Source organism: Protopterus annectens, chromosome 13.part0, assembly GCF_019279795.1.
Source record: "Protopterus annectens isolate FY-2018-M chromosome 13.part0, PAN1.0, whole genome shotgun sequence".
NCBI classification, from domain to species: Eukaryota; Metazoa; Chordata; order Ceratodontiformes; family Protopteridae; genus Protopterus; species Protopterus annectens.
The window spans coordinates 47,155,857-47,227,945 of NC_056747.1; positions in this window are offsets into that span (position 1 = coordinate 47,155,857).

A 72,089-nucleotide genomic window follows, 5' to 3' on the forward strand; every position below is an offset into this window, starting at 1 on the left:
GACTGACTATTTTTGACAACAAACTTTTTAAAGTACGGAAGTTGCAACTGGAGGTTGCTTACTTCCGTGAACGTATCAAACTAAAAATAGTGCCAAAGGGACTGCGACAATGGCAATTCCCTGCAGGACTTGTGGAAGGTTCTTCCTTCCACAAGGCATTGTTGTCACTGTTTGATAGACATGGGCTGGAACTGTTAGGGTTGCTTTGTGAACAATACCAACTTTTAATAGATGTACTACTCAGAGAAATTGATGAACTGGACAATGGCATTAAAAATGACATTAATTATGGGAGATACCAGTTCGATTACGAGAGGTGTTTTTTGAGCATCGATGAACACCTGAGTAGATTAAATCTAACAAAAAACAAAAAAATCACTAGAGATCTCAATGATTATAGACTTGGTAAAGCATATCCAAAACCACCTGTGTATACCAACAGCAAGGCCTTAATCACGGGGGACCCAGGGGCAAATGTAGATGTCGCTGGTGTTATGGAGGGAGAACAAAGGTATCAAAACGGGGACCAATGGGATGAAGACATGGAGCTCAACAGTCAAGACACTAGAGCTGAGACCAGGAGAAGTGAAAGGATAGCGAACCAAAATCAAAACAAAAATAACAACAAAAACAAAAACAACAACACAGGTACTAATAACAACAATGGGGCCAACATGAACAGTAATAACCAGGGTGAAAATTTTCGACCAGGAGCCTCCTACACTCGTGGGCAGAACAACAACAAAAGGAGGGAGGCCAGGAGGAAGAGGTGGTAATTCCAGCACAAAATGAGGACCACCCAGAACTTTTTGACCAGGGCTGTAGGATACTATTGAACAAGAGTGGCGACTTTAAGGTGTTTAATTACACCCACTACAACATTAGTAGTGAGACGGTCGATCTTTTATCCAGAGGACACACTTTTGTACCTTCCTGCCACTTTGACCTGGCTAGTACCTTAATAGACTTGAAACTGTTCACGAGGAAACTAAACTTGCTACATCTTATGGGTAACGATTTAAACAGGAAGTCTCAATTTTATGTATCCAGCGTCTTTAACCCTCCACTACACCCCACGCTGGTAATCTTTGAGAGAGCAATGGAACTAGATTTGAGGAACTTGAAGAGACAAAATCCAAAACATGGTCACATTAACCACAACATATCAATGGAAGAAAGAACTGAATTACAGTTCCTTAGAGGCCCCTGTCCGCTTAATGAAGCCGGACAAGGGGGGTGGCATTACCATCATGACTAGTGATGATTACAGTGCAAGAATGTACCAAATTCTTAATGGTGAAGCTTATTCGAAATCATCCATCAGTGAGATGAATACAGCACATAACAGAATTAAAAGCTTCATAGAAGAGTTATACATTGAAGCACGTATTGATAGAGAAACATACAGTTACATGCAACAAATTACACCTAGAACACCTTTATTGTTTGGAATCCCCAAAATTCATAAGAACATTAATAACCCACCAATGAGACCCTTGGTGGACGGGAGAAACAGTATCACATACACCTGTGCCAAGGTTTTGGACAGTATTTTACAGAAATATGTGGTAATGGAAAAGCAAATCACTAAAGACTCCTGGTCTTTTTTAAGTTCTATTAATTCTTTGGGGTTCCACCCTAATTGCTTTTTTGTAACTATCGACGTGAAAGACCTTTACTCTTCTATTCCCCACAATATAGCAGTAGATTGGGTACCAGCTATGTTAAGGTCACTGGGAGCAACTAGTGAAGAAAGTCAACTGGTAGGAGAGTTAATTGATGTGGTCCTGTCATACAATTTTATTAAATTTGAGAAGGAATTATACCATCAAAAAATTGGGATAGCCATGGGTTCCCCATGTGGGGGGAGCATAGCTAATTTAGTCATGGCATCTTGGGAGAGATCCTATTTATTAAACGAAGGAGACCACAATTCAAAGCTACTCTTCTACACTCGATTCCTAGATGATATGTTTGTGATGTTTGATGGAACAAACACTGAGATCGATGAGTTCATTAGGTACCTCAATAATTCTACGGACTTCCTTTCCTTCACATTTCACTTCAATAAGGATAGAATAGATTATTTAGATGTCGACCTTAGGAAAGATTACAATAAGAAAATCTGGGTCTCTAAGATACATCGGAAGGCGACATATTCTAATTCCTTCCTCCATTTTTCTAGCTGCCACCCTAAACATCAAAAGAAATCTGTTGTAAAAGGTCAGTTAGTAAGGGCAGCTAGAATGATAACGTATGATGAGGAATTTGTTAGTGAATGTGAAACCTTATTTCAGTTCTTTTCGAGGAGGGGTTACCCTCACGACTTCCTCACTGAGATTTTCGAGGAAGTTAAAACAAAAAGAACCTTAAAGGTATATGTACCACTGTTAAATGTGAGGTGTTCGACCCAGAGTGTTACAGTGGTTAATGAAGGGAGAGAAAGGAATGAGGTAAACTACATGGCCAGTTTCACTTGCACATTCAACCTAGATTCCAACGCTATCTTTAACATCATTTTAAAAAATTGGGACTTCCTGGCTAACGACGATGAATTGAGACACAAACTCCCAATTAAACCAAAGATAGTATACAAAAGGGGCAGCAACTTGAAAGAACTCCTCGAGAGTAGTAAACAGGGATTTTCAACTAGGAAAGGTATGACTAAATGTAACATGTGCAAGTACTGCAAGTTTATTGATGAAGGCTGTAATTTTGAAATAGGTGAGTGGAGGTTTAAAACAAACTACAAACTCAATTGCAACAGTAAACAGGTAGTGTACTTAGCCAAGTGTTGCTACTGTCCGGTCTTCTACATAGGGAAGACGGACAGAAGGTTAAACGAGAGGATCTACGAACACCTATACAGCATTAGGTGTAATAAACTGTCCAACGCCCTGGCTAGGCACGTTAACGAACATCCAGGACACGAGTTTAAATTTAGGGCCATTGACCAACAGGTCAGTGATGGAAGGGGTGGTCATGACTCACTTAAACTCGAAAGGAAAGAGCTCCTTTGGCAATTGAGGGTTAATTCCAATCAGAGACCTGGGATAAATGAAATGTGCTCAATTCAGTGTATACTGAGATTAAAGAACTTAGAGAGGTAGTAAACTCACCCCCCACCCTTTGTCAAGCCTATTAATAGGTGGATGCTTTATATACATTTAGGCATTTACAAGACTAAATATCAGCACACATCACAACTTGTACATTCTGTATTGGATGCATAATTACGTGCAAACTAAGTAGGAAGTAGACCTATTTGCAGCAAGACACATTTATTCTCATTTTTAAGTTAATTTTACTTTCATGTTTAGTTGCATGGTACTTCCTATCATTATATTCATTATTACTGTGTGTTTTAACTTCTTAAAGTTTTTTTTAAAAAAAACCCTGCAACTTTTTGAATTCCCTAAAGTTGCTTAACCTCCAAACAGTAGAGACTTGCAGAGAAGGGGGATGGTTTTGTACATAGGGGATGATTTGTATTAACTTTGCACATTAACATTGAAAAAGCAACAAACACTGTTTTTATATTTACACCAGTGTTGTTACTTACACTGTGATGGATTCTAACTTCTAAATATTTTATTGTTAGAACTTAATTATATAGAACCAAGCATGTTTTGTATTGACTAGCCCTGGTGGTTGTTTTAGTCTTTACATACTGTTCTTATAGGTTGCAGTTTACAATGCTTGTTTTAATAAGAGAAACAGCCATTTTAAATGTTTTAATTAGTGTTAATTGATTGATGTATTAAAGGCAGCCTTTTGGAAGGCTCCACTGTTTTGCATTCTGAAGAAGTTGAGTATTCACTTGCTGAAAAGTGCATGATACTGAACGCACTTCAAGTCTATTAGTAAATAAAAGGAAAAATATTCTAGCATCTTGTGGAGAGTGTCTTGAATCCAACCAGTGAGTTTTTGGTTTCTTTTTCGTTCATCGGCAGTTTGAGTAAGAGTCTGTCAGCACTAAGTAATGCTAATTGTTCCACTCAGATATGCCAGTGGCTAGTGCTGACCAAGGTAGTTCAGGAATCTGACTGAAATGAAATGGGTCATTTTGCAAATGCGGCTTAGTGCTGTTGCACACTGAACAAGATGAAAGCACTTTATCAATATCTTTTGGCAGAGAAGGCTAAAATACTAGTCTTGTCCCCCTTTTGGTAGATTCAGAACCTGGTTGACCACGATGTAAAATCTGAATATACTCATGTTGTAAAGAAGTAGGACCTTTGAAAATGATACCATCTTTCATCAACATTTCATCTCGATAAGAAAAATAAGGTTGTACTTCTGGCAGTACATAAGATTACTTAGACGGCCATCCGGCATTAATGAAGTGGTTGAGTTTTTGTAAAACTGGATCCGACAATGCATGATCTCTCAGCTCATCTAGTCTCGTGGTAGAAAAATTCCGCACTTCCATGACATCAAAGTCAAAATTCTCTGCATTAAGCTATTCTGTAGTATTTCTGGATGATCTGGATAAAGCATCAGCCAGATAAAGAAGTTTGCCTTTTCTATAGACTATGGTGAAGTTGTATTTTTGTAATCTGAGCGTCATTCTTTGTAGTCTTGCTGGAACTGTATGCATAGGCTTCTTCAAAATAGTGACTACAGGTTGATGATCGGTCTTGATCTGGATAGCTAGACCATAAATATAATCATGGAACTTCTAACATGTGAACACAATTGCTGTACGTTCCTTTAAAATCTGAGCATTCTGAATTTCAGTTTCGGTAAAGTTCTAGACATATAGGCAGCAGGTCTGCCCTCCTGAATAATAACTGCACCAAAACCAAACTTTGAAGCTTCACAGGAAAGAATTACTGGTTTATGGACATCATAGTATCTCAATGTAGGTGGGGAGGCAATTTTTTGTTTGAGGTTATCAAATGCTCTCTGGTGCCGTTCCAACCATGACCGGACAACATTTTGCGTGTCAGCACTCCTAAAGGTGCTGATAATTCACTGAAGTCAGGTATAAACTTACCCAAATAATTAATCATACCAAGGAAACGCTGTAGGGCTTGGACATTATCTGGAGCTGGCATGTCAAGAATGCCTTCTTGTTTAAATGGGTCAGGTCGTAAGCCAGTACTAGTAAATAAATGACCTACATGTTACTTCTGGTAGTCTGAACTTGCACTTTAGAGGACTGAGCCTTAAGTTCACTTCATGAGCTCTGTCCAGGACTTCCCTGGGGTTTTTGTCATGTTCTACTTCTCCATTGCCCCCAACCAAGAAATTATCCGCAATTATGGCACATGGATAACCTGAAAACATTTGCTCCATTGCACGCTGAAAGACTTCAGTTGCAGAATTTATACCAAAGGGCATCCTGAGGAATCTGTATCTACTAAATGGAGTACTGAATGTAGTCAGTAGTGAAGATTTGCGATCAAGAAACACTTGCCAAAATGAACTCTTTGCATCCAAGACAGAAAAAAACAGTGGCATTTGGCATCAGGGTAGCAACTTCCTTGACTGCATGCATAGGATGATGAGATCTCTTTAATGCTTTACGTCTCTTGGGTCAATGCATATTCTGATGAGCAGCTACTATGGAAAACAACCACTCAGTTGGTTCTGTGACTGGACAAATCACACCTTTCTGCACCATCTTATCCAACTGGACCTTGACGTTGTTCTGCATAGCTATCAAACTCTCATTCCTGGTCTGACCACTGGACTGACCTCTGGGTCTATTTTCAGATCTATATTAAAATCTCGTAGAGGCATTTCAGCGAATGCCTCTTCATCTACACATACTGAATGAACACACTAAACCGCAATCATTCAGAACAGAGATTTCTTTCTCTGGGAAAGAAATCGCTTGCTCTCAAACCACGAATACACCACTTCAAACAAAACAAAGTGGAGGGCTTCGCCCTCCACACCCCCCTAACTAAATATACCAACTCTGAGAATGCACTACAGTGAAGAAAACATCAAACTAAAAGAGAAGGCCAAGTGATTTCTTTCCCAGGGAAAGAAATTGCTGTTCTGAACTATCACAGTTTAGTGTGTTCATTCACTGTGTCGATGAAGAGGCGTTTGTTGAAATGCCTCTTCATGATTTTGATATAGACCCCTATTTTCATGGAGTACACCACTGAAGTTTGCCTAGCTTGTCGTCAAAAATATCAGCATACTCTGAAAAAAATAACACTGATGAACCTGGAACTAGGACATGTGCTTACATGATGGACTTCTTTACTAAAAAAAAGCAGTTTAGTTCTCAAACCATCTCCAAGACCTAATAATGACTGTACAAGTTTTCGGACTACATAGAACTGCAAGCTGCAACTGTTCCCAGAAAGCATTACTGACCCTTCCATTTGAATCACTTCACCTCCATAAGCAACAAGCTTCGCACAATTAGCCAAATTAAGTTGCTCACCAACACTCACTGTAGCAAATGTTTCTGCTGACATAACATTACACTTTGAATGAGTGCCTACTTTGAGCTTCATGTGTTTAGCACTAATCAGGACAGTACAGAACACTTTGTCTTTTGCCAATAAATCTACTGCATTAACCTTTTCACCAACCACTGATACATCTACGTAGAAAGTAGGGTTACAGCTTTCTACATGATCAACTTGCTTTTTTAAGTGACCTTTTTTATAACTGAATGAGGCTTGCTTGATTTGCAAAACTTTGAAAGTGTTTCCATTTTTTACACTTGTGGCATTGCTGACCAAATGCTAAGCACTTCTCTCTTTTAGACTTATGACTGGCTCCACAATTATGACAATTAACAAAACTTGACCTGGGTTTTGCTGACTCACCCTTGCACTGCACTGAGCATGTCTGTTTCACTGAGCTAGTCTTAGAACTTGCTGGAAAGTTACGGGATCTCCCTGTGAAACCTGCAGGGGCTGCAGCTGCCATGTGCTTAGGCCTGTTTCTGCTAGTCACATGCTGCATGCTGTCTACATTTGCTCTAGAGGCTACTGAAGCCATTCTTTTATCATTTGCAAGCATACTTGTGTGCCTTTCTGTAAGTTCATGGATTTGATAAATTTCTATAGCCTTGCTCAACATTAAATCACTGTCACAAGGCAAAATCTTCCTCACTGCAGCACTATTAACAGCACACACAAGCCTGTCCTTTATTAACTAGTCTTTCAAATCTCCAAATCTGCACATTTTAGCTTTATTTCTCAGGTCAGTAATGTAAGCTGCTAACATTTCTCCTAGCTTTTGGTTTCTTGTATAAGTGCCTCTCTAATGTAACATTTATCTGGGGATTGCACATTTGTCTAAATTTATGTGTCAACCACTCCAGAAGTCTCTAGGAGGGGGAAAGAGGATGGGACGTGATGAATGGATGAAGATCAACAAAATAGACGGAATGTTATAGTAAGACATAACTTCTTTATCTGATATTGCTAATCTTCATTCCATTCACTCTCTTGAGTCAGTCAGCACAACAATATGGCAGTTTCCCCCTCTCCTGCATATACTGCTGGTGCATACACAAATGAATGCTCTCTTTCAATGGCCTCAGACTCCGCTAGGTTAAGCAAAATTAATGCCTTCGTATGTGCATCTTTGTCAGAAAAAGCTACTTGTATAAAGATGCTGTACTCCTGCTCAAATACTCTCCAATTCTTTGCAATGTTAATGTCAACTACAAGTGAACTGGGTCTGCAAAATGCCTCTGTCATATCAACACACACGAGTGAAGGCCCTTGAAATTATGTACGAACATACACACATATACATATGCCAGAAATTTATGCCAGAACTTGTAACTATGCCCAATAGCACAACTCCTCTTTGAAACAACTGCACTTTGCAAACTAAGTCTCTGTAGCACAAGAATACTCTAAAAATCACTGTACTTTTGCAAAACCACATGTTATAAGTGCAAGAAACTCTTCAAAATGATGGCACTTTGCGAATGAACTGTATACGGCACAAGAAGCTCAGAGTAAGAAACACTTTGAAATTACTGTACTTGCTAATGAAATGTATACAGCACACAGTAAACTTTTCAAAAATGGCTGTACTTTGCAAAATAACTCTGTACAGTGTAAGAAATACACTGAAATGGCAGCACTCTGCAAATAAATGTACACAGCACAAGAAACTTTTCCAAATGGTTGGTTTCTGACTGCACTTTATGAAATAATTGCACTTTGCACACAGTAAACTCTTTGGAATAAATGAACTGTAATAAAGCACACACTTTATACACTTTGCATGCTCTGAAATACTTCAAACAACTCTAGTTATGCTTTGAAGAGCTTTGGTCAATGCAAAATAGTAGCTCATGCCAAAATACTGTGGTTTACTAAAAAACATGCTGTCACTTTGCTTTTCTATACTTATGTTGCCCTTTTATTATACTTATTATGCCCATTTTACCACATTTCATGCTCATTATACTTTTCTTGGGCTCTTTTTATTTTAAACATGCTTGTTATGCAAATCCAGTACAACTCTGAAAATGTTATCAAATATCATGGTTTTGAACATTGTGTTTAATCATCAATGCATTTTGTGCCTTTCGTTTGATTAATAATACATCTTTGTGCTATTTGTTTGATTAATAATGCGTTTTGCGCCTATAGCATTTTGTTTACAAAATAAATCATTTGTGCGAGTTTGGTAACCTGTAGTTTATATTCACCCAGCCTGCTCAGTATGCCTTCACCACCAACTCTTTCCTCGTGGAATGAAGAAGTCACTTTCTCAGTCCTGGTTCTAACACCATGTTGCTCCTCTGATCAGGACAAAACAGACAAACAGTTGTGGGTTTGGTTCAAGCAGCTTTATTATATACAAACACATCTGGACTGAGGCTCAGTAACTTAAACTTAAATAAACTTATAAACAGACTGACTAGCACATGATTCAATCCCACTCTGGGTGTTCTCTCAAAATAGAACTGCTATTTACATGCATGTGCCTATGTTTGGAAATACTTCTTAAAGTTACAACACATGCTGTAATCTACAGATGGGTAGTCTGCTCCAGAATTTGATTTATACTGTTTGGGTTCTGTCTTTCAGTCGGTTTGCTCTACGTCTTACCACATATGAGTAAATTTTAGAAACGTTTAGTTATTGTATGATGCCTGCATAGGGAATGATACTGAAGGCCTAGGCCAGCTCAAGGTACACTATTGTGCACTGTATAGCCACAATCTACAGCCTCTGTGAACTTTTTGAAGAACTTTACCAGATTAAAGAGACAGTATCTACCCTTCACAAAGCTAGACTGTTAGAGGTGAACTCTAACAAGATTTTTCTTATCACAGTTTATCAGGTCATTTATATATGTTCCATGGTTTTGTAGAAAAGGCTTGAAAGGCTGCTAGGTTAGTACTGCCATGCACCTCTCATCAGCGGAAAAACAGCATGTAAAAAAGAAATTATGTCTTACCATAATGTTCCATCTGTGTTGTTGATTTTCATCCATTCATCACTGATGGGTTATCGGTTCCGTCCTCAGAACCGAGTCGGCCTTATACCAAGCTTGCCCCAAGCAAAAACTCTCAACCTAAGCTTTTACCCATAATACCCTTCTCCCTTGTACCTCAGATTGAGTTTGCCTGGACTTAGTAAAGCAGAGGCTGTCTCGGAGCAAGAACCCTAATCCAGGAGTTGGACTCAAAGTATCCCCCAGAAGTCCTTAGGAGGGGGAAGGAGGGTGGGACGTGATGAATGGATGAAGATCAACAAAACAGATGGAATGTTATGGTAAGACATAACTTCTTTATCTGATATTGTTAATCTTCATTCCATTCCATTCATCATTGATGGGACAGAGTCCCCAGCTACCTTGTGTCACTTGAGCGGCCCTTATGGAAGAATATTCCTGAGCACCACTGAACCAAATGAAGCTCTTCCCCTGGGGACCAGATAAATTTGTAATGAGTGATAAATGTATGAGGAACAGCCCATGTAGTTGCTGCACAGATGTCATCCATGAAAGCTCTAGAGTGGAACGCTACAAAAGTTGCCATTGATCTGGTGGAGTGAGCTCTGATGTTTTATGGTGTAGGCTTTCTCTCTGGGTGATAAATGAAAATTATACAGTCTCTAAGCCATTTAGATAAGGTCACTTTAGAAAATGTCTTTCTCATTTTAGGACCAGAGAAGGATATAAATAACTGGTCTGATTTGCGGATTGTTTTTGTCTTAAGTAAAATCTCAGTTATCTGTGGACATCGAGTAAATGTAAACAATACTTGCCTTTGTTCGAAAATTTAGGAACAAAGACTGGTAGGTCAACAGTCTGATTAACAGAGAACTCAGAAATTACTATGGGAAGGAAGGAAGAATTAGTCCGTAGTGATACTCTTGTCTTTATGGAAAATCAAATAAGGACACTTCATGCATAGAGCATGGAGCTCAGAAATGTGTCTGGCCGATGTAATAGACACCAGAAAAAGAGATTTCCAAAGACAGAAACTTGATGTCACAAGTGGCTGCAGGCTCAAAGGGAGACCGTGTTAAAGATTGTAAGACTAGTGTGAGAGTCCATGGTTCTATGGGCTGCTTAATTGGGGGTCTGGAGTGATAGACTCCTTGCAATGCTTAGGCGATGTGAAATTAAGGAGGAGTCACCAAAACCATTATGAAAGTTTGAAATGGCAGCTAAATGAACTCGTATAGTTAATGCTGCGACACCCTCCTCAAAGAAGTTTGATAAGTACTGAAGTACGGTAGACACCGGTGCAGAATATGGATCTAGTTTTCTCTGTCTAGACCAAATTGAAAATCTTTTCCATTTGTCAGCATAAAGTTTCCTGGTAGATGGTTTAAGCGAAGCCAGGATAATGTCACGTACTGGAGAGGAAAGATTACAATGCCTGGCAATCATCGGAAGTGGAGAAGCCAAGCTTTGAGCTTGAGACTGGTCAAGTTCGGGTGGCTCAACCCTTTGGGGTAAGAAATCAGATCTGGAGTTAGATTCAGGATTCATGGTCGGCGAAGTAGATGAGCCAGAGAAAGGGGAACCATACCTGTTGAGGCCAAAAAGGTGCTATGAGGATCACTTTGCTTTTCAACCAAACAGCTTTCTTCACGAACTGAGGAATCAGAGGGATGGGACGATAAGCATATAGCAGTCCCGCGGGCCAATCATGGATTAGAGCATCCTTTGGGAACTCCCCCTGCAGGGGAATTAGAGCAAAGTATTTCCTGTATTTGTGGTTGGACGTGGAGGCAAATAGGTTGCAGCAAGGGTGGCTTCTACAACTGAAAATCTTTGCCGCTATGTTGGGGTTGAGGGACCACTAGTGAGGCAGGAGAATGCATCTGCTCAACTTGTCTGCAATCACGTTGGAATTCCCCGGGATATGCATTGCTATCAGAAAGCAGTTGGAAGCTATCGCCCATTGCCAGACTCTCATGCTCTCTCGACACAGGGGGTTGGACTTGGTTCCTCCTTGTTTGTTGATATACCAAACTGCTGACATGTTGTCCAATTGGATAGCAATTGTTCCCAAAGGAAGGGAAGACGGGAATGCTTACAACGCCAAAAGCACTGCCCTCAGTTCTAGAACATTTATATGCAGATTGGCCTCTATATTGGACCATGTGTCTTGGACCTTGGACCGTCATTCCCTGAAAACGACCCCCCCCAATCAGGGAAGCATCCATAGTAACATTGGCACTGGGATGAGAGGGGTGGAAGGGTTGGCTCCAAAGTTCTGTCTCTGACTTCATCCACCAAGATAGATCTTGCTTGCATCGATTTGTTATTCGAGTCTGGAAAGACAAAGGGTGACAGTTTGGATACCATTGGGTTAACAAAAGCCACTGTAGGAGTCTCATATGAAGCCTTGCAAGAGGTACTATTGATACAGATGCTGCCATTGACCCTAACAGCTGCAGGACCTCTCAAGCTGAAACCATGTCATGGCAGAGTATCACTCAGAGCTGGATCCTTAGTCTTCGTAGCATGTGATCTGGGAGAGAGATTAAGCAAGAAGGGTCTATATTAAATCAGCTAATGCTTAAAAAAGTGAATGCTGATTTATCAATCCCATGAAAGCAAAAGCTTACAATCCCGAACACTCGGAACAGCAATTTTTTCCCCAGGGGAAAGAAATCGCTGTTCCACAAAAAAAATAAAAACTTCAAAATATTACATAAAGTGGCGGGCTTTGCCCCCCCACCCCCCTGATGTGAAAGGCTGTGCCCCCCCCACCCCCCCTAGTTAAATATACCAACTCCGAGATTGCACTACAGTGATGAAAACAGCAAAGTAACTGAGGCGGCAAAGCGATTTCTTTCCCAGGGAAAGAAATTGCTTATATGCCATTTCTCTATTTTGCTGTTTCATGCTTTCAAGTTCAATTAAGATGCATTCGAAGGATTGCGTCTTTGATTATATAATAGGAACCCAGCAAGAACAGTTATTGAAAATCACCCCTATAAATTCCAAAGATTGGGTTGGAGTCAGATTGGATTTCTCCCACTTTATAGAGATTTCCAGAAGATTTGCCAAAGAAAGGGTGCAGTACAAGGCTGTTACCAGTAGGTGCTTGGTGGGAGTGGTAAGGAGCTAATCGTTTAAGTATGGAAACACCCGGACTCCTTGTAGTCTCAACTGAGCTGTCACTACTGCCATGCATTTGGTGAACACTCTGGAGGCTGTAGACAGTCCGAAGGGCAGAGCTTGGAATTGGTAATGACTGGCTCCCAGCCTGAAGCGAAGGAACCTTGTGGAGCATTTGTCCATTTTGATGGGGTAATACACATCCCGAAGATCTATCCATCCAATCGCCTTCCTCCAGAAAAGGGGAGGACAGATTGAACCGTGAACATCCGGAATTTTGTCTGGGTGACGAACTTGTTTAAACTGCTGAGGTCCAAAACTGGTCTCCAGTCCCCTGTCTTTTTTGGCACCAAAAAGAATCTTGAGTAGAATCTGGATCAGATCTGGTCTGGTGGGACTTTTTGGATGAATCTTTTTTGATACATCTTTTCTATCTTAGAGCTGCTTCTTCCCTTAGACTGGGTGGAATGTTGGGAACTCATTTTGCTGGCTTTGGAATCGAATGGAATTTGGTAACCTCTGGTTATTATCTTCTGCACCCAAGAATCGGAGGGAGACGCTTCCACTGGAGCGTTAAGGAAGGAAGACTTAAGGATCCGCGAAGACACAAAGGTGCATCCAGGCATGATGTCTCATAACTTCACCTGAACCTCTTGCCGCCCCTTCGGCCAGGCATTGGGGTTCAGAGAAAAATGTCCTCCAACAGGAGCTCTGATAGGGTTGCCCAGAGAACGAATCTCTGGGACTCTGATTACGCAGACCCCCTCTGCCTCTGCGATAGCCAGAAATGAGTAAAATAAAGAATGATAAACTATCAAGACTTTTCAAAAAGCACTATATATCAAAAATATATAAGACTTAACTGAGAGCTGGCTTGAATGCGGCTTTACAGTTATGCGGCAAACAATATCTGAGGTAACAGGGAGAAGGGTGTTTTGGGTAAAAGCTTAGCTCAAGAGTTTTTGGCTGGCGCGAGCTTGGTATAAGCCGACTCGGTTCAGAGGACAGAACCAATAACCCATCAATAATGAATGGAATGGAGATTAACAACATCAGATCTTAAGCAAAACAGATTGAAGACAAGTCAGCAAAGGCATGTTTCACACAATTAAGCGACCAGGTATACTATCAGTTCCTGTGGTAGAAGTATTTTTGGTCTTGGTTAATGTTTTCAGCAAATGATCTTTGGAGACACTTGTGGCAGTAATAGATTCACATATTTTGGGGCTTTGAGCAGAATTCTAAGGATAAAGCTGACACTAAATTTGCTTGTAAGAATATTGGCGATACCTACTGGGTCATAATAGAAAGCATCATTATGAATAAGTTTTGGGCAATGTAAATTTTTGATTTTAGTTTCTAACAAAGCTAAAGGATTTATAATTATTCATGGTCTTTAGTAGACTCGATGGTGTTTCTTCAGTCTTTTTGTAATGTTTTTGTAATGTTTTTGATATCAGCCTTGAGAAGATTTGGATCTACTAAATTATTTAAAGAGTTTCTTTCTTTTGGTGAATAGCTTATTTATGGCTGTGGGCTACCAGGGCTAGTTTGTTTCTGAAGGAGTGCTAGCTCTGCATTTAGAATTCCCAATGAAGCCTGCTGCTGTATTAAGGTCAGTTAATTCTGATCTTTTGCCACACAGTAGGTTGATGTCAGCATGTAGTCCCTACATTCAGTGCAGTTTGCTACATGAGCTTTTTGGAGTTTAATAGAGTGTCACAACCTTTATGTTCAGATTTCACTGGGGAAGGAAGTACCAGAGGAGTAGTGGCAGACATATTTTTAATAATTAGGTCAATAATGCAGCTCAAGGGAATATGTATTTAAGTTACGGAAATGTTGGGCACATCCTACGCTGGGGGAGATATAAGTGCCCCAGTTTATGGAAGGGTAAAGTCACCCATAAAAGGGTGTTTTTGTTAACAAGGAGAGCATTTAGAACATTGTTAACAAGGAGATAATTTAGAACACAACCAATTACTGAAGCCAGTTATCTTTTCTTTGTATCTAAGCATCATTTGAGATTAAGGAAGAATTACTGAAGCCAGTTATCTTTACTTTGTATCTAAGCATCATTTGAGATTAAGGAAGAATTACTGAAGCCAGTTATCTTTTCTTTGTATCTAAACATCATTTGAGATTAAGGAAGAATTCCACTCAGGACTAGTCCCTTACCTGCCTTTGTAACAAGCTGATGTCATATGTCCCTCACCAATGTGCTGCTTCTTTTCATTATTTTAACTTTACATCCAATTCACCTCTTCTAGTTTGTCTCTCAGACTTTGTGCAGAACCAAAATGAAAGTCTGCTTCCCTCAGGAAAAATATTTTTACAGTAAACTACTTGCATCTGACCAAAACAGACTGGTATGAACTTTCTGAGATTCTATGTCAGTTTGGGTGAAACCAGCTATTCTTCTTCTTCTTTCGGCTTTTCCCGGTTAGGGGTCGCCACAGCGGATCATCTGTCCACTCATGATTGACAGTGGAGTTTTACAGCATCGAGTTGCCAGCCCGGCACCCAACCTTCCACAGAAGGCACACACACACACACACACACACACACACACACACACACACACACACACACACCTAGGGCCAATTTAGAGTGTCCAATCCACCTACTGCATGTCTTTGGGATGTGGAAAGAAACCAGAGCACCCGGAGGAAACCCACGCGACCACAGGGAGGACATGCAGACTCTGCACAGAAGGCACCCCAGCCGAGAATCGAACCAGAGAACCTCTTGCTGTGAGGCGGCAACGCTAACCGCTGCACCATCGTGGCCGCCTTAGGGTGAAACCAGCCATTATCTTTTAAAAATAATCTAAAATAGTAATCTAGAAGTTTCTTTATGACTTTTTCCAGGATCTAAATGTTAATTACAGGAAATATAGTTGTGAGAACAACATGACAGATGTTTAAGGGAGAAGCCATTTGTGGCACAGAACTTTACATATGGCCTAATTATCACAAAAACTACCTGATCTGACAAATTCACTAACAGTTCCCATCCCTTGCTGTGAGACAACTCTCATCTCTACCTTGCCCTAAAGTGACAGCCTTATGCAGGTAGATTATAAAGCAAAAAGTTATAGCCATCTTATGTTATAAAAAGATGACTTTGTGTCGGAGCTTTTGTCTGTTCTTCACTAATATCAGAATTTCACTCTTTGTGGATGATAACAGTATTATTCCAGTATGACTTTCTTCTCATTATATGAAACAACTCTACTAACAGAAGGATGAAGACAACAGGTAGTCTCACAATGGTATTACATACATTTATCACCACAAAGTAAGTTGTATGACTACGTATGCCCGTATTTCACCTTTTAGCTTACAGCTGAGAAAGGGAGCAGGTTTCTGTAGATCCTGCTACCAAAAGATTGACTGCACTGCCACTTATTCCCAACCACAGTGTGTCACCAACCAAAGCCCAAAAAGCCTCATCTCACAACTGAAGGCCTGGAAAAGATGGAAAATCTATTTAAATTAAATGACATATGGACCCCCATCTTATGCAACCATACAGCACCACATGCACCCTAAGCAACTCTCTGATACTAATGCCAGCGGGAGGAAAAACTAGAAATTGCCTTTCTTAGGATCATTTACCATGAAATCTTAGCAGACCACCTCTGTGTAACCTAACTGTAAGTACATCACAGGAAGAGAAAAAAAATGCAGTGAAATGTATTCAAAAATTGCTATGTAAATATTACATCTGAACAACAAGCTTAAAATGATAATGTTATCATACCAAGCACTCCCAAACTAGCACTTCACCCATATAAAATGCTACTACCAATACATGGTGAAAGTAAGGCACAAATACATTGAAGCCATACATGGATTTCTGCTCTTATGTTGCGTAACAAACTTTGATTATTAAATGTCTTCCATTTATGTCTCTACTACAAATTGGTGTCATTTGGGTACATTGCTAAATTAAAAATCAAAATGCTACCTGGAAGCCTCAACTATTATCTTTGGAAGATCACAATGGCAAAACTCTCTCAAACTCCGGACACAATCCAGATTATAATGTCCATTAAGTCACTGCTTTGAATACACTGAAAGCTGATGCCCTCCCACCAAAGAAAGCAATTCCTGCAGGAAAGCCCTCTGATGAGTCATTGAAAAGATTTCAGAGTTATAATAAACATATATAGGCCACAATCACCTGTCTAGTTTGCATGGCATAAAGCAAACAGTTGATCAGATTTCTTAAATCCTTTAGTCCTTAAAAAAAAAAAGTTTATTTGGGAATCATCTGGTATGTGACATGCTCAAGCATTCTAGGGATGAGGACAACAGAAAGAAAGCTAAATATCTGATGCAACCATAGACATAAATATGTTAAATTACAGAGATGGACTGACCTTGTTAACAATAATGCTGACAGGCATTAGGACAGATCAGCAACTGGAACTTACCCATGATACCAAGTCTCTTACACATCCTATAATGCATACCTAGAGATGATCTGCTCCAGACTGCTAGTATGCCACACAAGGCAGTCAAGAAAATAAACATAAGCTTCTACACCAAGTCAGCAAAAAAGAATATAAGCACAACACTAGGTAAGTGATCCCAGGGACCACAAGGGGCTAGTCATATGCATCTTTAAACAAATGCACTTAAAACTTCTTGCCACCCTTTATGAGAACGTAATACTGCCCACCTACCAAATCAAGCAGGGACGTACATTATAACCCTGGGTATAAATGTATGTCTAACCATCCAAGATTAGCCTTAAAGGCAGACAAAGTAGTATTTTGTTTGACCTGTACTGGTAACTTATACTTTCTGCAGAGATTATGTTGAGTTAGGAACCTATTCCTCAAGCAAGTCTTGTTGGTCTAAAATTAGGTCCCTAATATGGGTGTTTGTAGAGCTACTGGTTTAATGCAGAAATAGGTCAAATAGGCTTGGTTCTTTCAGGTCTCAAAAAGCAAAATACAGGTCACCACAGAGCAGATGTTAGGCTACTCAGTATAATGAGAGTTGTCCAAGATAGCTGAAGAATTTAAGACTTTTTTACCCTAAAAATCACTGTAGCCTTTCCACCTGAGTGATATGCTTGGATCTGCACAAACTAAAGCAGGCATTTTATTCAATGATTGTTCTAGTAAGGGAAGAATATATTGGTACGACTGCTTCTTAGGATCTTGGAAGATATTCCTGTGGAAATTAACCAGACCTGACAGAAAGATTTCCTTACTATGGTGGAAATATAACTGAATGAGAGAGAGAGAGAGATGTCCCATAATTACCCTAACCCTCCTACAACCAGATTGTTTGAAGATAAGTTCCACTTATAATATATTAAATGGGAAAAGTTGTTTTTTTGCCAAATGTTACTATGCTGTAATTTTTGCATTTAGCTTGAGACAGTTTTCAATATAACAGACATGGGCATATTCTTGCTCTTTTTGGAGAAGTTTATCATCAGTGGCTAAGTGGATAACAGTGCCTAGCCTGCAATCATCATTAAACTTGGTCAAATGCATTTCAGGGTTGAAAAATCTGGGTAACCTCTTGAATTAGCTTTCGTCTTTCATCAACGTTTAAGGATCTCAAAGCAGGTGAAGGACCAAATAATACCTCTCTGTCAAGGGGAGAATTTAAAAATCCAGTAGCAGCAGCTCTGGATAAGGCATCACCAGAATGGTAACACTTCAAAGCAAGTTTGGTTACTTGAGAAGCATACACGTAAGGAATTCGGAGATAGATAAACCTTTCAAGAGGGGAGATTACAGTTAATTCATGTTCTCAAAGAAACCAGTAAAAAAAAAACAACATATGAGCCAGGTAATTACATTAAAGTTGCAGAAGAATAAACACTCTCCCCAAATCTAGCAAAAGATTTCCCATCCTTGTCAGAATTAATGCATTTAGCATTCACAATATGTTTCTGGTTGGCAGCAAATGGTTTTGTTAAAGAATTAGCTGCAGAATCTAATTTGGTATTAGAAACTAAGTATTTGTCTGCTTGAGGGACTTTATATAGCCTATAAGACTTTTAAAGGGCAGGAAGTTGACTGTCAGGCATACTTGTAGGCTGTCAAGAAAATATCCTCTAATGTTAGTAGACAGGAGGAACAGCTGCAGGCTGAGGAAAGTCCAGTTTCATTATTTTCCTGCTGAACTAATAAATTTTTGTTATAGTTTCAGAATAAGATAACTATTCTTGATGACAAGCTGAAGAAACAGAATCAGAATCGTCTGCTTGAGGAGAGAACAACCCCGCTCGGTCCAGTCCCTGCCCTTTTGATTGGGAATCAGTAACAGAAGGGGAGACCATTCCTTTTCTTCTTGTACTCAATGAGGAAATTGGGTTTAAAGTATTAAAGTCTTGAAACATGCCTTCAGCAAAGCCCAGCAAGTCTTCTCTGTCCATACTTAAAGAGAAGCAATTTTTAACTTCTTTTCTTTTTCAAGCAACCTCCCTAGAAGGCTGACTAGAGTTGCAGTAAAACTATGTCCACACCAATGCTTAAGACCTCTAACTCCCTTGTCCTTAGTGGCTTTCCAAGGAGCAACACCGGGGGGGGGGGTTGGGGGGCTGAGAGACAACAAAGAGCGATCTTGTGAACCTGGTTTGGTCAAAGCAGAATCACCCATCAGCAGTTGAAGCAGAGAGTCTTGACTACCAAAGACTGCTGAAAAAACTTTTTCATCCTGTGGATCAGGAGGTAAGAAGAAAAGAGCTAGGCAACTGCTCCGTGGTTAGTCAGAAAAAAGAGCTTCACAAACTTGTAGCGGAGCCTGAATAAATTGGTAAACCTCCTCAAAGAAAACTATTTTGAAGTAAAAATATATAATGCCACCACCAAAACCAAATTTACTAGTCTTATAAATCTGTCTACATAGAAAGGTAAATTTGAAATTAGCAAATTGATTTTTACAAAGTTTTTTTCACACAAGCATTTTCAAAAAACAAAAACTCTTACAAAACGTGAAGCGGCAGTATATAAATTTGCTTATCCTACCATAAATCAATATTCTTATTTAGAAAAAAATGTTATCCTCAAAAAAAGAAATGTAAGGTTTTACCCTAAAGGGTAATTGTCTGCTCAGCCGTGAAAAATAACTAGCAATTCGTCAATCTTATGAAACCCAAACACATCACACTCTGGAGGCAAGAAAGTTCTAAAAGTTTGATGGATGTCCTGAATTTATGTAGCTCTCCTCAACCCCCACAGCAGTTGGGGGGCACTGAAGATGCACAAAAGTTTGAATACTGGTCAGTGGTCATACCTTCAGCAGAATATATCCCATACAGCTTAGGCTACTGCAACAGAGATCTAATGATGAACATCTATATATTCTTTACTGTCTAAATACTTAGCCAGATCTAGTAGGGTTGTATTACCCATACAGTCTCTTCATGGCCAGACTTTTCTATGGTATATGTGCCATCTATAAATTAAACAATACTACCAGTGTTAAACTAGAATCCACCAATTATCAAACAGCTAATGTACATGTACAATCAAACTAAGCTAGATGCCTTACATTAATATAACTAAATTATTCTACCTTGTATTTGCAGGCAAACTTTTATACAGCTGTCCATATTCCAGCATTAAGTATAACACCACACAGGTACATACTCAACAGACCTATCTGATCATACCTCTCAAATGTCCAGATTTTCACCTCATATTTTTGATCTGTTACTCATAAAAGTTTTGGTTTTCTGGATTTTTATGGAAAATTAGGGATGAATGAATGTACTAAATAATGACAGGCATTGAGTTTCATACCCTTCAGAAAATGCATGGTAACACAAAACATTTAAATCTAGCAACTTTCTAAGTTTATAAGAGCAATATTTAAATTGTTTCCCTATTTTTGGATCTTTGTCCCACCGTTTTTTTTTTGCTTTGTCCAGACTTTTTGTGTTAAGAGGTTGACTGGTATGTCTATGATCCTTCAATAAATATCTACTGCAGACATACAGAGCTAGTACAAAATGTGGAGACAAAGCTTCTATACTTTTAGTCAGTGAATGGAACTCATTGCCAAAGAAAACTTAAATCCAATCAGTTTCAAAACACTATGCAAAGCCTACCTAAACACTACTTTGAAATCTGCAGAATGCGGTATAACCTAAACACTACTACTTTAAACTCTGCATTGTATTATAAACAGCCAACTAGTTTACACTTAAACCTTGAAAAAAAGTTATGTACTTACCATAACATTCCACCTGTGTTATCCATTTTCATTCTTCCTCAACAACTGGATCTGGATCCAACTCTCAGGTCCTACTTCGCCACTTTTTCCAGCTCATGGAACACAGACTCTCAAGTTCCTCCCTTGCCCATAATGCATCAAGTCCCCTAACACACCTCAGAACTCTAGGGGGGGGGCAAACATGTCTATTTAGTGAGAGTCTTTCCCTTTGGCCCTTGGAGGTCTAGCCTGAGTTCTATACTGAGGTTCATGTTACATCAGGAAATCCACCTCAGTAGTACTTGTACACAGGGTTTTGTCGTACATCTCCTATATACAAGGTTCGATTACATCAGCATGTGTAGTCTAAGGTAAGCGAGGGGGATAATTGGAACAAATATTCATGTTTGAGTATTTCAATTTCCTCAACTTCAACCAGTTATAATAATATTTCAACCTTTAATATTCTTTGAGCTTTTGTATGAAGGTAGCTATATTATTTAACTTAGTTTAGAATAGCATTTTTTAGATAAGTAGTGGTAATAGTATCACCCCAGAGTCTTGGCTGGTGTTTACTAGATTCGTACTGATCAGTGAGGCGATCAGAAGATATCAGTTATATGGTTTGGATTGAAACCGTCTTTCATTCCCTCCAAGTAACATGATTATTATCATTCTCTTGCTTTATATCAGTGGCAATCCCGACCGTCTAGTATCCGAGTAGATCGGGTACCTCGAGGTTATATGTCCTTATTCTTTCTGCTCCCTTCAGTTTTCCTAGTTGTATGCAAGGCTTGTTCATCCATACATTCTCCTCGCTAGCAGATGTAGCAGGAAGTGGAATATATAGATACATCTACAGAGTACAGATCGTCTTTCCATTAAAAGCAACTTTATAAGGGTAGGTTCTATATATGTTCTGAGACAGTTTATGTCATATTGTAGATTCGGGACACTGTGGACACGAATCAAGACATTATATCTTGTGGAGAGCGTATATATATATATATATATATATATATATATATATATATATATATATATGTCACTCATGGGTCAGTTTATTGTTCAGTGATGTTTATAAACTTATTTTACTAGTTCATTCATCGCGTTCTATTTTTCATCTCTTTTTTTTTTTTTTTCTGTGTTGGGGCTTTAAGCTAATTGAGTTCCAGCATGTGATCAGTTTTTAATTAGTGAGATATTTAAAATGTTAGATGGAGGTGAGGCACTGTTTTGCTTGTTCAGCATCCTGAGGAAGTTGGATTGTGTTCCGACGAAAAGCGTATGTTTTTAACGGCTTAAATAAACTGTTTACTTTTATACTTTCACCGAGTTGGATTTAATATTCTGAGTGGAACTAAGCACCAGACTTTGGAGTGTTTGTCGGATTTGCATTGTACACCTCAGAACTTGTTTGCTGCTTTTTAAACTTGTACAATATAATATGACAATGAAATAACATCATCTGAAGCACAAATAAGGGAACATTGGTTCCTGTAAAATCTTCCACTCCTTCCAAAAGTCAAACTGGTAAGGTGGTGGAGGAAGGGCAGTTGAGGGAGAATAAAAATGGACAACACAGGTGGAATGATATGATGAGTGCATAACTTTTTTTATCTCATGTTGTCATTTTCATTCATTCCTCAATGAATGGGACATAGTCCCCAGCTATCTAAATCCTGGGAGGACTCTAAAGGAAAAATATTTTTGAGCACTTTTGACCCAAAGGCTGCTCTTCCCCTAGAGATCAGATCTAATCTGTAACAAGCAATAAAGGTATGAGGATTAGCCTAAGCTGCAGCTGCACAAATATCACCCAAGAAAGATCTGGATAAAAATACTGAGGTTGCCACAGACCTGGTGAAATCAGCTTTTGGTGGTTTTGATAGAGACAAAGATTACTTACAGGCAAAGAAAATGCAATCAGTTAAACATTTGGCTAAAGTCAATTTAGAAACTGGTTTGCCCAATTTTGAATCTGCAAAGGAGGCAAAGAAGAAGTTATGCCTTACCATAACGTTCCATCTGTGTTGTCATTCTTCACTAATCCTCGACTATGGACTCGGTTCCTAGCCTCAGAACCGACACGGCCATTATTCCAGCTCTTGCCTTCCAAAACTCTCGAGCTAAGCCCTATCCACAATGCTCCTCACCAAATTACCTCAGATTGAGTTTGCAAACAATAGTGACAGACAGAAAATAACAGATAATAGGCCATATCTGAGTCTGTACTAAAAGCCAATGTTTGGGAAGATCCGATCCACCAAGAGTTCTAAAGGCAGGGGAAGGAGGGAGGGAATGTCAAGGATTAGTGAAGATCGACAACACAGATGGAACGTTATGGTAAGACATAACTTCTTTATCTGATGCTGTCAATCTTCACATAATCCTTGACTATGGAACACAGTCCCTAGCTACCTGGATCTTGGGAGATCTCATGGAAGAATATTCCTGAGCACCATTGAGCCGAATGATGCACATTCCCTAAAGACCAGGTCTGGTTTGTAATGTTTAATAAAGGTATGAGGAGATGCCCATACTGCCGCTGCACAAATATCATCTAAAGAAGCTCTGGCATGAAATACTGCAGATGCTGCCATTGCTCTAGTTGAATGGGCCTTTACAGGTTCTGGTAGGTGAAGTTCCTTTGTCTTGTAAACAAAGGTGATATAGTCTCTAAGGCATTTAGCCAGAGTAACTTCAGATGCTGGACTCACTAAAGTGATTGAAGAAAATGAAATAAATAGCTGGTCAGATTTTCTGATTTCCTTTGTTCTGTGAAGGCAGAAACGTAATTGTCTCTGTATATCTAGCAAATGCAGACAGTACTCCCCTTTATTGGAAAAGTTAAGAAAAAAGACTGGGAGTTGTATAGTCTGATTGAGATTTGACTCGGAAACAACCTTTGGTAGGAAAGAGGGATTCGTCCGGAGAAAGACCGTGTCCTTATGAAAACTTGAGTAGGGAGGTTTGCAGGATAAGGCTTGTATTTCATATATTCTCCTGGCAGAAGTGATAGCTATTAAAATTATGGTTTTCCAGGACAAGAAGTTTAAGTCACAACTTGCTGAAGGCTCATAAGGTGGAGAAATAAGAGACTGCAGTACCAGATTCAAATCTCATGGCACAAAGGGTTCCTTATATGGGGGTCTGAGCATTAAGGATCCTTTCAAAAAGACTTGGCAAAATTTATGTGGCATAAGGGATGAACCACTGAAACCAATATAGAAGTTAGATATCACAGCCAGATGCACTTGAATAGTAGAGGCTGATGTACCTACCTCAAAGTGTAAAGCCAAGAAGTCTAAAACTTTATCAACGGGCATTGAATATGGGTCAAGATTACAGTCTAGCGATCATTTAGTAAACTTTTGGCAGTTGTTATGGTACAATTTTCTTGTTGAAGGTTTGTGGTGTGCCAGAATGTTGTGCTGGATTGGGCAGGTGACAGAGGGGTACCTGGCAATCATGGGAACTGGAAAAACCACACAGTGAGCTTGAGATACTGCAGATTCTGATGAATCAGTCCCTCTGGGTGGGACAATAGGTCTGGAACTAGGTCCAGTATCTAGGGTTTCTGAAGTACATGAGGCCATAGGAAGGGAAACCAGACCTGCCGAGGCCACAATAGGGCGATGAGGATATTCTGTTCTTTGACCTGTTGGCTTTCTTTAGAAACTGACATATGAGGGAAATCAGAGGAAAGGCATACAATAGACCGGAGGGCCAATCATGCAAGAGAGCATCTCTGTGCAACTTCCCCAGTGGGGGGATAAGGCCAAAGTAACTGCTGCAAATATTTTTCAGACGAGAGGCAAATAGGCTGCAGCAATGCTGGCCCCAAAGGCGAAATATCTCGTCCACCACCACTGGATTGAGAGACCATTCATGAGGATGGATCTGCTCAGTTTGTCTGCAATCATGATGGAGCACGTCGGAATGTGCACTGCCATTAGAAAGCAGTCAGAGGAAATTGCCCATTGCCATATTTTGAGCGCTTCTTGAGAAAGAGGCTAAGATCTGGTTCCCCTTTGCTTTTTGATGTACCAGACTACCAACAAACTGTCTGTTTGAATTTCAGTCATTCCCAAGGGGAAGGCATCTTGAAATGCCTGCAATGCAAAGAGCACTACCCTCATCTCTAGAACATTGATATGCAAATTGACCTCCAGCTGGGACCAAGTGCCTTTACTGTCTTTCCCAGATAATGCCCCCACATCCAATCTGGGACATGTCCATGGTCACTATGTCTTGGGGTTGAGGAGGGGTAAAGGGACGGTCCAACAACATTTGTTTGGAATGCAGCCACCAACTAAGGTGCTCTTTGCATCGATTGGTGATCATAATCAGATGGGACATTGACTGATTCAATAAGGACCACTGGGAGACCGGAAGCCATTGAAGAATTCGCATGTGAAAGATGGCCATGGGGAACTTGAGTGATAGAGGCTGCCATTGACCCTAGAGCCTGGAGAATGAGTCTTGCCATTACCATCCTGCTGTAAATGATCTAGCTGACTTGTAATCTGATCCTTTGGAGCCTTTCTAGGGGAAGAGACCCCAATGCCAGTGACTGTGTCTACCATAGCTCCAATGAACAGCTTTTGGGATGCCATTAAATAAGATTTGTCATAGTTTATAGTGATTCCTAAAGTGGAACACAGAAGAAGAGTATAATCATGTGCCTTTACGAGTTGACACCTGGTGGGAGTGGTAAGGAGTCAGTCATCTAGATATGGAAACACTCGGAATCTTAGCAGTCTGAGGTGAGCTGCTACCACTGCTGTGTATTTGGTGAACACCCTGCGGGCTGTGGTTAGACCAAAGGGCAGGGTCCTGAACTAATACTGACTAGCTCCTAGCTGGAAGGGCATGAATCTGCTGGACTACTTGTCCATTTATATATGTTAATACACATCCTGAAGATCTATTGAGCGCACCTAATCGTCTTTTTCCAAGAATGAAGTATAGACTGAACCGAGACCATCCGGAATTTGGTTTGCTGTACTGATTTCTTCAACTGACTGAGACCCAAAATTGGTCTCCACTCCCCCATTTTCTTTGGCACTAAAAAGAATTTTAAGTATATCCCAGATCCTCTCTGGTCTGGTGGGACTGCTTGGATGACCCTTTTGTTAAGCATTCTTTGAATTTCTAAGACTGCTGCATCCCTGTGATTGGGTGTAACATCCGGGATTCTTCTTAGTCTTTTTGGTTCTTCTAAAAAGGGGATGTTGTAACCTCTGGTAATAATCCTCTGCAGTCATTTGTCCATTGTTATCCTTAGCCAGGCAGACTGGTGCAGGGATAATAGTCCCCCAACTACCACCAGAGGAAGGCAAATGGGCCTTCTTTCAGAAGTGCTGATAGGAGCTACCACATAAAGAGTCCCTGGAACCCTAATTCTGTGGGCCATTTCTGCCTGTTGAACGGCATCTTCCATTATTAATCCCCCCCCCCCCGTCCCAGAGGAGTCATTTCCACATGAGTCCTAGAAAGGTCCTTGGGTCTTTTTGAACTATAACCTCCTCCTTCTCTGGTGCCTGGAATAAGGCCACTGAGGAGTGGAGAAGGGTATCCCCACAGCAGAAAGGGTCTTCCCATCTTTCTCATATCTGGCTAGAGTCTCTAACTTTGGGACCAAATAGGGATGTTCCATCAAATGGGGCATTGATGAAAGAAGACTTAAATGACTCCACGAAATCACAGAACTGCATCCAGGTGTGTCTCCTGATCGCTACACCTGAACCCACTGCTCCTGTCATCCCTTTGGCAGCATGCGCAATTAGCCTCATGGATGAGTTAGAGATAGATTCCAGGGTGGCGAGCTGAGAAGCCACTTTGTCTCAAACTCCTTCAGCTACTGCTCCCAAGAGAGTATCTGAAAGCTCTGTAATCAGACCTCTTTGAAGTCTGGTAAAATGGCTAGCAGAAACAGGCCTAAGCATATGACAGCCGCAGCCCCTATGGGTTTCACAGGGAGATCCGTAACTTTCCAGGAAGTTCTAAGACTAGCTCAGTGAAACGGGCTTTCTCAGTGCAGTACGAGGGTGAGTCAGCAGGTTGTGCAGCCAGTCATGAGTCTAAAAAAGAGAAGTGCTTAGCATTTGGTCAGCAATGCCACAAGTGCAAAAAATGGAAATGGAAGAAAGGTCACTCAAAAAAGCAAGCTGATCATGTAGAAAGCTGCAACCCTACTTTGTATATAGATGTTGTATCGGTGGTTAGTGAAAAGGTTAATGTGGTAGATTTATTGGGAAAAAACAAACTGTTCTGTACTGTCCTGATTAATGCTAAACCCATGGAGCTCAAACTTGATACTGGTTCAAAGTATAATGTTACGTCAGCAGAAACATTTGCTAAAGTGAGAGCTGGAGAGCAACTTAATTTGACTAATTGTACAAAGCTTGTTGCTTATTCAGGTGAAGAGCTTCAAATTCATGCTATTCAGCTATGAACAGTTACTGCTTGCAGTTCTATATAGTCTGAAGACTTGTGCAGTCATTATTAGGTCTCAGAGACAGTTTGAGAATGAAACTGCTTTCTTTTACTAAAGAAGTCCATCATGTAAGCACATGTCCTAGTTCCAGCTTCACCGATGCTATTTTTGCAGAGTATGCTGATGTTTTCAATGACAACTTAGGCAAACTTCCAGTTGTGTACTCCATGAAAATAGACCTAGAGGTCAGTCCAGTGGTCAGACCAGCAAGGAGCGTTCTGATAGCTATGCAGACAAGGTCAAGGTCCAGTTGGATAAGATGGTGAAGCAAGGTGTGATCTGTCCCATCACAGAACCAACTGAGTAGGTGTCTTCCATGGTAGCTACTCATAAGAAGAGCTCAGATGAAATCAGAATATGCACTGACCCAAGAGAAAGATATTGTTATTATTACACTTTTACTTGAGCAACTTGAGTTAAGTTGGCAAATACGCACTGGGGCAATGTTTTACCTGGGTTTGAATGAGACAATATCTTTAAACAATATATTGAAGTTGAAAAATCTTAAACGTTATTGTGTGTATGCATTTTTATAAAATGCGTTCATATTTGTGATATCTGACTTCATTTGACTCGGATATGTAAGTTTCTGACTTCTTAGTTAACTAAGTAATATCATATTTTGAGAGGTAACACAATAATTTGAGATATAGTATTGTTAGTATATGTATATATATTTCTATCACCATTACAGGTAAAAATTCTGAATCAAGGGAAGGGTTGAGATGTTCTAAAATATTGTCAGTCATATTTGTTTTTAAAAAATGTTTTAAGTAGCAATAATGTGGATGTGCCTTTAAGACACAAGATTTTAATTAGACGTGTCATGTGACAAAAAGGGTGTGTATATATTGCTTGTGTTGAAGTTTGTTCAGTTTCTGATGAAGTCTTGCCACATGTACAAGATGAAAAGCGCTTCATTAAACTGAGAGAGAATTTGCTTTGGTGTTTCCAAGCTGTCTTTTTGTTTTTCGCTAGTTTATCTTACTTTGGTTCCTGTCTGTTGGACCTTATCCAGATCACCCAGAAATACCACGGAACAGCTTTATGCAGAGAATTTTGACTTAGATGTAATGGAAGTGCATAATTTTTCTACCACGAGACTAAATTAGCTGAGAGTCCATACAATGACTGATCCAGTTTTGCAAAAGCTCAACCACATCATTAATGTTGGATGGCCGTCTAAGCACTCGTGTATTGCCAGAAGTGCAACCTTATTTTCCTTACCGAGATGAAATGTTGATGGAAGACGGCATAATTTTCAAAGATCATAAAGTTGTTGTTCCTACTTCCTTACGACATATTCAGATTTTTCATCGTGGCCACCCAGGTTCCAAATCTACCAAAAGAAGGGCAAGTGGACTAGTATTTTGGCCTTCTCTGTCAAAAGACATTAATAAATTCCTTTCATCTTGTTCAGTATGCAACAGGACTAAGCTGCATTTGAAAAAGGAGCCACTTCAGCTAAGCCAAATTCCTGAATTACCTTGGTCAGCAGTAGCACTGGCATATTTGGGTGGAACAATCAGTATTACTTAGTATTACTTAGTGCTGATAGACTCTTACTCAAACTGGTTTGAAATTGATTTGCTACCTAACCTAACCTAACGTCTACTACTGTTATTACCAAGTTGAAACGTCATTTCTCATTCCATGGTAGTCCACACAGAGGTATCGCTGACAACTGTACCCAGTTTACCAGTAAATTATTTCAGAAATTTGCAAAAGAGTGGGACTTTATCCACGTTACTAGCAGTCCAAAATAACCACAGTCAAATGGCCTGCTGAACAAGCAGTACAGAGTGCAAAGCAATTGCTTGAGAGGTCAAAGCGTGACAATACCAATATCTTTTTTGAACTTACTCAGTCTCAGGAATATACCCCTGTGACAACCTACTTGACTAACCTCTTCAGAGACTTCTATCTAGGCAAACTAGAACAACCTTGCCTATCAGTTTAGCTTGTTGGTGCCTAATGCTAAAAAACAGAGCAATCCCAACTGTTTAGAAAACAATCTTTTTCAGAAGTCCAGCTATGACAAAACAAACAGATTTCTTTGTACGCTGGGAAAAGGAGAGACAGTGAGGATGCAAACGGCAAAAGGCTTTGACCAGATTGGTCAAGTGACAGATATATGTGCCGAGCCAAGATCCTATTAGTGGAATCTGAGGGTATAGACTACAGGAGAAACCGCAGGCATCTTCTTCCTGTGCCAGAATCAATATCGCAGCATTGTACCTGTGATACAGACTCTAGATCTCACAGCAATACAGATAATGTTCCTGTCGAAGAACAAGTCTCAAAACCTACTCCCATTCCTGGTGATGTCCCAGATATCTCCAAAGCTGAACATTCAATAAAGACAGTTCCCGTTGCTAGACCTAATTCCAATATTTATGTCACACGATCTGGTCATATTTCCAAACACAGTGTGAAATACACAGCAACCTGGACAGGATTGTTTTATATGAACTTAGTTTTGTATAATTGCATGTCAAAAGATAATTTCTATACGATTCCATGTTAACCAATTTTGTCATTAATGTAGGAGCTATTTCACAAAGAGGAAGGATGTAGAACAGAGTGTGTGTTGTAACTTTAAGAAGCATTTCCAAGTGTGACACGTGCATATAAATAGTGAACACATGCTGGCAGCAGTGCCATTTTGAGAGAACAGCCAGAGTGTGAGCATGTATGAGAGTGTTATTCTTTTATAAACACCAAAATACTTGTTCTAAAAATGGAAAACCAGGAATTCTCCTCAAAAAAACATAGAACACTGCTGACGCTGCCAAATTTCTTTATTTAATACATTCTGGTACCTCGGCCCCACAGGCCTTCAATGGAATAACCTCAGGCAGCATTTTATATTCCATCCCCACAATTAATTCAGCCTAATAAATTCCTTACTCAATTAAGTAAATTACACTTTTTCCAAACATACTTCATTCTGAAGCAAAGATGTGCCCCCCACACACTAACACATTACAATAAAACATATCAAAAGTGCAAAAAGTGAACTATAAACCCGTCTTTTTATAAGAAACATCCGATGGTATTATTTCCAAAAATATACAACATTCATTAATTAATAAATAATATCTTCATATTTTACCATTTTACTTACTTTTTTAGATTTTATACTATCTAAACAACCAAATTACATTCCTCAAAAACTCAAGATTATCCTAAGCCCTATTAAAGTGCATTATAACAATTAAAATCTTTTTTCATCTTTTAACATAAATGTTATTTTTTTTAATTTTTTTATTATTTTATTATTATTATATTATATTCTTTGTTGTTTATATATACCAAATGTGAATCTAAACACCCCACTCTATTTCAAGATTAAGACCTTTCAGGAATAAAGTGCCAAAATAAATTATTAATTTGGATTCCAATTTAACCAACTTCCTTTTAAATTCATCACCCCCCAAAATGTGTTCCCCATATGGCTTTGCCAGTACACTAAAAAAGAAACTATCTAGCTGACCTCCATGTGTGCTGCAGAAATGCTGTGGCACTGGACTATGTAATCTTGTTTCTAACATCTCCAAGATGTTCCATATTCGGAGTTTCACTCTTCTCGTTGTCTGCCCACACACCATTCCCATGGTGTACATCCCCATCCAGTGATGTAGACTGCACCACATGAATTACAATTAAACTCATTTTTTACAGAAAATGTCTTTCCAGTGATCATCCATCCAGCTACGTTCTTTATTTTATCACATACTTTGCAACCCCCACATGGAAATACCTCCTTCCTTTTAGCTACCTTATTCTTCATTCCTTATAATTATCTTAAATTATTAAACCTGCCATACAAAAAACAACCTTTTCAGGGAACAATTTACCCACTATTTCATCCCTACATATAATGGGCCAAAGGTCATTGACTAACCTTCTGAGCATCACAGAAAAGGGAGAGAATTTACTCACAAAAAATAAGGGTTCAGCATCTACCTTATACAAATCATTATTCCTAATGACTTCCCTGCTTTGAATTAAGTTACCATTTAATCCCCTACGGCCCCCATTATTTTTCAGTTTAATTAGGGCTTCATCTATACATTCCTCGCTGTAACCCCGCTTTAATAACCTATCTTTAACCAAAAAAGATATCTTTTATAAGCTTAAGTTTAAGTTACTAAGCCTCAATCCAGATGTGTTTGTATAAAATAAAGTTGCTTGAACCGAATGCACAACTGTTCACCTGTTTTCTCTTGACAAGGTGAGCAACAGAACTGATCCACCAGTCTTATATCAGATTCAGACAAACTCTTAGTGGGTCAAACTGAGGAAGCTGATGGAGACTTCGGTGGATGTTTCTCCAAAAAGGGACTAGGATGATGGTGCACAAGGGACCTACTGAAGGGGAATATGTGGTACATGGTAAATATATAATTGAAGGTTAATTTGGTTCTGTAGGCTTGGTTGGTACCAAAGGGGAAGTGTCTTTGATTGGCATCAGTACCAAAGTAGTCTGCGCTGAATCAGGTATCGAAGACATTGGTGCAGAAGAAGTCGGTGCACAAACGAGCATCGCTGGCACCAAGGGCTGAATATTTTGGCCCACCAGTTCTGAGGAGGCTGTCAGCACCATGGCAGTCTTGTCAATTTTGTTTGGTGGTTCCGATGAACATGTCGGAACCAACTGATTTTGTTTCTTTGGTTTGGAAGAGGAGGAGGAGAAGGAAGAACTGGCTTTAGTTTTCGGACCAGATAAGACCTCGTCAAAGTCCAACTTAAGAAAACATTTCAAAATTAGTTTATTTTTATGCTTAGTCAGAGTTCTATGGCTGATACCATGACAAAATGCACAGTCCTCTTGTAGCTGGACCACAATGAGGCAATAGACGCAAATAGTGTCCCCATCTGAATTTGGCATCTTCCTATCACATTTTTGGCACCTCTTGAAAACGAAAAACCTCGCAAAAATACCAACTGGTGATCAGAAATCAGTCCCATATGTTAATTCTGTTGCAAAACAAAGTATCATTAGATATATGGTATCATTAGATATATGGTAAAGTTACAAGTGGAACTATGCCTTTTAATTACAAATTTAATGATTGAATAATTGTAAGTTGATTGAATTCATTGATTTGGTGAGGGTGATATAAAAGAGCCCACCAAACTATGTAATATTTGTCTTGAGAAAGCCTGGGAGTGCCTAGGTGAAAGCGCTTGACATACTGGATGTACTTTGTGTTTTTAACGCTTTTGTGGAGCTTTTAAAATAAAACAAACTACATTTTCAGCACTTGGTTCACAGCCTTGGAATCCTGATTTCTGGGCACCTCTTGAAACCAGAAGTGCCTTTGGAGGGTTTGTCGGGCATTACAAAAAAACAAACGCCATAACACGTACAGACACACTCAATCACTTATACTAAGAAAAAAGAAAGGGCTTTTTTTCCCTTTAAACTAAGGCATAAAATGGCAAGGAGAAACGAAATACCAACAATGGTATTTAAGAATATCCAAAAATAAAGGAGGAAAAGTACCATCGATGGTACTTAAGAAAATGGTAAATTAGAGAAAAAAGACATGCATGCACAAACTAAATTAAACTACTGAAAGGAGGAGCGGGTAGTACAGATACAGGAATGATAGACAAAATAAGAAAATAGGAAAATTTAACTTACAGGTTTTCACAATAAGCTATCGCTTGAGAGATCAGAGAGAATGCGTCTGGTACTATGAAGAGGTAAACGAGATTTAAGGTAATTCGGTGAGGAGTATTGTGGGTAGAGCTTAGCTTGAGAGTTTTGGAAGGTGTGAGCTGGAATACTGGCAGATTCTGTTCCAAGGCTCAGAACAGAGCCCACAGTCAAGGATTACATGAAGACTGACAGCATCACATCAATTGTTCTGATTTCCTGAAACTTTTGGTTTTATGTAGATAAAACCTTTACTGTCTGTTAACATCCAACAGGCGCAGCATATACTCTACTTTATTTGAGAAATTTGGAAAGAATATTAGTATGTTGACAGTTTGATTGATATTCGAGTCTTGACACCACCGTAGGAAAAAAAGGAGGGGGTGTTTCGTAAGGATACCCTATCCTTTGAAAAATCAAATAAGGAGGCTTGAAAGAGAGGGCTTGTAGTTCTCAGACTTTTCTAGCAGAGGTTATGGCCACTAAAAATATAGTCTTCCATGTCAAAAATTTTAGTTCACACTTAGCTGATAGTTCAAATGGGGACTGAATCAAACAGTAAGCAAATACCATGGGGTATCTTTCAAAGGAGGTCTAAGAAAGTCTCCCTTTATGAAGGCATTACAAAGTTTGGAACAGGCTAAGGATGAATTATTAATTGCCATGTGAAAATTGGAAATGGTAGCTAACTGAACTTTAACAGTTGAGGAGCTAGCGTCTTCATTAAAAACTGCAGCTAAAATTCAAGAACTATAGGTACTGTTACTGAAAAGAAGCAATGTCATTTTGCTGCCCTCAAAAAACAATTTTTTTCCATTTACTTTTGAATTTTTTCTAGTGAAAGCTGGATGGGAAGATAAAAGGATATGACAGACAGGGGAGGAGAGCCTGGGCTGTCTAGCAATCAATGAAAGTGGAGAACCCATGTGGTCAACTTCAGGCCTAGAACGTCCAGGTGTGTCAAGTCTGTTGGGTGTGACAGAAGGATTGGAATGGGATCCAGAATCCTTGAGGGGTGATGTAGATAATGCCAGAGAAAGGGAAACCAAATCTGATGAGGCCAGTAAGGGGCAATGGGGGTAACTGTGCTCTTCAACCGACATGCTTACTGAAGAAATTTGGAAATTAGAGGTACTGGGGGACAGGTGTAGAGGAGACTGTGGGGCCAGTCATGGAGAAGAGCATTCCTCTGTGATTCTCCTTGTGGGGGGATTAGGGCAAAGAACCTGCTGCACTTGTTGTTGAGGGGAGATGCAAAGAGATCACTGCAAGGTTGGCCCTATCAATGGAAAATCCTTTCTGCAATTTTCCTGTTGAGTGACCACTTATGAAGCATTAGAATGGACCTGCTTAACTTGTCTGCTATCACGTTGGACTTCCCCAGAATGTGCATTGTTATCAGAAATTGACTGGAAGAGATTGCCCATTGCTACACTCTCACAGCTTCTAGACACAGGGGGTAAGATTTGGTTCCCTTTGTTTGCTTATGTATCAGACCACTGACATGTTGTCCATCTGAATTGCAATAGTTCCAGAAAGAAGTGTGTCTTGGGAAGCCTGCAGTGCTAGGACAGCTCTCATCTCCAGCACATTGATACAAATGTTGGCCTCTTCAGGGGGCCATGTACCTTGGACCGTCTTTCCCAAGAAATGCCCCACTCTGTCTGGCAAGTGCCAGTGGAAACTATGACCTCGGGTTGAGGGAGAATAACGGGACAATCCTGCACCATCTGATCGGAGTATATTCACCATAGGAGGTAATTCTTGAAAGCCTGAGTTATCTTGCTTTGGATGGACAGAGGTTGAAGAATGGACCACTTAGTCACTATGGTCCACTGCAGAATTCTCGTGTGATACCTTGCAAGTGGAACCAAAACTATTCCAGCAGATATTGACCCCAAAGCTTGAAGAATCACTTGTGTTGAAAGAGAAGAGTTTTGAATGATTTCTGACCTGGAATTGAATGATTTGAATACTTGCTAGGGGGAGTGAGACCATCATGAATACTGTGTTGAATAATGCTCTAATGAACTAATATTTGAGTTGGTTTGAGTTGAGATTCCTTGTAATTGACTGTAATTCCCAGATGAGAGCATAACTGGAGTACATACTCTCATGCTTTGATAAGATAATTCCTGGTTGAAGCGGCTATGAGTCAGTCATCTAAGTATGGAAACACTTGGAATCCTTGAAATCTCAAGTGAACTGTTACTACTGCCATGCACTTAGTAAACACCCTGGGGGCTGTGGTAAGACCAAAGGACAGACGTCTGATTGGGTAATGACTGGCTCTCAGCCAAAGTGTTGATATCTTCTGGAGCATCTGTTCATTTTGATGATATAGTACGGATCCTGAAGAGCTATAGAGTACATCCAATAGCCCTTGTGCAGAAAGGGCAGAATGGACTGAACAGTGAACACCCGAAACTTAGTATACTCAACTGACTTGTTCAGATTGCTGAGATCCAAACTTGGTCTCAAGTCCCCTGTTTTCTTTGGCACTAAAAAGAATTTTGAGTAAGTTCCAGACTCTCTCTAGAATGGGGACAACTCTTGGATGATGCTTTTATAGCTACAAGTCTATTTCTAGTGTTGCTGCTTCCCTCTATTGGGTGGAACATTGGAGACTTTGTTTATTGTCAAAGGAGAATGTAAGAAAAAAAAAAAAAAAGAGTATTACATAACCTCTGGTAAAAAATTTCTGCATCCACGAAACCACAAACTATGCTCTCTGGTGCAGTGATAAAACAACTCTCAAACAGTAAGGCCTCCTTTCAGAAGGACCTCTCAGAGAATGCATCTCTGGATCCCTGGTTTTCCGGACTGCCTCTGCGGTGTAGATGGCATCTACTATTAGAATTCCTCCCTCTGCCCCTGGGGGAGCTATCTCTATGGGGCTCTTGGAAGGGACTCTGGGACTTTCTGAACCACATTTTTTGACCCCCTCATTGATTCCTAGAAAAAGTCAAAAAAACATACGCCCACAGTAGACAGGATTTTACCTACCTGCTCACACCTGGATAGTACATCCTTTTCCTTAGGGCCAAATAAGTGTCTGTCAAAAGGTGCACCAATGAAGGAAGACTTGAGGGCGCCACAAAATCACACAGGTGCAACCAGGCATGTCTCCTAATGGAAATGCCTGAACCTGCTGCCCTTGAGGTACCTTCAGCTGCATGGGAGATAAGCATCATGGACAAGTTTGAAATAGATTGTAGGATAGCTAACTGTAAGGCAATTTAACTCTCTGCCTCAGAAGTAATGGTCCAGAGAGGGATTTGGTAAGCTTTTGGACTGAAGTCTTTGCAAATTTACCATGTCCACTGTGTCTGTCTCCGCACGTGTACTCCACAACTACACAATGAACATATTCAGTTACTTGTAATCTGTATTGGTGCTGCCTGCGTTCTATATATATGATGGTGACTACAGGTGTATACTTTGCAATACTACATTGTTTCTCAGTGATGAGACACATGCTTCTACACATGTAATATTACATTCCATGAAAATCTGGTAATGACAAGTAGATGTTACACAGCCAAAATGTTTCCTTCTCTGCTGTTTTATGTTGGTAAATATTTTCATAAGCACCTAGTTGCTTATGTAAGTAAAATTCATGGTGCTTCTATGTTGTGTAAATACTGATGCACATGGCATATGACTCCATGATCATATGGGCCACGTCCCACATGAGTGGTGCTGTTGCTAATTTCAGTACTACAACAACTTAAGTGTTCCAGTACAACATACTAGGAGTGATGGTCAGCTTCCACAACATGTTAATGTGGCTTTCAGAGTTACAGTGACAGCACCACACTAGCTGCAGATATGGTCACCCATATTGATGGGGCATCATATGGCCAATGCCTACTTATGTGATACTTATACCATCAAGATGCACCTATAAATGCACGCATCATACACACCACTGCGTACAGTTAAGCTCACAATCTGGTAATATGTTTTAATGGTTACAGTACATTGAACAGTGATGGTATAAACAAATCCTTGAACATCACAGTCCTGTCACAGACTAACAAAAAAGATAAAAGTTCCTGGTGTTCTTATCACTGGGAAATTCCCAACATACTTAGTGTCCACAAACTAAGCAAGCAGAGAGAGAGAGAGAGATCAACTGATGCAGAAGAAAAGCACACCTAAGTAACTGCATTTTAACATAGGAATGCCCTCCAGCTCACCCTCTATATGAGGGGTGGTTGCAACTATGTAACACCTGCAGTATATACAGATCAATTCCAGGGCAGCACAAACAAAAAAAGATAAATGGCTGATACTAAGTAATACCACCCATTACCCTATCTCTATAGTTGCTCAATCTTCAAGCCAGCAACTTTACAATGAATTAGTACTGCCTGGTAGTTGTGAACTGCCATAATATACAGCATATATGGCATTTGTTGAGTAGGACCTGACACACACGGATTTGTTTATCAGATTCTTGACAAGGTATCCTGTTACTATAATTTTTTTACATCCAAACGTGTGCCTGTAAGTGACCTCTACATGTGCACTTCAATGTGTACCACGAATGTGCACACCCTTCTGAAAGATCACAACCAGATGTGTGTCTTATAATGTCTGTGGCTAGGTATAGTGATGTGCGGCACACTCAAACCATGTGGCTCTATAACAGAAATGTGACACACTACTGTGATCACAAAAGACCAACATTTTATAAAAAAAGCTGAGAAAAATATCTGAAAAAGTAGATCTCTAACTCTGGGAAAGGATAGTGACCTAGATTTTTTAGCAAAAATAAAGGGAGCTGAACATTACTGATTGCACAACAGACTGCTGATCACTTTTTTTTTGTTGTTGTTGTTGTTGTGTCTTTCGGCTTATCCTGGTTAGGGGTCACCATAGCGGAACTCCGGTCTGCTAATGTTTGGTAGTGGATGTTTACGTGCCGAGTTTCCAGCCCTGACGCACAACCTTCAACGAAGGCACGCCCATTCACGCATGCCTCCACACAGAAGACGCTCTAGCTTAGAATCAAACGGGACAACGTCTTGCTGTGAGGTGACAACGCTACCGCAGCAATTTAAAACTAGCACTCATGCATAGCATACAGCATAAGTGCAGAGTGGTTATGGAACACGTGTGGCAATGGATAATCTGGCATCCATTGTGCAAGGACTGGGAAAGCATTGTCTTTTTCCCCAAGATACTCTCTCTCTGCCTGATAACCATCAAGTCTCCATCTACTGGACCCACTAGGAACACAGATGCCTGGAAAGGTCATCAATCAGGCAGGCATCAGGGAATTTGTTCTCTCACAGGCACCTGAGCTGAGAGACAGACTACCTGTATCACCATGAGAACACAAACCCTCCTTCCTGTGAGTGCGCACTCTAGTGCACTTGATTGTGAGTGCTACAACCAAGATACAGTTTGGAGAATAGTAAGCCCACTACCAGAATGCTCAATGCACTGCTGCAACTTCTCAGAGGGGCTGCGGCTGTCTGCCATACACGTCTCCCCAGGGTAGGCATGTCCAGGTTAAAAACAAAACTTGGGGTCATAGGGGCTGTAGTCAGTGCACCCCATCCCTCCACATCAGTGGCATGCTGCATTGTTATAGCTAAAATAATTGTGACACTGTGATACAGCCTTCAGAGCACAGTATAATGGACAGGTCACTTTCTTCACTGAGACTGCTTCATGGCCATTAAAAATTCATGTGCTTACTGCCAATGGCAATAGGCTGCCTTTGATGAGAACATATATGTATGTGCACACTGTTGTCCTGCTGCATATGAATGTTACCCTGATGTCGACTAGCCTGACATGATCCACTCTATGCGAGTGAGGCTCCCATATTTATTTTATTTTACATATGTTAACTGGGATGGTCCGACTGGACGAGGTCCATTTTCAGCAGAGGCTGGGGAAGAAAAGCTCCACTTAATTAATTACAGAGACAACAGGTATTTATACATCAGTTATAAACCAGTTAGTGAGACTGTGAAACAGTGACATAATAGATCAGAGTACAAGGACATAGGTTCATGGGTAGGTACTATGCTATCAGCCCTAGGGCCTATACAAGTTCAGTCAAAAAGGTACCTTGGCTTTTGCCACCCAAGAAAATTATTTTCCTGTGCCACTGTCAAGCAGAGCCACAGAAGTGATCCCCGGAGTGAATTTCCTATTTCCTATCCAATCATCAAGATTTTTCCTGAAGAGTGCTAAATGAGGAGCTTTGTTTGATATAGATAGGTAGTTTATTCCAGAGTAAGGGAAGTCTCTGGGACAGGAATCTATCCCTCCGGCATGTTCTGTTTATTCATATAATTTTAACATATTTTCAAAACAAACTTTACAAGTAGACAATAGATTGATAGTTCAATAAATGTTAAGACAAGAGATTAATTTACTGTTTCTTTCTTACATTAACATACAACTAATATTTGCTATGTGCATGTTACATGGTTTTAGGATGACAAAGAAAGGTAGTTTATTTGTCTTTATGTAACACATGGACATAATCAGGAATTTATCAGATGAGACTTAAGAGAGTGTTTGAATTATTTTGTGTTTCATGCTGAAATAACTGAGTGAGGGAGGTTATTCCAATATTTTGTTATGCAATGAGAAAACAGAGCTTTACCTGTTGAGTTATTAGCTGAAGAGATGGAGAGGAGTGATTTATTGGCAGAGCGGTGTGACCGATTTGGTATGTAGTTACTTATTAGTTCTTTAAGGGCTGGAGTTCTGTCAGGACATTGTTGGATATTATACGCTATAACAACTTGGTGGTAGGTTAGTAGCTGTGGAGTTCAAGCCACTGAAGTTACCTGAGAGGTATACAATGGTGAGTTCTAAAGGGGGAATCTTTAGCAAATTTAGCATTGTTGTTAAAACATTACTAGTTTGCTGAGATCAGATTTTCTGACATAGGTGAGAATTGGTGCTGCATACATAAGTGTGGAGAGAAGGTGGGTTTGAGCTAAGGTGACCCTAGCTTGATCTGACAGAAAGTATTTTTGTCTGTAAAGGGACCCCATTTTTTATGTGCTTTCTTGATATGTGGATGTCAAAGTGCAAGTTATCAATTTCAACGCCTAGCAGCTTGGTGTGAAGAGAAGGGGAGATGACAGTCCGATTATTAGCAAGGATAGAGAAGGAGAGTGGGTTGGCTTTGGATTTGTTTGGGGTGAATAGAAGTAGTTTTGTTTTGTTAGGATTTAGTATAAGTTGAATATTTGTGATCCATTTCTCCACTGTGCTAAAAGATTTTTGGGCAATATGTTGAAGGGCAGTAAGGGTTGGGGCAGAGCATATCAATGCAGAGTCATCTGCGTACTGTAGAGAAGCGGTATGTAAGTTATTAGTAAAGATAGAAAAGAGGAGAGGGCCCAGTATGGATCCTTGAGGTACACCAATTGATGTTGGGAGTAAGGATGATAGGACTCCTTGCCACTGGACAGCCTGTTTACGGTCTGTTAGATAGTTTTTAAACCATGCAACAGTGTTAGGAGCAAAGGATAGAGAGGCAAGAGTATCTACTACAATGGAGTGGGATACCATATCGTATGCCTTAGAGAGGTCCAGAAATATGGCGGATACAAACACGTTATTATTTCTGTGTTGGTTAACTAGGTTCATGAAAGATAGGAGGGCAGAGGTTGTGTTGTGGTGTGGATGAAAACCATGTTGTGCAGAGGAGAAGGTCTTGTTTGAGTTGAGGAAATGCATCACCTGTGAATGCATGCATTTTTCAAGTATTTTTGATAAGGGAGACAGAATCACTATGGGGCGGTAGTTAGACAACTCATAGGAATTTCCACCTTTGTGGAGGGGAATAATGTAAGATACTTTCCACAGTTGAGGGATATGGGATTTTAATGGAGCGGTTGATTAAGATAGAGACAAGGTAGGATAGAGAGTTGGCAGCCATTTTTAGGAAATGAGCAGGTATGCCATCGGCTGCAAGAGAAGTGGGTTTTAGTTTTAAGAGGTATTTTTTTTATTGTGGAGCTTGAGACAGGTGAGAAGGAGAAGGAAAAAGAAGTCATGTCTTACCATAACGTTCTATCTGTATTGTTGATCCTCGTTCAGTCATTACGTGTGTGTATCAGTTCCAACTTCGAAACAGAGCCGGCCATCTTCCAAGCTCGCGTCAGCTACAAACTCTTGAGCTAAAACTCTTCACCATAATACCCCTCTCCCTGTTACCTCAGATTGAATTTGCAAGTCAAAAGAAGGTAGAGGCTACCTCTGGTCAAATTACCTAAAAGAGCCGGATGGTGAGATCCACTAGAAGCCACAGGAGGAGGAAGGAGGGAGGGTCGCAATGACTGAACGAGGATCAACAATACAGATGGAACATTATGGTAAGACATAACTTCTTTATCTGATATTGTTAATCTTCGTTCATTCCTTACGTGTGGGAGAGTCCCCAGCTACCTCTATTCCTGGGAGGCTCTCATGGAAGGACATTCCTGTTCACCATAGAACCAAAAGATGCTTTTCCCCTGGAGGCCAAATCCAATTGGTAATGATTGATGAAGGTATGAGGTGTAGCCCAAGTTGCAGCTGCACAGATGTCAAGTAAAGAAGCTCTGGCATGGAAGGCAGCAGAAGTTGCCACCGACCTTGTCGAATGTGCCTTTATGGTAGTTGGCAATGGAATATTACGTACTGCATAAATGAAGGTCACAGTCTTTCAACCATCTAGCCAATGTAACCTTAGCAACAGCACATCCTAATCTAGGTCCAGAATAGGCCAAAAATAACTGGTCTGATTTACGAGAGGCCTTAGTCCTGTACAAGTAGAAGCAAATTGGCCTGTGAATATCTAGGGTATGTAGGCAATACTCTCCTTTGTTTGAATAGTTGGGAAAGAAAACTGGCAATTCAATGGTTTGGTTAATGGACATTTCGGAGTTCACTTTTGGCAGAAAGGAAGGATTAGTTCTCGATGACACTATCTCTATGAAAAATCAAGTATGCACTCTTGATGTATAAGGCTTGAAGCTCAGAGATACATCTGGTAGAAGTAATGGCGACCAAAAACAAGGTTTTCCATGACAAGTATTTGAGGTTGCAAGAAGCTGGTTCGAAAGGTGGCATTGTTAGAGCTTGTAGAACTAATGACAGGTCCCATGGTTGAATAGGTTCTCTAAAAGGGGGCTTCAGATGATTCACACCTTTTATGAAGGTCTTGCATAATTTGTGTGACATAAGAAAGGAGTCTTGGACATCCTCGTGGAAATTAGATATTGCAGCCAAATGAACTCTAATGGTAGAGGCCGATAGACCTGATTGAAAAAGGTCGGCTAGATATTCCAGTACTATAGACACTGGTGCTGAAAAGGGATCTACTTGCTTTTCTTTCAGCCAAAGGTTAAATCTTTTCCAGTTGCTCAGATAAATAACTCTAGTGGAAGACTTATGAGATGCAATAAGAATGTCCCGTACTGGCAAAGAAAGATCATTCTGCCTGGCAATCAAGGGAATTAAGAGGAGCCAAGCTGTGAGCTTCAGGCTGTCCAAGTTGGGATGAATCAGGTTCTGGGGATGGGAGATCAACCCCAGTGTTGGACGGAGAATCCATGGTTGATCTAGCAGGTGAGGCCAAAGGAAGGAGAACCAAATCTGACGAGGCAAATATGGTGCTATGAGGATCATCTTGCTCTTCAACTGGTGGGCTTTCTTCAGAAAATGGGGAATGAGGGGGAGAGGTGGAAATGCATAAAGAAGATCCGAAGGCCAATCGTGGACTAGAGCATCCCTGAGTGACTGTCCCGGAGGGGGAATCAGGGCGAAGTAGTTGCTGCATTTGTAGTTGGTCGGGGATGCAAAGAGGTCACAGCAAGGAAGGCCCCAATGGTGGAAGATCGCCGCCGCTATCAAGGAATTCAGGGACCACTCATGAGGTTGTAGAATGCACCCGCTGAGTCTGTCTGCTATCACGTTGGAACTCCCGGGAATGTGCGTTGCTAGAAGAAAACATTTGGTAGCCGTGGCCCATTGCCATATCCTCATGGCCTCTCGAAAAAGTGGGTAAGATTTGGTTCTGCCCTGTTTGTTGATGGACCAAACCACCGCCATGTTGTCTGATTGTATCGCAATAGTCCCAGACGGCAGCAGGGGATGGAATGCTTGCAACGCCAGAAGTACCGCTCTCAGCTCCAGAACATTTATATGTAGTTGGGCCTCCAATTCGGACCAAGTACCTCGGACTGTCTGTCCCTGACATAGTCCCCCCCACCCCATCAGGGAGGCGTCCGTGGTCACTGTAGCCTTGGGCTGCTGGGGGGAGAAGGGGCAAGACCATTGTGACGGGTTGTGGGTCATCCACCAATTTAAATCCTGTTTGCACCTGTGAGTTACTCGAATCTTGGCTGAAAGAGGATACTGAAAAGGATACCATTGGGTGAGCAGTAGCCATTGTAAAAGCCTCATGTGAAACCTGGCCAGGGGGACAATGGTGATGGAGGCTGCCATGGAACCCAACAGCTGTAGGACAGAGTGAGCTGAGGTTTTCTCCCTTGAAAGGATTGGGATCAGTTGTTGCTTTAACCTTAGAATTCTGTGCTCTGGAATGGATGCTCTGCAATTCTTTGTATCCAAGATGACCTCTATGAATTCTGTGGACTGAGATGGGGTGAGATTGGATTTTTGCCAGTTTATGATTATGCCTAGCCTTTCTGCAGTGAGGAGAGAGTATGCCAGGACTTCTTCCAATAGATGTCTGGTGGGGGCGAAGCTGAGCCAGTCGTCTAGATATGGAAACACCTGGAATCCTTGTAGTCGCAAGTGAGCTGTGACGACTGCCATGCACTTTGTGAACACTCTGGGGGCTGCAGAGAGTCCAAAGGGCAGTACTCTGAACTGGTAGTGACTGGCTCCCACACGGAAGCACAGAAATCTTCTTGATGGCCTGTCCACTTTTATGTGGTAGTATGCATCTTGAAGATCTATCGAGCACATCCAATTGTCTTTTTCCAAAAGTGGGAGGATAGACTGTATTGTGACCATCCAGAATTTTTGTACTCTTACAAACTTGTTCAATACACTGAGCTCCAAAATTGGTCTCCAGTCCCCGGTTTTCTTTGGCACCAAAAATAGTCTTGAGTAGAATCCGGATCCTATCTGGTCTGGAGGGACTATTTGGATGACTCTTTTTCTTAGCAGCTTTGATATCTATAATGCTGCTTCTTCCCTTTGACTGGGTGGAACGTCAGGTAAGTTTGTAGGGGGGCAGGACAAAGATCGAAGGGAATATGGTAACCTCTGGTTATTATCCTTTGTACTCAAGAGTCAGTGGTGACAGTTAGCCAGGCAGAAGGGTACAAGGAGAAACGACCCCCAACCACCTCCAGAGGAAAGGAGTTGGGCCGCTCTTCAGGAGCGCTGGTAGGATTGACCAGGAAAAGAGTCCCTGGAACCCTGGTTATGCGGACCCCCTCTGCCCCGAAAAGGGCGTCTTCCCTATGAGTTTCCCCCTCTGCCTCTAGGGGAGAACTTGGCCTGTGTGTCACGGAAAGGACCCCGAAACTTTTTGTACCATATCTTCCCACTCTTCTGGTTTCTAGAGAAAGCACATTGAGGGGAAGAATAACGGACACCTATGGGAGAAAGGGTCTTACCGTCCTGTTCACATCCGGCTACTGTGCTTTTAACCTTGGGTCCAAACAATGAAGAGGCTTCGATGGGAGCGTTGAGAAAGGAAGCCTTGAAGGGTTCCGTGAAATTACATAAATGCATCCAGGCGTGTCATCTCAAAACAATGCCTGAACTCTCTGCTCCAGCTGCTCCTTCTGATGCGTGAGATATCAGGCGCATGGAGGAGTTTGATATCGATTCAGTGGTGACTAGCTGAGAGGCCACTTTGTCATGGACCTCATCAGACATGGCACCAGCCAAAGTTTCAGAGAGCTCAGAAATTAAATCCCTTTGAAGTCTGGTAAAGTGTGCCATACAATTCAGGGACCTGATTGCAAAGGTCACTGATGCAAAAGTATGCTTCCCTATTCTGTGCAGAGCCCGGGACTCTTTGTTGGGTGGATGGACAGTCTGGCTTTCTTCTTCCACCAGGTCCTTCTTGATTGCGGCAGCCACCACCACAGCATCTACAGGAAGACCTTTGGACCAATGGGGGTCAGTAGCAGGAGGGGACAAAATTTTATCTGGCCTCTGGGGAATGGCCTCAACAATGTCAGGAGCCTTCCATGCTTGCTGCATGATGAGCCGGACCAGTTCGTCGACAGGTGGAGTAACCCAGGAGGTAGGGGGCCAGGCGCGAAAGGCCTGCAGGAACACAGACTCCTCAGAGGTCGGGTTAGAGGGCTGCCAGTCACCTCTCTGTTTAAGGATTTCGAGAATATCACCAAAGGATACATCAGAGGGTGACCGAGGGGACCCTTCCCCATCATCAAAGTCTGTGTCTCCTCTGTGGAGTCCATGTGCTTCCTCTTGCATGAGCTTTTTCGATGAACTTCCTCAGAGGGAGAAGGTGGGAAAGACAACGCAAAAGGGGTTTCCTGTGGGAGTACATCCTGATGCCCTTGCGCCCAGTGTCCGCTAGGAGCAACTTGTGTACACTGTAGTCCAGGGGAGGGCGGGGAGATTGACAGCACAGTATTGCCAGCACCAAAGCCTTCTCCATTAGTTGGAAGGCTGGTCCACCTGAAGAGGGGTGAGTGTCCAGGATAGGGGTCACCCCTCCCCTAAGTGGCTCAGCCTGCTGACTCGGAGTCCCTGGATGGCTGTGAAACACCAAATCGCATATGCCACAGGTGACATCCTGGGTCATAGCAAAACTCTCCTGCCAGGAAGGCAACTGCGGTCCCTTAGTGAGGTCCATAAAGGGAACCACAGAAGGGGAAGACTGTGCTATATCAAGGGGCTTCAAAGGCAGTGAAGGAGGAGAATAAGTAGGGGTCTTTGGCAAAGGGTGATCACCTCCCAAGGAAGGATAGGTCCTGGGGGGCGGGATACCTCGGGCCAAAAGCTCTTGAACCACAAGACACAACACGTCGTGTTCAGAGAGGCTTCTAGTGGATTTCACGGACACAGCTGAGGGAGAGTCAGGTCTATCCAAAGATGGGGCAAGCTCGGTGCCCACCTCACCAGTCTGCACTGAAAACAACAGGGCTGTAAGGGACTGAACTACAGGTGTCTGCACTGATGAAATCATCGGTGCCAAAGTCATGGTCTGCACCAACAATAAGGTAGGTGCCGAACTGGTTGTCGCCGCTGAGGCTGGGACCAAAAAATCGGTGTCAATAACTGAGTTGTTGGAGCTGATGTGGTAACAGTCTGCATCGACTGGATAGTTGGTGCTGGTGGAGAAGTCTGAACCGAGGATGGCCTCGGTGCAATAGGTTTAGGCACCGAAAGTGCTGGAGCCGAAAAAGTCAGATCCGACGTGGAAAGCTTAGCCTTCTTGGGTCTCGGTTGGTGGGAGTCCTCAGCCGGGGACAAAGGAAGAGACTTGGCCTTTGTAGGTTCATCAGTCTTTTTCTTATGGGATCTTGGAGGGGTTGAAGCCTCCGACCCAGAAATAGCCTCTGAAAAAGGAGATTTAAGTAGCCTCTTCAATAACAATTTATTTTTCCTCTCAATCAACGTCCTGTTAGAGAAGTTCTTACAAATTCCACAGGGCGGGTCAACTGATAAATAAAGCACACCCAAGCAATAGACACACAGAGAATGTGCATCTGAAGTAGGTAATTTATGGCCACAATCTGAATATCTCTTAAATCCTGGACTACCTTTTTTATCTGCCATGATAGGAAAGAAGGAAATCAGAAAGAATACTAGCAATGGCACAAGAAATACCCGAAGGTAAGGAGGAAAAAGGGTTTACCAACGATGGTAAAGAAGAAAATACCTCGCGGTAGATAGGATGAAGGGGAGTGAAAAAATTCAAGAAAGTATAGTCGCTAAATGCGATAAGGTAAGAGGAAACAATTTAGTAACTTTTCTGAGAGAAAAAGTTGTTTTAGACTAGTATGACAACAAATTATTGTACTTAGCTCAACAGAAGTAGCTTAACACGACCGAATGGCAATGTGGCAAACGAAATCTGAGGTAACAGGGAGAGGGGAATTCTGGGTAAGAGTTTTACCTCAAGAGTTTGTAGCTGACGCGAGCTTGGAAGATGGCCGGCTCGGTTCAGAGGTTGGAACTGATACCCACACGTAATGACAGAACGAGGATTAATATTGAGAAGTTATGTACCTACCATAACGTTCCATGTTAGTTGTCTTCTCTCGCCTTCTTTCTTGCTTGATGGGTTTAGAGCCGATCCTCGGCTCCGACTCGGCACTTTGCTAAGCTCGAGAGTCACTTTTACCAGCTCGAGGCAGCCCCATATCCCATGATGCAAGGCGGTAAGTACCCAGATCTCGTTTGTTGTCTATAGGCAATAACACCTAGCATAAAAACTTCCCAGAAGGAAGAAAGAAGGCAGATAAACACCTGAAGGATGGGTAAGGAAGACCAGAACTGTATGGTCTTAAGAAGCATACTTCCATGTAGGGAGAAAAAGGTCTGTCCAGGCCTGGGGGCAGGAGGGAGGGTCGCAAGAAAGAAGGCGAGAGAAGACAACTAACATGGAACGTTATAGTAGGTACATAACTTCTCAATGTTAAGTTGTCAATCTCGCCTTCATTCTTGCTTGATGGGACCGCGTCCCTAGCACCTCTATCCTGGGTGGCTCAATGGAACAGACTCTTCTCTTGAGAACTGTAGAGCCAAAACTGGCTCTATCCCTGGAGGCCAAATCCAATTTGTAATGAGAAACAAAGGTATGAGGAGTGGCCCAAGTGGCTGCTGCACAAATAGTGTCTAATGGAAGTCTAGCTTGAAAGGCTGTGGAAGTGGCTAAGCTTCTGTTTGAATGCGCTTTAGGTTTCGAGCACAGCTGTTTTCCCCTGAGCTGATAGATTTCAGAGATGACAGAAGAAAGCCACCCAGATAAGGTCACTTTGGAGACAGGAAGGCCTTTTTTGTTATCAGCATAAGAAATAAAGAGCTGATCGGATTTCCTGAATTGTTTTGTTCTGTCCAAATAATATCTGAGTTGGCGGTGAACATCAAGATAATGTAATTTTTGTTCCGATCTGTTTGAGTAATTTGGGAAAAATACAGGAAGGTCAATAGACTGGTTCAAATTATTCTTTGAGGCGACCTTAGGCAAAAAGGTCGGATTAGTTCTCAAGAATACCCTCTCTTTGTGGAAGACCAAATAAGGGGGACGAACAGAGAGAGCATGAAGTTCAGACACTCTCCTAGCCGAGGTAATAGCAACCAGGAAGAGTGTTTTCCATGAGAGAAATTTCAGGGAACATGAAACAGCTGGCTCGAAGGGAGGAAGAATCAAGGATGTCAGCACTAAATTTAGGTCCCATTGAGGAGGAGGACTCCTGACTGGAGGTTTCAGGAGAAAGATTCCCTTTAAAAAGGCTCTACAAAGCCTGTGGGACATAATGTTGTGATCTGCAAACCCGACATGAAAGTTCGAGATAGCAGCCAACTGAACTTTGACCGTGGAAGATGAAGAGCCTGCGTGAAAGATTTCCGCTAAGAAATCCAAAACTGCTTGAACAGGAGCAGTAAAGGGATCTATATTTTTAGCTTTTGCCCAACAAGAGTAGCGTTTCCATTTGCTGGTATAAATCCTTCTAGTAGAGGATTTTAGTGAAGCCACTATGATATCCCTAACAGGGTTAGAGATCATAGGAAGCTTGGCTAAGGAAGGAAGTGGAGCAACCATGCTGTGAGGTTGAGAGAAGGGATAGACCGGTGCAGCTGACCCGATTGGTGAATCAGAAGGTCTGGTACTGGGTCCAGATGCCACGGCTGCACCAAAAGGTGATGATGGAGGAACGGAAACCAAATTTGTCGAGGCCAATAGGGAGCAATGAGAATCATTTTGGCTCTCAAAACGGAGGCTTTCTGAGAACTTGTGGAATCAGCGGAAAGGGAGGAAAGGCATAAAGAAGTCCCTGGGGCCAATCCTGGGTTAGAGCGTCTCTGGGGGGATGGCCTGGCAGTGGGAAGAGAGAAAAGAAGTCTGGGCATTTGCTGTTTTGGGGAGTAGCAAAAAGATCGCAACATGGGCGGCCCCATTCTAGAAAAATCTCCTCCACTATAGATTGTTTGAGAGACCACTCGTGAGGCATGAGAATAGCTCTGCTCAATCTGTCCGCTAGAATGTTGGTTTTCCCAGGGATATGCGTTGCTACCAGAAACCGATGAGAGGAGATCGCCCATTGCCAAAGTCTGAGAGCTTCTCGACACAAGGGGTAGGACTTGGTTCCGCCCTGTTTGTTGATATACCATACTGCAGACATGTTGTCTGTGTGAACTGCAATTGTTCCCAAGGGAAGAAAGTCGTGGAGGGCTTGCAATGTTAAAAGCACTGCTCTCATCTCTAGGACGTTTATGTGCAGGTGGTATTCGAACGGTTGCCACGTCCCATGAACCATCCTGCCCTGATAATGACCCCCCCCCCACCCGATCAGGGAGGCGTCCGTAGTGACAGTAGCTACCGGGGCCGGGGATACAAAGGGTCTGCCTTGGTGAATCTGGGGGGAAGTAATCCACCATGAAAGATGATTCTTGCAAATTTGTGTCACCAGGATTTGGTGACGCATTGGAAGTTGTTGGTAAGACCACTGAGTGAACAACATCCATTGAAGCAGATGCATGTAGAAGCAGGCCAGGGGAAGAAGGGTAATGGCCGCAGCCATGAGGCCCAACACCTTCAGAACCATTCTGGCTTGTACCTTTTTGCTGGCAAGGATGATCCTCACGTGACTTTGTATATCTGAGATTCTTTGGTCCGTGAGGGTTGCTGACATCCGAACAGTGTTTAAGTTTGCGCCTATGAAGGTAATAGACTGGCAGGGTAATAAGGAGGATTTTTCGTAGTTGATCGAAATCCCTAATTGAGTGCAGAGATTTAGTGTGTAATCCCTGGCTAGAAGAAGTTGATGCCTGGTGGTGGCTGAAAGGAGCCAGTCGTCGAGATACGGAAACACCTGGAATCCTTGACGTCTCAGGTGAGCCGTGACCACTGCCATACATTTGGTGAACACTCTGGGGGCTGTAGTGAGACCAAAGGGCAGGGCTCTGAATTGAAAATGACTGGACCCCAACCGAAAGCGGAGAAATCTTCTGGAGCGTCTGTGAATTTTTATGTGATAGTACGCGCCCTGAAGATCTATTGAGCACATCCAGTTGTCCTTCTCTAGGAAGGGCAAAATTGACTGAAGTGTGACCATTCAAAATCTTGCCTTTCTCACAGACTTGTTGAGTCTGCTGAGATCCGATATTGGTCTCCAGTCTCCCGTCTTTTTGGGGACCAAAAAGAATCTTGAGTAGATTCCGGGCTCTGAATGGTTTGTTGTAACTGGCTGAATGGTTCTTTTTTGTAGAAGCTTTAATACTTCTAACTCTGCAACTTCCCTTAGACCGGGTGGTACATCTGGAAGGGAATTTGTGTGAGAGAAGGGACTTTCCTCGAAAGGAATTTTGTAACCCTCGGATATAATCGACTGTACCCATCTGTCTTGAGAGAGGGAACGCCAGGCTTCTGGGTACAGCGATAGTCTTCCCCCGACTGCCTCCAAGGATGGACAGTCGGGCAACATCTCAGGGATGCTAGAAGGGCTTGTCAGAGAGAGGCTCTCTGCTTCCCTGGTTCTGTGGACCCCCTCTGCCTCTAGAGCGGCATCTGTTATTGTTACCCCCTCTGCCTCTAGGGGTAAACTGACCACGTGTATCCGGCGTGACTCCTTGGGATTTGCGGAACCACATCTTTCCACCCTTCTGTCCTTTGGGGTAAGGTCTAGAAGGGGTGGAAAAACGGACCCCTATGGCAGAAAGAGTCTTGCCGTCCTGCTCACACCTGGTCAATGTATCCTTCACCTGAGGGCCAAACAAAGCTGACCCATTAAAGGGAGAGTTTGTGAAGGACGCCTTAAAGGGATCTGCAAAATTACAGAGCCGCATCCAGGATTGACGTCTAAGAGCCACCCCTGTGCCTGCGGCTCTACACGCTCCATCTGCTGCATATGATATCAGTCGCATGGAGGAGTTAGCTATAGAATTAAGGATTCCTAGCTGAGAAGCAATTTTCTCTTGAGCTCCTGCAGCCGTAGGATCCTGTACTACTTCACCTAGTTCCTTAAGGATGTCCCTTTGGAGTCTGGTGAAGTGACAAGTGAAACTCTTGACTCCAACCTAGATGACATGAGTTTATTTAGCAGTCTGGATGCTATAACAGCCAGGCAAGGGAGGGGAAGATAGGACAAAACAGCTTAAACTGGTACACTTGTTACTGATGGGTTCGAAGCAGACCATTGGCTTTGAGTTGGCCAAATAGCAAAGCTCGAGGTTTCAAACAGCTCGAGGCCAAAGCCCTATCCCACAATGCACCACTACATTCCCCAGATCTTGTTTGCTGCCAGCTAGTGTAGAAACCTATCCCAGATTTCAAGGAAATCATAAAATCCAGGGTGAAAGTAAACTCTTCAGGAAAACCAAAACCAGAGTGGTACCTCTCGTACTTCCAGATATAGGAAGGGGATAGGAGGGAGGATTGTAATAATGAAGGCGAGAAGAACAACTCACGTGGAACGTTATGGTAAGTACATAACTTCTTAATGTGAAGTTGTTCAATCTCAGCTTCATTATTACTGATGGGTAGCGTCCCCAGCACCACAATCTTGGGTGGCTCATGGGAGTACCTGTTTCAGGACAGCAGATCCAAATGAAGCTCTGTCCCTAGATGCCTTGTCCACTTTGTGTGGATATGACCAGGTGGCAGCTGCACAAATAGAATCTATAGGTAACCTGGTCAAGAAGGCTGCAGATGTAGAAACCACCCTTGTAGAATGAGCCTTGACCTTGTTATGAAATGCAATACCCGCTTCACTGTAGATAAAGGAAATGCAGAGAGCCATTTCGATAAGGTAGTTTTGGAGACAGGTGCGCCTTTTTTTGAATCTGAGAAGGAGACAAACAGCTGATCAGCCCTTCTGAGATCTTTTGTTCTGTCCAAATAAAAGTGAAGTTGTCAATGCACGTCAAGTTTGTGAAGCATATACTCCAACTGGTTTGAATGATTAGGAAAGAAAACGGGTAACTCAATCATTTGATTCAGTGTGAATTCTGAACATACATTGGGTAGGAATGATGGATTCATCCTGAGGGAAACCCTATCTTTATGAAATATTAGGTAAGATGGCTTAATGAAAAGGGCTTGCAACTCCGAAATTCTGCGTGCTGATGTAATGGCCACCAAGAATATGGTCTTCCAAAAAAGATACTTCAGCTCACAAGAAGAGGCAGGTTCAAAGGGCGGAAGAATAATTTTGGACAATATTAGATTTAAGTTCCAGGGAGTAGTAGGAGATCTGATTGGTGGTTTTTAAGTGCATCATACTTTTCAAAAAAGCCTTAGCCAGCTTCTAAGACATTATACCATTTTCGGATGCACCTAAATGAAAATTAGAAATAGCAGCGATTTGGACTCAAATGGTTGCTGCTGCAGCTCCTTCATTGAACAGTTTTGTTAGGAATTCCAGTATATCTGATACAGATGCCAGGAAAGGGTCAATGTTATTCTGTTGTGCCCACTTACTGAGAAAAAGTTTTCTAGTTGAACAGTTATGAGACGACAACAGAATATGCCTCGCTTCTTCTGATAAATTCTGGAACCTGGCTATTCTGGGAATTGGAGCAGCCAAGCTGTCAGTTTGATGGACTGATGAGAGGGATGAAGAGCTCCTGATGAGTGAGTCAACAGATCTGGCACTGAGTCCAGGATCCAAGGCTGCTCTAGTAGATGAGGCTTCAGAAAGGGGAACACATTTGATGAGGCCAATATGGGGCAATTAAGATGTGTCCTGCCCAGAAAACTGGTTTTCTGCAATACTCTGGGAATCAGTGGAAAGGGGGGAAAAGCATAAAGGAGTCCTGGAGTCCAATTGTGGACAAGTGCATCCCTCTGTGATTGTCCCTGTTGAGGGATCAGGGCAAAGTAGTTGCTGCACTTGGTTTTTCTGGGGGTGGCAAAAAGGTCACAGCAAGGCTGGCCCCATCTGCAGAAAATCATTTCCGCTATTTCAGTCTTGAGAGACCACTCGTGAGGTAGCAGAATAGCTCTGCTGAGTGTGTCTGCTATTACGTTGGATTTCCCCAGGATGTGCGTTGCAATCAGAAAACGCTGGGTGGACTCTGCCCAATTCCATAATCTCAGAGTCTCTCAACACAGGGGGTAGGATTTGGTTCCTCCTTGTTTGTTTATGTACCAGACTACTGACATGTCGTCCGATTGGATTGCAATCGTGCCAAGAGGAAGAGAGTCTTGAACGGCCTGCAACTCTAGAAGAACTGCTCTCATCTCCAGGACATTTATGTGCAAATGAGCCTCGTGAGCCTGACAAGTACCTTGGGCTGTCCATCCCTGATAAATGCCCCTCCCCACCCTATCAGGGAGAAGTCTGTGGTTACCGTTGCCACTGGAGTGGGGAGAACAAATGGGAGGCCTATAGTCACCGTCTCTGATGATAGCTACCAGCGAAGGTCATCCTTGCAAGAGTCAGTAATCAAAACTAGATGATTCAAGGGTAATTCCTGAAATGTCCATTGCATGAATAGCAGCCAGTGAAGAATGCGCATGTGAGATCTCGCAAGAGGTATTGCAATAATTGCTGCTGCCATAGTGCCGAGCAGTTTGAGAATCTGTGATGCTGGTGCTTTTCGTTTTGACAGGAGATCCACAATTTGTTGTTGGAGGACAATCACTCTTTCAGGGGGGAGCTTCAGGGGCATGCTGACCGTATCTAAGTCTGCTCCTATAAAGACTGTATGCTGCAATGGCAATAAGGCAGACTTTTCTAAATTTATTGTAATGCTCAGCTGTAAACATAGATCTATGGTAGCGTCCCTTGCCCGAATAAGCTGATGCCTGGTGGGGGCAGTAAGGAGCCAGTCGTCCAAGTAAGGAAACACCTGGATTCCTGAATGTCTCAAGTGAGCCATGACCACTGCCATGCATTTGGTGAACACACTGGAGGCTTTAGTGAGACCAAAGGGCAGGGCCCGAAATTGGAAGTGACTGGCTCCCAGCCAGAAGCGCAGGTGATCCCTGGATAGCCTGGTCATTTTGATATGTTAGTACACATCCTGGAGATCTATAGAGCACATCCAATTGTCCTTCCCTAAAAACGGTAGAATGGACTGAAGTATGACCATCCAGAACTTCGTCTTCACCACATATTTGTTGAGTCTGCTGAGGTCCAGAATAGGTCTCCAGTCCCCTGTCTTCTTTGGTACCAAAAAGAACCTTGAGTAAGTTCCAGATCCTTGTTGATCTGCTGGGACTGGCTGGATGGCTCTTTTTTGTAATAATTTCTGGACCTCTACGGATGCTACATCCCATAGACTGGGTGAAATGTCTGGGATTCCTTTTATTGGCCTGGGGTGAGAGTGAAAGGGGATGGAATATCCTCTGTATATAATGTTTTGTACCCATCGGTCTTCTGAGATATTTAGCCAGGCGCCTAGGTACAAAGACAAACGTCCCCCAACTGTCTCCAGAGCAGGACAGTCGTGCCTCCTTTCAGGAGCGCTGATAGGGTTTCCCAAGGAACTGATACCTGTCACCCTGGTTCTGCAAACCCCCTCTGCCACATGGGCGTCATCTTCCACCATTGCATCCCCCTCTGCCCCTGGAGGAGGCTTCACCTTGTGAGTTCAGAAAGGCTCCCTGGGTCTTATGGAACCACATTTTCCCACCCTGTTGACCTTTGGGATAAGGTCTAGTAGGAGTAGCAAAAGGGACTTCAATGGCAGATAGAGTCTAACTGTCTTGCTCACATCTGGTGAGGGTCTCTCTGACCTTTGGTCTAAATAAGGAGGAACTATCGAAAGGGACATTCACAAAAAACGACTTAAAAGGTTCTGCAAAAGAACATAAAGCGCATCCAGGAATGTCTTCACAAATTCCTGTACCCGCAGCCCTACTCGTTCCATCAGCTAGGAATGTCTTCACAAAGCAGTTCCTGTACCCGCAGCCATACTCGTTCCATCAGCTGCACAAGACATGAGGCACATGGAAGAGTTTACGATGGAATTGAGGGCAGCAAGCTGAGACGTCACCTTGTCCACCACAGAGTCGGCTACTGCACCCTGGAGAGCATCTCCAAGCTCCTTGAGGAGATCTCTCTGTAGATGTATGAAGTGGGTCAGGTAGTTCAATGACCAAAGTGTAAAGGTCGTAGAACTGAACATGCACTTCCCAAATCTGTCCATTATCCTAGACTCTTTATTAGGAGGATGGAGAGACGTAGAAGTCTCAGACATCTCTTTTTTAGTGGCTGCCGCCACCACCATAGCATCAACAGGTATGGGTTTAGACAAAAAAGTTTCATCATGGGGTGCTGAAACGTACTTGGTTGGCCTTCTAGGGATAGGCTCCATAGAATCTGGTGACTCCCATGCAATTCGAGACAAAAGATCCATCAACTCATCGAAGGGCGGAGACACCCAAAAGGTGGAGGGTCGGGACCCGAAAGCCTTCAGGAGCACAAATTTATCCTCTGTAGGGTTTTGGGGCTGCCAGTCCCCCTTCTGCCTAAGGATCTCAAGGATATCCCCAAAGGAAATATCCCCAGAGGGGGAACTTGGGGACCCTTCCAGTTCCTCCAAATCGGTGTCCGACGTGATGGATTCCTGAGGGGAATCTAGATGTCTCCTCTTACATAATCTCTTCCGAGGGACCTCCTCAGTGGGAATCTCTGGGGAAGTCTCGGAAGAGAAGGGTTCCCCCAGGGGGCATCCTGAGGCTCTGGGTCCCTGCACTTACAGTGAACCTGTGGAAGCAGGGAAGAAGTAGACACCTTTCGGGATGTGGTTGCCATATCAGAGGTTGTGGAAGTACAAGGGGACAAAGCCCTTCTCATGGTATTGAAGGCCCTAAGGCTCTGATGTGAGGAAGCACCCAGGTCCAAAAACACTGAGGACTCCTCCCACACCAGAACTGCTGGCTCCGAGCCTGAGGTAGGAGCCAAACTCATCAGTGCTGAAGCCCCAAGAAGGAGAGTCGGAATAGATGTATCAGTTCGACCCCCCCCCCCCCGGAACAGACAGGAGAGTGTCGGATCCCAGATTCCACCACCAAAGCAGAGGATATCAGGGTGGTCGGACAGTTCAGAGGTGAGTGTCGGTACCGACAGCTCCACCAATGACTGACTGGCCTGCTCCGGCTCCGATGTCTCAGTTCGAGTCGGAGGAGGAGCAACAACAACAGGAGAGGACTTTGTCAGTTCCGAAGCTGCTAGAGTCGAAGCCGACAGAATTTTAGTAAGCGCCGGATCCTGTAGAAGTCTCCGCACCACTCGGTCCACATCCAAATTGGAGAGTCTGGAAGCCCGAGAGGAGACCACCGACGGAGCCAGTGACCCCAGAATCAGGAACCTCAAAGTAGGAGATACTGGTTCCAAAACTGGGGACTGGCTGCTACCAGCAACCTGAATGGTCCATTCTGGTGGCACTGGAGTGGACACCGTGGCCTTTTTAGATGTCTTTGGGACCAAAGAGCCCTTCGGAGCCGAACTAGATGAAGAAGCTGGAGAAGAGGGTTTTGGTTGACTCGAAGCAGAATCCAAATCTGTTTGGAAGGCAGATTTAATTAAACCCCTACTCTACCAGCTTACGCTTCCTTTCAGCTAACACCCTGGAGCTGAAGCCATGACAAATGGAGCAAACCTCCTGTAAGTATACCCCCCTAAGCAGTACACACATGTGGAATGACTGTCTGTGATTGACATTTTTTGACTACATTTGGGGCACCTTTTAAATCCAAATTTAGCTTTTTCAGACATTGTAGCCAAAATTAACAAGAACTATGTCCAAAAAAAATTAGCCTAACTGGCTTAGGGTATGATAGGGCAGCAATAAGTCTTCTACTGTATAAGAAAAAGCCTAAAAGCTAAGAAACAAAAAACAGCCAAGAAAAACGGCCAAGAGCCTAACCGCCTAATAAAAGAAAAATGCAGAAACTGCAGCAAGCCTAACTAGGCTGGGATAGAGCTATAATACTTTTAGCAAAAGGCCAACGGCCAACTTGAAAAACAGGGCCAAGCCCAAAACAATACTAACACCCAGAGAAAAAAACTATCCAACAAGATATAAGTCTGAAAACGGACAACCAGAGCAAAGAACTATACTACTAAGACCTAATATAAAAAACTATTAAGAAATATTCAAAGAAATCATAAACTTCTCTCTCCAAAGGCCAAGAGATGTAGAGAACACCCAATCAGTTGCAGCGGCAAACTAGATCTGGGGAATGTAGTGGTGCATTGTGGGATAGGTCTTTGGCCTCAAACTGTTTGAGACCTCAAGATTTGCTATTTGGTCGGCTCTGAACCCATCAGTAATAATGAAGGCGAGATTGAACAACTTCACATCTTGTAACACACTGAAATATCCAGGAGTGGAGATGAAAGCTTGAAAGTAAGCTTCAGTGGCATGAGGAAGGTATTGAACACTTCTGTTGTAATACAGGGTCTCATATCAGTCACTTAGGGGTGTGCAATTCGAGAATAATAAAACTGCACAGCAGTCTTTGTTAATGAAGGCTTTTTTGTAGGATTCCAAGCAGGTTAGTTTAAATAATAACCATGGAGAATTGGTGAGCCTGTTGGCTTTAAAGCTGCAGGAAAGTGTCAGTAGTGGTACTGATTCTTTCATGGCTCCTCAAGATACTGGTTAAAGCAAAGTGTGATGGAGACTGGCAAACCATTTAAAGGGCAACAGGTTGCAAGAAAGACTGATGCAGAAAGGATGAACAAGGTAAAACAACTTCCATTCCTGCCTAGATGATAGCACCGTCTAGTTGGCTCTTGCCCAAGACAGAGGCCAATGTCAATGGTAGGGAATGAATGGGCTTAGAAAAATTTTAAAAAGGCTAACAATTTACATAGGGAGTCAAAAAAACATTAAAAAATGGCGCTGAATTCACATTGCCAGTATACCAGTATCTGTTTGAAATGTCAAATACGTGCCTAGTGCATTGTGTAAAATGTTGACAGTATGCTTGCTTGTGCATAGGTTCATTGGTGTTTGTTTACTTACATATCTACACTTTTGACAAAATATCACTGGGACATACAGGAGACCATTTCAGCAGAGTCTCAGGAGAATAATGTGTGAGCATGCAAACTTTTTTTTTAAAGATTAGCCGTTTTATAACTTGGGATCTTAAGTCATTCCCTTCAATGGAGCTCTAGAAGTTTGCACTGTTAACTTCATGAGTGAAACCTAAGATTTTTGATAGAATTTAATTATGTCCTCGCATTTCAAACAAATGTTCACATCTCTGCAACCATAGGGGTTACTAAATATGTATAAAAGGCAAACTCTTAAGTACAAACTTTTTATAGTGATAGTATTCTTTAGGTTCTAGGCCTTAAAATTAATTTCATAAATCACAGTAAATACAGTAACTATTAAGTCAGTAGTATTTTGTAAACAACTTCAATATCTCAGAAACCACTATACTGTCTGCAGCATTTTGTTTATCCTGCCTGAGAGCTTTCATAGGAGGCTAAGCAATTCTGTCAGTTACTTGGTTGTTGAGATACTTAGAAAAAAACATAACATTTATATCTAAAAAATATTATATAAACAATTGATATTGCTTTACCTGCACTATAAAGTTGTCAACTATCAGTACAGTTGAGTTTGCCATTGCGTAAGCTTTAAGATGAAACAGTACAGCTGTGTAAAATCTTATCATAACAGTAGATGTCTTTCTCTTCACTGCTACAGTATTCTTTACAATAAGGATTCCCTCCCTAGGCAGCCCGACATCTGGCCAGTATACCAAAGCCTTTAGATTGTAATGGGTATGCCGTATGTCACATGTATGCTTCCTGCACACAGTATATGGCATTAAGGTGACATCTGGATGTACCATCTCCAGAACTGAAAACCTCAGTTGGAACGACAGCCCAAGGACAAATCAGGTAATAGGCACATCCAGCAGGAAAAAGGACCAGGGGGAGGAGGGAGGGAGTTAATACTGCAACACTGAAGAGAAGGACATTTATGGTAAGATTTTACACAACTATACATTGTCCTTCCATATCACTGTTGCACCCCACCATTAGTGTATTTAAAAAGGCCATTTCTGATGACCTTTATAAACGACAGGCTAATACCAAAAACAAATGGCTAAATTACTCTAATCTAAATAAGGGGTAGAGAGATTTGAACAACTCAGGAATGATCGAACTGTACATATATAAAAACAGACATGGGTGGTGGGCATTATTCTATTTGACTCCCTTGAGTTATTCTAAGTGAATATTTAATTTATTAATTGATACAGAAATCTATTCCAGTGCTTCTATCAGTGAGGTTAATACAAGTTATCAAAGAATAGACTCTTACTTGGAAGAGTACTTACTGGATCAGGGAATTTCTACTAATATTTTTAATGTATTGAATGTTCAGAACTCCATTTCTGTTACCATCTTTGATATCCTTAAAATCCATAAAACATGAAAAAACACCTTTTAGACATATAGTTGCAGGTCGAGATTATAAGACACCTTCTATAAGAGTCTGTACTGATAGATGGCTAAAAACAGTCTATAAAACAGTTAACCATCTAATTATAGACTCCTGGGATTTTTTAGGGAGACTCAAAAACCTTTGCGTTGAGGAAATTATTTTTTTTAACCATAGATGTTGTGGACCTTTTTACTTCAGTCCCAAAGGAGGAGGTTTCAACACTTTTACAATAGTTTAATTCAATACACAACGTTCTCTTGCTATAAGCTAAATCTTATAAATGAATTAATAACTTTAGTTCTTGATCATAACTATATTTTCTTTGAAGGGGAGTTTTTAAAACAAAATAAAGGTGTAGACATGGGGCCTCTTGCGCACCAGTCTGTGCTAACTTGGTTTTATTTCAGTGGGAATCCAAGTTTGTGTTTGGCAGCAATTACAATAAACATATAAAATTACATGTGAGGTTTTTAGATGATATCTTTATCTTGTGGCATGGACTAGAAATGAAATATCAGAATTTGACAATTACCTTAATACATCCACATTTTTAAAATTCACACACAATTTTAACAAGAATGGCATAAATTATTTGGACACTTTCATCAAATATACCAGGAATGTTTTAAACCAACAGTTTATAGGAATTCAAATGTTAGTAATTCTTGCAACTGGTAAAAAAACACACTAAAACGAAGATAAATTTCACTAACTACGAACGAACTTCGTGACACAAAAGCATTCAAAACGAATTAAAAGGAAAACACCAGCAACTCTTGTATTATTTAGTGCTTTCATCTTCTTTAATATCAAGACTTCTTCAGAATGACATGTTTCATTAATACAAGCAACCATTTTAACATTGTTTAAATACATTACTTCAAGTAGTTTATTTAAATTAACACAACAGTTCCTATTTAATGATAATTTAACAACAGTAGTCTTGCAAGGTGCTGTGTGCATCTTCATTATGATTAAAAAGGTACATCAATTAACCAGGAGGGGTGCCATGTGAATCCTGTAGTGTCGTGTGCATACCGGGGTCATGTGCAACAAGTATACCTGGAATAGAAACTTGGAAAGAAGCCTGAGGTATCGTGCAAAAAAAAAAAACAAAACTTTTATTATCTTCTGTTCCATGTATCCTTGTTGCACACGACCCTGGTATGCACACAACACTACAGAATTCACATGGCACCCCTCCTATTTAACTGATCTACCTTTTTAATGATGATGAAGATGCATACAGCACATTGCAAGACTACTGTTGTTACATTATTATTGGATAGGAACTGTTGTGCTAATTTAAATAAACTACTTGAAGTAATGTATTTAAACAATGTTAAAATGGTTGGTTGTATTAATGAAACATGTCATTCTGAAGAAGTCTTGATATTAAAGAAGACGAAAGCGCTAAATAATACAAGAGTTGATGAGGTTTTCCTTTTAATTCTTTTTGAATGCTTTTGTGTCATGAAGTTCTTTCTTTTTTAATAATTCTTATTTGGATTTTTCTAGTTGCCATCCCCTTAGTCAGAAGAAACACGCAGTTAAAAGGTAATGCATAAGGGCCTCTAGGATGGCTTCTCAATTTGATGATGTACCTAATGAGTTAGCCCTGGTAGCTAAGACGTTTCTAGATAGAGGTGGTCTCCCCACCAGTTGGTAGAAGATATACGAGTAAAGTCCAGTCTCAATGGGGTGAGAAATATAAACTCTTATTGGGGGTAGGTTTAATACCTAAAGGCGGGAAGCTAGGGGACAGTGAATATAAATAGCCTTAATAGTTGAATATGGACCTCACACACATGAAATTAAAAAAATATTGTAAAGAGAAATTAAAACATTTACAGGGAAATCCCCATTTTCATCAAATTTTAAGGATTAAGCCCATTTTTATCTTTAAGACAGGACCTAATTTAAAGGAAATATTTGAAGGGTCACAGTCATGTCCACCAAGGTACCCAAAAAAGAGGAACAGTGAAGTGTGGTTAATGTGCTCAATCCCCCTATATTTTAGAGGTGCAAAACCTAACATTAGAAAACAATTTAGGCTCTAAAGTTGTATTTTTAAGGGGAAATTGCCAATCGAAAGCAGTATCTTGCTAAGTGCTTAGGTTGCCTGGCTTTTTTGTGGTCAAAATGAAGAGATGTCGCCAAAAAATAATATACAAGTATATGTATCAAATTGGCAAAAATAATGAGAACAATGCTTTATATAAGCTTTAAAGAGTTTGGCCCAGCTTTAAAATTTTCTGTTTTGGTATTTTAGATCAAACTAAGGTAACCCTATGGGTGGTAACATAAAGACCAAATTACAAGAAAGGGAAGTGAAATGGCAGCTTAGGAATCATGCATCACATTACACTGGTATTAGTAAAACCATTTCTTTACAACCATTATTAAATATATGAGTGCTAGCATTTTTAATGTATTTTTACTGTATTTTTAATAAATTTTAAATACTGTTATATGACGTTTTGTATAGTATTCCTATATATTTTTATATTTAACTGGAGTGGTTTTATTAATTAAACTGTTTCTTTAAGGAAGTTCTTTTTAATTAATTAGGGTGGGTCATAGATTAGTACTAAGCTAACTGCCCTTGCGAGCTATTTTAAGCTTAGCCAATTATCCCTTGTGAGACTCAAACCCTGCACCTTGTGTTTGTAAGGCAAACACCTTAACCATTAGGCCACCCTCCCAACCCTCTAGAGATATAAAAGGTGGAAGCTGGTAAAAATGATTCTGATGAAGTCCTAGTATGTTGAGGATGAAAGCGCTCAATCAATTGTTATATTTCTTAACTAAAATATTATTTTTTACTTTTCAGACTTATTAAAGTGTTTTAATTAGAGAAAGAGGTGAAGTTCTGTTTTTGACTGCAGAGGTACATCTGAGAAGATTAGCTGGTAATAGTATTGCTACACTATTGGTATTCAAAGTAGTTTAGCCAAATAATATTGGAGATGTTTATGCAAATCCAAGGTGTGCAAACCCTTCTCATTAGCAGACTCGGGAGAAGGGGAAAAAGTTGGTAAATGAATAGACTGATTAAAAGACAACTCATTTACCACCTGAGGCATAAAAGAAAGATTAGTATGAAACAATAAAAATGGGGAACAGCCATTAGGACTTGCAGCTCAGACACCAGTCTGGCAGAATTAAGGGCCAAAGAAAGAACAGTCTTCTAAGAACAATGCTGTAAGGAAGCCGAAGCAGCAGACTCAAAAGGAGCCTGAGTCAATTTCTCCAAAACAAAGTTAAGATCTCATGAAGGAGGGACAGACTTCCTGGGAGGCCTAATGAGAAGAATGCATTTAAGAAACTATTTGGCCTCAAATCTAGAGGCCAAAGGGGAAGTCAAAGGCAGACAAGTAAAAATAGCAGATAGGTGGGCCTTAACAAAAGACTATGCCAACCAAGCATTGAGCAATTCACATAAATAAGAGAGAACCAAATGAACATCCACAGTAAATGGATTCAAGTTATGAGAAACAAACCAAATAGAACATCTCTTCCATTTGGACAAATAAGATTTTCTAGTAGTGGGTTTCCTAGCCTCCTGCAGGACTCAAAGCACTTCCGCACAAAAAAGGTATCTGAAAGGGATCAAAACACTATCATCCACAATGTCAGTTGAACAGTGGACAGGTGGGGATGGATGAGAGACCCCTTGTCTTGTATGAGTAGGTCCGATCTGTGAAGTAACTTGTGATGACTGTCCTTGGCTAAATGCAGAAGAGCGAACCAATACTGTTTGGGCCAAAAGGGAGTCACCAGCAAGATTTTGGGAGCATCCTCTTTTATCTGGAACAGGACCTTCTGAATGAAAGGAAGAGGAGGGAAGGCATAAAGAAACATCCCTTTCCAAGAAAAAGAGAGTGGCGCATCTACCTTCCAGGCAAGAGAATATGGGGACTCTGGTGCAAAAGAAAGGAAGTTGTCTGTTCAGAAGGGAGGTAACTAGATCTACTTGAGGAGTACCCCACTGGTGGGCAATGTCCAGAAACACATTGCTGTGAAGCATTCACTTATGGGATTATGTTATGGATGTACTCAGAGAATCTGCCACTCTATTCCAATCTGAGGGAATATAACCTTCCTGATGAGTGCCTGATACTGGATACCTAGATTCCAAATCTGAAGAGCTAATCTGCACAGGGGATAAGACCTTGTCCCTCCTTGCTTGATGATATGCCAAGCCACTGTGGTATTGTCAGTGAGAATTTTGGGAGGTCCTGGAATGAAAAGAGAATGAAAAGCTTGTAGAGCCAAAAGAAGAGCTCTCATCTCTGACACTGATGTGATCTTTCTTTTGTCGAAGAAACCAAAGGACCTGCACTTTCAGAGGACCAAAGGAGGCCCCCCATCTCATATCTGAGGCATCTGGGAAGAGTTCCTAAGAGGGGAATGTAGGTTGAAAAGGAAGTCCTGGGTTGAGGGACAGTTCCATCTTGAGGCATGGAATAAGAGGGACTAAAAAATCTAAAGGATAAGAAGGATGAAGCCAAAGTGAATTTAGAAACCACTGGAGCTTCCTCATATAGAGCATGGCCAGATGAAGCATAGGAACAGTGGATGCCATGTAAGCTAGAGCACTTAGAAATTACCTGGCTGTAACTGAAGCCAGATGAAGAAGGGATTGAAAGAAAGCAATCAGCATTAAAGCCTTGGGAGGAGGCATGGATCCCAGCATTGGAACAATCTAGAGCCTGGACCACAGAAAACCATGATCCTGAGAAGGAGTTGGGAATGATTTTTGGAAGTTTATAGTAAACTCCAGGCTTTACGTGAGAGAAATACCATACTGTAGCTGCTGAAGTAAAATCTCTGGAGAAGAGGACTGAACAAGAAGGTTGCCATGTAAGGAAATACCTGTATCCCCCTCAACCTGCAGAAAGCAATCACAGCAGCAAAGGCATTTGGTGAAGACCCTTGGGGCGGTACAGAGGCAAAAGGGCAAAGCAGAAAACTAAAAATGCCAGGAAGCAACTGTGATGATAGGGGAAGGCTAGCGGAGATAGGTGAAGGCTGCTAGCCTAGCAAGATAGAATTTTATAGATAATTCTGTCATTTGTAAATATTAATGTAAGCCACAGGCTTGTTGTCTTAAATGAAGAAAATGCTGTTACAAAAATCTAACAACAGTGCACTCTGCTGACCAAGTAAAACATGTTGTGACCCTTTGATCTAAAGTCATCTCCGGCTGGTCTAGATGAAGAAATTCTTGCAATTGTTTAAAGCCAGATTTTATGGCCAGAATGTGCATGCATAAATGTCCTTAAATGGCTTTGCTTACTAACCTGGTGTGAGCTTACTAAAGAATGTAGTTTCTATTAACCTTGGAACCAAAGGAGGTGTGAATAATGATGTACTGTGAACCAGAAATTTGACTTTAAAAACAGAGAGAATCAGGGAGCATAAAGCATTTTTGTCTTGACCATCCAACTCATCAGCACTGTCTTGCTCCATCTGTAGGTTTATCTTAGACTTGTGTTTTTTTCTTAGAAATGGCAGAAACTAGAAAGATTAGACTAATTGTTTTTCTGTAATGTCAGAACTGTACTACGGAATTATTTTAAGTATTTCTCTGTGATCTCTGAACTCTTGACTAGCACTGTGTAATAAAAAGTATTGTATTGTGTTTTTAACTATTATTATATACTTTTAAACCCTTTTATCTGTGGCTGTTTTGTGTAGAGATAATTTAAGCTGTAGAGTACACTGCAAGTATATAGTGATCCTGTACCAAGTCACTCTAATAAGCCTTGAATGTTTAGTCATGCTTACCAATTGGATAATAATATTGCACAGTAATACTTGGACACCCTTTTAAGGGCCTTTGAGTAGCTGATAAATATTAGTGGATAGTGGCAGTTGGTACTACTGTACAGTCTGGGGAAAGGGGCAAAGCTGGAGAACCTGTGCCAGCCTTCCCCAGGAGTGTCTGTGTGGTTGTATAAACTCTAATCAAAGTGTGTGTGTGTGTGTGTGTGTGTGTGTGTGTGTGTGTGTGTGTGTGTGTGTGTGTGTGTGTGTGACCTACCTGGGCAGGGAAACGAAGCACTGGTTGGACAGAGAGGGTGCTGGAGATTTTAGCTTGCCCACTAGGCTGAGATCTGGACCCTATAGCTGTGCCAGTGGGGAGTCTTATTGGGAACCTGGAGATTAAGGCTCATTGATTGATGGGCCAGGGCATGGGCATCACATATTAATTGTTTGGCAGCGGCATGATATCCACACTACATGTTAATTGGTTGGCAAATACTAATTGGCTTGTACTGGTGTGAGCATTGTGAATTCCTGTAGCTTGTGTACAGTGAGCTTTGAAGGTGTTTTGTACTCTAAATCAGCCACGCAGTGAATACTCAAGAGTTAAGATCACAATTGTTTTATTTTTTTGTTAGCTTAGTTAGTCAGGGTGAGCAGGCAGCATGTCAGCAGAGGAGTATGGAAAGCTGACAAGGAGTCAGCTGGCAGAGATGTGCCAGGCTAGGGGAATGGTGCATGGAAATCTGACTAAGGCAGACCTAACTGCAGCCTTGGTTACAGCTGCATCAGAAAACAGCAACCAGGAAGACAATCAGACTGGCAGTAGAGATGTAATACCCTTGGAGAATGGACAGCTCAACCTTTCTGCAGAGGACTTAAAAATCCATCTGGAGCTAAAGAGATTTGAGTTGGAGGCCAGGCAAGAAAGAAGCTGAGGAAAAGAAGTGGAAGAAGAGGCATGAGAGGGAAATGCTGACTCTTCTCCAGAGTCGTGGAGGTAATGCGAAGGGAGTAAGTGGACCCCAGACGCACAAAAGGTCAGTAAATTTATTCCGCAATTTAAAGTGGGGGATACTTTTGATAGTTTCATTCATATGTTTGAGAGGGTATGCAAACAGTATAGTGATGACCAAAGGCTCTGGGTATGGTTCCTGACTCCCTTACTCCACGGTAAAGCTGTAACTGTTTTGTCAAAAATATCTGAAGTTGCATGTTTTCATTATACTGCTGTTAAAAATCACTTGTTAGAATTGTTTAAGGGAACACCTGAAACGTATAGGAAAATGTTTTGTGAGCATAGACACAAGGCAGATGAAAGTGTGTATGAATATGTTGCTGAACTGAGCACTTATTTCCATAGGTGGGTGAGTGGATGTCAGGTCACCACTTTTGAAGGGCTGGCAGACCTTTTGGTGAGGGAACAAGCCCTTAGCACTTTTCCTGAGGACATGAGGATGTGGTTAGCTGACAGACAATGTGCTACTTCAGATGAGTTGGGGAAGAAGGGAGACCTATACCTGGCAAGCAGGGCAGTCCTGCACAGGAATGGGACCCCTAGTACTGCTCATGGGTCTAAAGGAACCCATGGTGGGCAGCACAGACTGCTCCAACAGAATCTGCAGTAGGGGAAGCCACTAGCTAGGTACAAGTCCAGGAGCTAGGGTTAAATATTTTGAATGCAACCAGTGGGGCCATGAGGCATACAGGTATCCACGGAGGCAAGGTGGGGACCAAAAGATGAGGGAGTCAGTAAGTGGGAAAGACAAAATGCCAATAGTAGGTTGCCCTGAGACAACAGGGGCACCGAACTACCATCCTGCAGATGTCCTGATGGAAGGATTTGGATGAAGCAGTACCATATGCTTATGCAGTTACACGCAGTCAGGCAAGGAGACAAGCATGTGGGTCTGGTAGCCTGGGGGAGACCCAGACAAACTGCATACTTGCAGCCAGGACTGGTGAAGTGGTTCCTTCAGGGAGGGAGCTACCCTGTAGCAGTGAGACTGAAGGTGAACCATAGCTGCTTGGGGGTACTGATGGTCCCTTGGACAGAGTGACTGCAAAGGTAGAGGTGAGTAGTAGTACCCAGGCTGGCAGTGAGGCACCACTGTCAGAGGATGCCAGACTTCCTGTGGAAGGGGAGCTGGGAAGGGTTACAAGGAGAGAGTTGAGACAGGCTCAGCTCTCAGACCCTACATTGCAAGGCCTGAGGCAGGTAGCTAGGGAAGCACCTGATTCTCAAGGAAAGGTGGAATCTGTATACTGGGAACAAATGGTTACTATACAGAGAGTGGACCCCTGAGGAAGGGCTAGAAGGTGAGACAGTACAGCAGTTGGTAGTGCCTAGAGCCTACCGTCTGGCACTTCTAGCCATAGCACATGATATTCCCTTTGCAGGTCATATGGGCATAAAACATACAAAGAGATGAAAAATGCAGAATTTCCACTGGCCTGGAATTTCCAAGGATGTAACAGGGTACTGCAGGACCTGTGAGCAGTGCCAAAAGGTAGGCAAGGCAGGAGACAAGGTGAGAGCTCCATTGATACCTTTACCTGTGATTGAGGAGCCATTTCAGATGGTAGCTATGGATATTGTGGGTCCTCTGAGTACCCAAAGTTTCACAGGGAAAAAGTATATCCTAGTGGCAGTGGATTATGCTACACGATACCCTGAGGAGTGGCTTTGTCCTCCATTGATGCAGAGAAGGTGGCAAATGCTTTGCTAGAGATTTTCAGCATGGTAGGTTTCCCAGAAGAAATACCGACTGACAGAGGTGCCAGTTTTTTAATGTCAGACCTGCTGGGCTTGTCTGTGGAAGTCCTGCGGGGTGAAGCACATGAAGACCACCCCCTACCATCCCCAGACTAATGGTCTTGTTGAGAGGTTAAACTCTACAATCAAATCCATGCTATTGGCATTTGCAGATCAGTTTAAGAGGGAGTGGGACAAATATTTGCCCCATCTGTTGTTTGCTTACAGAGAGGTTCCCCAGGAATCCACGTTTTTCACCCTTTCAGTTGCTGTATGGGCATAGGGTGAGGGGACCTCTAAATATAATTTGTGATAAGTGGGAAGGTGAGTGCAAGTCTCACAAGGAGTATGTTGTGGCATACGTCCTAAACCTCAGGACAAGGCTGAGGGAACTCATGGGCTTGGCCCAGGAGAACCTAGCAGAAGCCCAACAACAGAAAAAGGTGTGGTATGACAGGAATGCTCGAGCTAGAGAGTATGCTGTGGGGCAGCAGGTAATGGTTCGCATTCCTGTCAGACACAACAAACTGCAAGCAGCTTGGGAGGGTACAAGGTGGTAAAAAAGGGAAGTGATGTTAATTGCATGGTGGAACTGCTAGGCAGAAGGCAGAGGCACAAATTGTACCATGTTAACATAATGAAACCTTACTATGGCTAAGGAGGCCCTTGTGCTGAGCATTTGCAGTGGATTGCAGGAGTCTGAGGGAGATCTGGGGACTGATCTCCTCATTGAGGCTCGGGCTGACACCTTAGTGGAAGGGGTAGCAATGTCCCAGCAGCTATCTCCTACCCAGGTTTGAGAAATCCAAGCAGTGTTGCAGGAATTTGAGGACATGTTCACTGGGAAACAGGGTGTACCCACCTGGGGTAGCACCAGATGGATACAGGACCCCAAAGGCTTATTAGGCAGGCCCCTTATAGAGTGCCTGAGAGAGTCAGACTCTGATGGAGGAGGTACAGAACATGTTGGAGCTAGGGGTGATACAAGAGTCCAACAGTCTCTGGGCCTCCGCAGTGGTGCTGGTGCCAAAGAAGGATGGCAGCACCAGGTTCTGTGTGGACTACAGGAAATTAAATAGTCACACAGAGTCAGATGCTTACCCCATGCTTAGGACAGATAAGGCCCTACAGCAGCTGGGCGGGGCTAAGTATCTTACATCCATTGATCTTACCAAGGGTTACTGGCAAGTGCCCTTGACTCTCAGTGCTACAGAAAAGTCAGCCTTTGTGACTCCTTTTGGCTTGTATGAGTTCATAAAGATGCCCTTTGGAATGAAGAATGTCCCAGCAACTTTCCAAAGGCTGGTAAATCATATCCTAGCAGGAGCAGGAGGGTTTGCCCTTGCTTACCTAGATGATATTGCCATCTACAGCCATTCCTGGGCAGAGCACCTTCAGCATGTCAGGGAGGTGCTGGGCAGACTACAGAGGGCAGGGTTGACCATTAAGCTGAGCAAATGTCAGGTGGGTATTGCAGAGATCTCCTACCTAGGACATATAGTGGGGAGTGGTAAGAAAAGGCCAGAACCTGCCAAAGTGGAAGTCATTTAGACATGGTATACACTTGTTACCAAAAAGCAGGTGAGGGCATTTTTAGGGATAGCAGGGTACTACAAAAAGTTCGTCCCCAGTTATAGTACCATAGCTGCTCCCCTCACAGACCTGACAACAAAGAATAAGAAGTTATGTACTCACCATAACGTTCCATCTGAGTAGGTGACTTCATTTGTCTGCAACCTTTGGAACCTTTGGGTCTTGGATCCGACTTTGGATCCGAGCCGGCAACTTATTTTACAGCTTATGGATCTGAGCTCCTAGCTCCCCCCTTACCCATAATCCCCTGCCAACCCTGATTGACCTCAGTTCAAGTTTGCCCTTATACCAAAATTCAGACCAAAAGCATCCCGAAAGGGACCAAGGAAGGGCATTCAAGAATTAACTTCTGAAGGCCAGGGGGAAGGAGGGAGGGATGGTTGCAGACAAATGAAGTCACCTACTCAGATGGAACGTTATGGTGAGTACATAACTTCTTAATCTGAAGTAGGGACTTCATTTGTCAGCAACCTTTGGGACAGAGTCCCCAGCTACCTGAATCTTGGGCGGCCATCATGGAAGGATGTTCCGGAGCACTGCGGAGCCAAAGGATGCTCTCCCTCTGGAAATAACGTCCAGCTTATAATGGTTGATAAAGGTATGAGATGAGGCCCAAGTGGCTGCAGAGCAAATATCATCCAAAGATACTCTAGATCTAAAGGCGGCAGAAGTAGATATGGAGCAAGTAGAATGTGCCCGTACTCCCTGAGGTGCGGGCCTCCCAGAAGTTTCATAGGCCAGAAGAATACATTGTGAAATCCATCGTGATAAGGTGACCTTAGAAATAGTTTTACCCAAATTGAATTTGGCAAAGGAAATGAACAACTGATCGGATTGTCTGTGACCAGCCGTCGTATGAATGTAGAAGCGCAGTTGTCTGTGCATGTCTAAGGAATGCAGCTTGTATTCTCCTTTATTCTGGTACTTAGGGAAGAAAACTGGCAGGTTAATGGACTGATTGATATTGGTTTCTGAGGCCACCTTAGGAAGAAAGGAGGGATTGGTCCTGAGGTACACTCTATCCTGATGAAAAATCAAGTAGGGAGGTTTTGCACAAAGGGCCTGAAGTTCGGAAACTCTTTTCGCTGAAGTGATGGCGACAAGGAATGCCATTTTCCAGGAAAGGTATTTAAGTTCGGCCAAGGCAGCTGGTTCAAAGGGAGGGGCAGTCAAGGCTTGAAGGACTAGTGATAGATCCCAAGGGGGCACAGCTTCCTTGACAGGAGACCTGAGCAGGAAAGTACCCTTGAGGAAGGTTTTACATAATTTCGCAGTCATCAAGGGACCTGTCTCGTGTCCCACATGGTAATGAGAAATGGCTGCCAATTGAACCTTGACCATAGAACAGCTAGCTCCCCGTTGAAAAAGTCCGGTGAGGAAATCCAAGACGGACGGTAACGAAGCCGTGAAGGGATCTATGTTATGGTGTTCCGCCCAGATGGAAAAACGCTTCCATTTACTGCGATAGACTTTTCTAGTGGAAGGTTTATGTGTTGCCACCAAGATGGCTTTAACTGGTGAAGAGATGACGGGAGTCCTGACTAAGAGTGGAACTGGAGCAGCCAAGCTGTCAGATTCAGGTTGTCCCGATTCGGGGTCAGTAGACCTAAGGGATGGGATATTAGATCCGGAATGGGATCCAGAATCCAGGGAGGATTCACCAAATGAGACCACAGGAAAGGGAACCAAGTTTGACGAGGCCAGAATGGGGCAATGAGGATCATTCTGCTCCCCAACCGAGAGGCTTTCTGTATAAGTTTCAGCATCAGGTGTAGAGGAGGATAGGCATAAAGTAGACCGGGAGGCCAAGCATGCACTAGAGCATCTCTCAGGGTTTCCCCGAGGTGGGGGGAATCAGAGCGAAGAAGCTGGAGCATTTTATATTTGAGGGAGTGGCAAAAAGATCGCAGCAGGGTTGCCCCCATTCGGCAAAAATCCACTTCACTACCTGGGAATTGAGAGACCACTCGTAAGGGGAAAGAATAGTGCGGCTGAGCTTGTCCGCCAGAATGTTGGACCGTCCCGGAATGTGCGTTGCGATAATGAAGCGGTTGGTGGAGATTGTCCATTCCCACACCCTCACGGCCTCTCGACAGAGAGGGTAGGACCTGGTTTCCCCCTGTTTGTTGATGTACCAGACAACTGACATGTTGTTCATCTGTATCGCAATAGTTCCTACGGGGAGAAGGTTCTGAAGTGCTTGCAACGCCGACAGCACCGCCCTCATCTCCAGAACATTGATATGCAAGGAGGTCTCTGTGTCGTTCCACGTGCCTTGGACCGTTCTGCCTGAGCAATGCCCCCCCACCCGAGGCAAGAAGCGTCCGTGGTCACCCTGGCGAGGGGAGGCGGCATGCAGAAGGGTCGTCCCATATGGAGGTCCGGAGACTGGAGCCACCATAAGAGGGCCCTCCTGCAAGCCCTGCTGAGTGAGATAGGGTGACTGAGGGGAAGAAACTGAAAGGACCATTGTACTAAAAGGGTCCACTGTAGCACCCTCAAATT